A 72,089-nucleotide genomic window follows, 5' to 3' on the forward strand; every position below is an offset into this window, starting at 1 on the left:
CTGCATAGCTTTTGTACTTCATTCTGCGGAATGGGATTGGAAACCACCACCTTCGAACACAGCAGGACAAACAAATGCTGCCCATGGAGCCACCACCAGCCGGCCAATCAGCCGGCATTCTTGCTTCTGTGCGATTAAGAAAATGGGTGAACATCAGGAGATTAACTGGGATGTCCCCCGTTGCTTGGTTGAAAGCTTTCTGACATAAGGGTGGGGGTTTGGGGGTGGGGGGAGGGTGAGATCAGTTTTGGGCCAGTGGAGTAAACTAGACGATTAGTGAAGGGGGTGATTTTACACTCTGCCTGATCTCCTTCCAGTGAAGTTGGGCAGAGTGTAGAACCGCCGCTGATTCACTGTGGCCCTATTTGTGCTGCTACCCATAGGCTGTTTTCAACCCCCCTGAGAGTTCACAGCGCTGAGTGGCCATTCAGCCCATCATTTCCATGGTTGGTGCTGGCTCTTCACCTGCCCGGAGAAGCGCTCGTGCTGGCGGGGAGGTCTCAGCTCGACCCGCTTGTGCCTTTTACCAGGTTCCCCGGACGTTGGGCTGTGCCAGTGGTTACATGACGGCTCTCGCCCAGCTCGTCACACACTTGGAGGAGGGGTTGAAATCCCATGGGGCCAGGCGTGAATGTGACGATAGCTTGTAGAAATGTAGCAATGCAGCCCTGGCATCGGTCCCGTTCCCACTGAGGCATCACTTACCATTCCACTGCTACTCCTGAAAAGGGTAGGGTAACCAGTGAGCAGCTGGCCTGCCCCAGACTGGTGCCATCCCACTTGATATAGGCAAATGAGAGTCCTAAGATATACACAGGTCCTGGTGGAAGTTAGAGCTTTCCTCAGTGGTGAGGGTAGTAAAATCCACTCACTGGAACCTAATGAATCAGTGACCACATTGCGGGTAAGATGCAGGTAACACGCAGGGCAAAGGGCAGGTAAGGTATAAGTAAATTGTTAGTAAGATGTTGTTGCTATGGTTAGGCTGTCAAGGAAAGCTGCTGAGGCCAGGACAAGCAGAGATGCAAAAATCCTTCTGCTATTGCCTTACCCTGGCTCTGGTGCCCCTCTCCTCCCCCTCCTGCCTTTCCCCCTAACTTCACCCTGATGTCTCTGCTCCACAGAGGGAGTGTCAGAGCCTCCCCCTCCCCTCCCTCATCGTAATTCTTTTTTTATTAATTTATGGGATGTGGGCTTCGCTGGCTGGGCCAGCATTTATTGCCCATCCCTAATTGCCCCTTGAGAAGGTGGTGGGTGAGCTGCCTTCTTGAGCCGCTGCAGTCCCTGTGGTGTAGGTACATCCACAGTGCTGTTAGGGAGGGAGTTCTGGGGTTTGACCCAGCGACAGTGAGGGAACAGCGATATATTTCCAAGTCAGGTTAGTGAGTGGCTGGGAGGGGGACTTGCTGAGCTACTGCCTGTGCCAATTAAATGCGAGCTCTATTGTCCAAAACAATAACATATTAAGACATTGAACCAACTCCTGTTCTCCACTAAAGAACTTTACATATCATTTGATTTCCTACATAAGAATACTAAGAACAAGTGGAGGCCATTCAGCCCTTTGAGCTTGTTCTGTCATTAGCTTAGATCATGACTGATCTGCCCTCGACTCCATTTATCAGCCTTTGCTCCCTATCTCTGCCCAACAGTAATCTATCAATCTCAGTCTTGAAAGTTCCGGTTGACCCCGAGCATCCAGAGCCTTTTGGGGGATAAATTCCAGATTTCCCCTGTCCTTTGTATAAAGAAGTTTCACTGGATGGTTCTACATGATATCAGCCTGAGCCAATCATTATCTCTATCCACCAATCACAGCTGCATATGTAAAGATATTGACTGCAAATCTCACCCAGAGAGGCTGACAAAATGCTTAGTGGGCAAACACACCCCACTTATATATTAGAAAGCGGCACTTACTTGTGTCTGAGATGTAAGTGTTTGGTATAATACAGGGTTAGGTACAGAGTAAAGCTCCCTCTACACTGTCCCCATCAAACACTCCCAGGACAGGTACAGCACGGGGTTAGATACAGAGTAAAGCTCCCTCTACACTGTCCCCATCAAACACTCCCAGGACAGGTACAGCACGGGGTTAGATACAGAGTAAAGCTCCCTCTACACTGTCCCCATCAAACACTCCCAGGACAGGTACAACACAGGGTTAGATACAGAGTAAAGCTCCCTCTACACTGTCCCCATCAAACACTCCCAGGACAGGTACAGCACGGGGTTAGATACAGAGTGAAGCTCCCTCTACACTGTCCCCATCAAACACTCCCAGGACAGGTACAGCATGAGGTTAGATACAGAGTAAAGCTCCTTCTGCACCGTCCCCATCAAACACTCCCAGGACAGGTACAGCATGGGGTTAGATACAGGGTAAAGCTCCCTCTACACTGTCCCATTCAAATACAGCCAAGACAGGTACAGCATGGGGTTAGATACAGAGTAAAGCTCCCTCTACACTGTCCCTATCAAACACTCCCAGGACAGTTACAGCATGGGGTTAGATACAGAGTAAAGCTCCCTCTACACTGTCCCCATCAAACACACCCAGGCAGGTACAGCACGGGGTTAGATACAGAGTGAAGCTCCCTCTACACTGTCCCCATCAAACACTCCCAGGACAGGTACAACACAGGGTTAGATACAGAGTAAAGCTCCCTCTACACTGTCCCATTCAAATACAGCCAAGACAGGTACAGCATGGGGTTAGATACAGAGTAAAGCTCCCTCTACACTGTCCCTATCAAACACTCCCAGGACAGTTACAGCATGGGGTTAGATACAGAGTAAAGCTCCCTCTACACTGTCCCCATCAAACACACCCAGGCAGGTACAGCACGGGGTTAGATACAGAGTAAAGCTCCCTCTACACTGTCCCATCAAACACTCCCAGGGCAGGTACAGCACGTGGTTAGATACAGAGTAAAGCTCCCTCTACACCGTCCCCATCAAACACTCCCAGGACAGGTAAAGCACGGGGTTAGATACAGGGTAAAGCTCCCTCTACGCTGTCCCCATCAAACACTCCCAGGACAGGTACAGCATGGGGTTAGATTGTCATGACCACAGATCATGGTCCTAAGTTACTTATGGACATATTGAACTTTGAAGTAAGACGTGTTTTTAAAATAAAGGATGTACAAGCAAAATGTGACTGAGACGGTGAAGTAACTACTTGCTGAAAAATTCTTATGTGGATTACACTTGAACAACTAGTCCAGACAGAACAGAATATTGACCTAAAAGATGTCAAGGCCTACTTGACACAGAGACACTGGAAAGGGAGAGATACAATGCAAAAGGCTGAACTCTAATCTCCTGTGGTTGCGGAGATAATGAAGGCTGATTACCATCTGAGCAGGAACCATCTCCTGTGGGTTGTGTCCCAGACTGTGGACATGATGTGAGTTGAAAGAAAGCAGATCTGGGTGAAAGACATGTTTGCTTTTTCCCCTCCAGGAATACACAAGAAAAGGGGTTAAAAGGCACCTGCAACCCTCGTTGTGTGTGCTAGTTTTGGTGTTCCAAGCATGCTGTGCTTCTATGTGCTGTAAAGGTCACAGCTGAAGAACATCAACTAGGCCTCCCTGTGTTTGCAGGTAAAAAAGTCCCCTATCTCGCTCTGATTGCAGGGAACAAGTCACAAGTCAGCAAAGCCACAGTTGGAAAGGAAACAGGATAACTCTATTCAGCTAACCTGCAGATCCGAGAATCTCCAAACTAACTGCTCAACTGCCAAAGTCGGCTGTACCGGAATCACCCAACTTAACAGCAACAAGATTTCACCATATACTCCTCATCGACAAGCAAAAGACGTATATCTTATTAGCTTTTATTTTTTAACTCAATTGTTCATTTCTAATCTGTGTATGTGTACCGCATATTTATTATTATTTTTCTCATTTAGTAACTAATAAACTTACTCTTTCTTTGACTCAAGAAAGTCTGGTGAAAGTGGCTCCTTCTAAAAACATAAATGTATTTGGAATGGGACAAAGTATCCACGAGTGAAGGGATCCCTTTTAAAGTAACCTTGGTGCGACCAACTGAGGGGGTTGTATAAAGAAGGGGAGACAGTTCATTCCTCTTCACCCGGGAACATAACAATTTGGGGAAACCTTGCCTGAGGACCAATTGTAACAAAATACAGGGTAAAGCTCCCTCTACACTGTCCCCATCAAACACTCCCAGGACAGGTACAGCACGGGGTTAGATACAGAGTAAAGCTCCCTCTACACCGTCCCCATCAAACACCCCCAGGACAGGTACAGCTCGGGGTTAGATACAGAGTAAAGCTCCCTCTACACTGTCCCCATCAAACACTCCCAGGACAGGTACAGCACAGGGTTAGATACAGAGTAAAGCTCCCTCTACATTGTCCCCATCAAACACTCCCAGGACAGGTACAGCACAGGGTTAGATACAGAGTAAAGCTCCCTCTACACTGTCCCCACCAAACACTCCCAGGACAGGTACAGCACGGGGTTAGATACAGAGTAAAGCTCCCTCTACACTGTCCCCATCAAACACTCCCAGGACAGGTACAGCACAGGGTTAGATACAGAGTAAAGCTCCATCTACACTGTCCCCATCAAACACTCCCAGGACAGGTACAGCACAGGGTTAGATACAGAGTAAAGCTCCCTCTACACCGTCCCCATCAAACACTCCCAGGACAGGTACAGCACGGGGATAGATACAGAGTAAAGCTCCCTCTACACTGTCCCCATCAAACACTCACAGGACAGGTACAGCACAGGGTTAGATACAGAGTAAAGCTCCCTCTACACTGTCCCCATCAAACACTCACAGGACAGGTACAGCACGGGGTTAGATACAGAGTGAAGCTCCCTCAACACTGTCCCCATCAAACACTCCCAGGACAGGTACAGCACGGGGTTAGACACAGAGTAAAGCTCCCTCTACACTCTCCGCACCAAACGCTCCCAGGACAGTTACAGCACGGGGTTAGATACAGAGTAAAGCTCCCTCTACACTGTCCCCATCAAACACTCACAGGACAGGTACAGCACGGGGTTAGATACAGAGTAAAGCTCCCTCTACACTGTCCCCATCAAACGCTCCCAGGACAGGTACAGCACAGGGTTAGATACAGAGTAAAGCTTCCTCTACACTGTCCCCATCAAACACTCCCAGGACAGGTACAGCACGGTGTTAGATACAGAGTAAAGCTCCCTCAACACTGTCCCCATCAAACACTCCCAGGACAGGTACAGCACGGGGTTAGATACAGAGTAAAGCTCCCTCTACACTGTCCCCATCAAACACTCCCAGGACAGGTACAGCATGGGGTTAGATACAGAGTAAAGCTCCCTCTACACTGTCCCCATCAAACACTCCCAGGACAGAATTGGACTTTTAAAAAATTCATGTGGGTTTCATTGGCTGGGGCAGCATGTATTGCTGATCTCTAATTGCCCTTGAGAAGGTGGTGGTGAGCTGCCTTCATGAACCGCTGTAGTCCATGTGGTGTAGGTACACCCACAGTGCTGTTAGGGAAAGAGTTCCAGAATTTTGACCCAGTGACAGTGAAGGAACGGCGAAAAGACGATGGTGAGTGACTTGGAGGGGAGCTTCCAGGTGGTGGTGTTCCCAACTATCTGCTGCCCTTGTCTTTCTAGATGGTAGCGGTTGTTGGTTTGGAGGGTGCTGTCTAAGGAGCCTAAGGTGATTTCCTGCAGTGCATCTTGTAGATGGTACACACTGCTGCTACTGTGCCTTGGTGGTGGAGGGAGTGATTGTTTATGGATGTGGTGCCAATCAAATGGGTTGCTTTGTCCTGGATGGTGTCAAGCCTCTTGAGTGTTGTTGGAGCTGCACTCGTCCAGGCAAGTGGCGAGTATTCCATCACACTCCTGACTTGTGCCTTGTAGGTGGTGGACAGGCTTTGGGGAGTCAGGAGGTGAGTTACTCACCGCAGGATTCCCAGCCTCTGACCTGCTCTTGTAGCCACAGTATTTATATGGCTGGTCCAGTTCAGTTTCTGGTCAATGGTAACCCCCAGGATGTTGATAGTGGGGGTTTCAGTGATAGTAATGCCATTGAATGTCAAAGGGGCAATGGTTAGATTTTCTCTTGTTGGAGATGGTCATTGCCTGACACTTGTGTGGCCTAAATGTTACTTGCCACTTGTCAGCCCAAGCCTGGATATTGTCGAGGTCTTGCTGTATTTGGACATGGACTGCTTCAGTATCTGAGGAGTTGTTAATGGTGCTGAACATTGTGCAATCATCAGCGAACATCCCCACCTCTGACCTTATGATGGAAGGAAGGTCATTGATGAAGCAGCTGAAGATGGTTGGGACAAGGACACTACCCTGAGGAACTCCTGCAGTGATGTCCTGGAGCTGAGATGACTGACCTCCAACAACCACAACCATCTTCCTTTGTGCTAGGTATGACTCCAACCGGCGGAGAGTTTTCCCCCTGATTCCCATGGGCTCCTGTTTTGCTAGGGCTCCTTGATGCCACACTCAGTCAAATGCTGCCTTGATGTCAAGAGCAGTCACTCTGACCTCATCTTGAGAGTTCAGCTCTTTTCTCTATGTTTGAACCAAGGCTGTAATGAGGTCAGGAGCTGAGTGGCCCTGGCGGAACCCAAACTGAGCGTCAGTGAGCAGGTTATTGCTAAGCAAGCGCCACTTGATAGTACTGTTGATGATCCCTTTCATCACTTTACTGATGGTAAAGAGTAGACTGATGGGGCGGTAATTGGGCGGGTTGATTTGTACTACTTTTTGTGTACAGGACACACATGGGCAATTTTGCACAAAGCTGGGGAGATGCCAGAGTTGTAGCTGTACTGGAACAGCTCGGCTAGGGGCACGGTAATTTCTGGAGCACAAGTTTTCAGTACTATTGCCGGAATATTGTCAGGGCCCATAGCCTTTGCAGTATCCAGTATCTAGATTTCTTGATATCACATGGAGAGAACTGAATTGGCTGAAGACTGGCACGTGTGATGCTGGGGACCTCCGGAGGAGGTGGAGCTGGATCATTCACTCAGCACTTCTGGCTGAAGATTGGTGCTAATGCTTCAGCCTTATCTTTTGCACTGATGTGCTGGGCTCCCTCATCATTGGGATGGGGGTATTTGTGGAGCCCCCTCATCCTGTGATACAGAGTAAAGCTCCCTCTATACTGTTCCCATCAAACACTCCCAGGGCAGGTACAGCATGGGATTAGATAGTTAGTAAAGTTCCCTCTTCACTGTCCTCATCAAACACTCCCAAGGCAGACACAGCACAAATTAGATATGCTGTAAATCTCTCTCTATACTTTCCCATCAAACATTCCAGGACAGGTACAGCAAAGGTTACAGAACATCAAATTTCAACTTCTCATCCTTGTTTTCAAATCCCTCCATGGTGTGACCTGCTCCCAGCTCTGTAACCTCCTCCAGTCCCGGACCCTCCAACATCTCTGTACTCCACTCATTCTGGCCTTTTGCATCCTTACTTGCTTCACACAAACACTGGAAGCCGTGCCTTCAGCTGCCAGGGCCCTAAAGCTCTGCAATTCCCTCCCTAAACCTCTCTGCCTCTCTACCCTTCTCTCTTCCTTGAAGATGCTCCTTAATGCCTACCTCTTTCCAGAAGCCTTTCATGACTTGCCCATATGTTGGTCTTTTTTCTTGTCTGATTGTATTCCTGCGAAATGCATTGGGATGTGTTACTGCATTAAAGCTGCTTTAAAAACCCCAAGATCTGATTGTCTATTGATACAAGTTGTTGTAGGTAAAATCAAATTACCATATTGAAATGCAAGTTGTTGTTGTACATCAATGCACATTTTTGTTCTATTTAAATGTAAGTTGTCGTATTTAAATGTTTAAATGAGTTGTTGTTGTATTTAAATGTGAGTTGTTATATTTGAATGTGAGGTGTTGTTGTATATGAATGTGAGTTGTTGTATCTGAATGAGTTGTTGTATATGAATGTGAGTTGTCATTGTACATGAATGTGAGCTGTATATGAATGTGAGTTGTTGTTGTTTATGAATGTGAGTTGTTGTTGTATATGAATGTGAGTTGTTGTATATGAATGTGAGTTGTTGTTGTATATGAATGTGAGTTGTTGTATATGAATGTGAGTTGTTGTTGCATATGAATGTGAGTTGTTATTGTACATGAATGCCAGTTGTTGTTGTACATGAATGCCATTGTTGTTGTATATGAATGTGAGTTGTATATGAATGTGAGTTGTTGTTGTATATGAATGTAAGTTGTTGTTGTATATGAATGTGAGTTGTTGTTGTATATGAATGTGAGTTGTTGTTGTATATGAATGTGAGTTATTGTTGTATATGAATGTGAGTTGTTGTATATGAATGAGTTGTTGTTGTATATGAATGTGAGTTGTTGTTGTATATGAATGTGAGTTGTTATTGTACATGAATGCCAGTTGTTGCCGTACATGAATGCCAGTTGTTGTTGTACATGAATGTGAGTTGTATATGAATGTGAGTTGTTGTTGTTTATGAATGTGAGTTGTTGTTGTTTATGAATGTGAGTTGTTGTTGTATATGAATGTGAGTTGTATATGAATGTGAGTTGTTGTATATGAATGTGAGTTGTTGTATATGAATGTGAGTTGTTGTTGTATATGAATGTGAGTTGTTGTATATGAATGTGAGTTGTATATGAATGTGAGTTGTTGTTGTATATGAATGTGAGTTGTTGTTGTATATGAATGTGAGTTGTTGTTGTACATGAATGTGAGTTGTTGTTGTATATGAATGTGAGTTGTTGTTGTACATGAATGTGAGTTGTTGTATCTGAATGTGAGTTGTTGTTGTATCTGAATGTGAGTTGTTGTTGTACATGAATGTGAGTTGTTGTTGTATCTGAATGTGAGTTGTTGTTGTATATGAATGTGAGTTGTTGTATATGAATGTGAGTTGTTGTTGTATCTGAATGTGAGTTGTTGTTGTACATGAATGTGAGTTGTTGTTGTATCTGAATGTGAGTTGTTGTTGTATATGAATGTGAGTTGTTGTATATGAATGTGAGTTGTTGTTGTATCTGAATGTGAGTTGTTGTTGTACAAAGCAGCCCATCTGCTTCAATCATAGTCAGGGACTGAATTCCTGATTTCAAGAAACTCAGGAAAGTGTCTGATTGAATTAAAATGGCTTTATTTGCAACCTGCCTCTGTCTGGAGGACTAACTCAATCTCACGGATGCCGGCATTTGCATGCATTCCTACCCCCAGCTCTGAAGATCTTAGAGATTCACTTCTGAGTCTGGCAGTAAAGGAAATGCTGATCAATGTGGATAGAAGCTGGGAGGTCACTGCAGGTTCACTCTGTAAATTTTCATTTTGTTCTTCAATAAGGTGTTTACACGTTTCTGTGCAGAGCAGTTGGCTCTGTTATCATTTAGAACCAGCTGTTCTCTGTATGTTTAGTACAATATTAATACCCTGCATTTCTATAGCACTTTTCACCAACTCAGGATATTCCAAAGTCTGCTGCAGACTGACATATTTCCGAAGTGCAGTCACTGTGGTGATGTAGCAAAAGTGGCAACCAATTTGCACACAGCAAGATCCCACACACAGCAATGTGATAATGATCAGACAATCTGTTTTTAATTCATATTGACCGAGGGATAAATATTAGCCATCACAATGGGGAGAACTCCCCTGAGCTGCTTTGAAATAGTGATTGTGGCATCTTTTATGCCTGCCCGTTTAACGTTTCTTCAGAAAGACGGCACCTCCAACAGTGCAGCACCCCCTCAATACTGGCATTGGGAGTGTCAGTATACTTCTTTTGCAAAGCCTGTCTGGGGGTCTTAAATGACTGGAAATGTTAACCCTGTTTCTCTCTCCACAGATACTGCCAGACCTGCTGAGTATTTCCGGCACTTGCTGTTATTATTTCAGATTTCCAGCATCCACAGTATTTTGCTTTTATTTAAGACTGGGAAACCTAACAATGGGATTAGGGTTGGCGTCTGCAGTAACCTTACGCCTTTTAGGCCCATTCTTTTTAAGACCCAGTAGAATTAATCTGTCAATGCCTGGTTATTCTCCATTTGTAACTGTCTTCAATGAAGAGAATTCTATTGAACAGCTTGTTTCCCTCCCCAGGCTGTGCCTTACTCCAACCTGCTACCCAGGATTTATAATCAGACACTGTACACACTAACCTTCACACTCTGCATTTCCTCTCTCTCTCTATAATTGTGTGAGTTAGCAGGGGAGCCTATCAGTCAGGAACTGCTATCTCCCTGGTAGGTTGTAGCAGGGCTGCTGCTCTATGTTTGTCGATTAAGGGGGATGCTGTGAGACTGAGATCTGTACCTTATACTCCAGCGATATTCGCACATGTGACAATTTCACACAAAACAGCCGCTTGTTTGGCGTTTCAATGGATTCCTGTTCACATTCACAGTCAACGCAGAAAAGTGGACCAACTATTGCAAACAGCCAGTGAAAATCACGATAAAAGGTAAGGACCATTTTGCAGTTTATAGAACACGAACTCATTTAATCACGGATGGTACCTCAGATAGTCCGAGGGATTTACCATTTAATGATCACTGCTGCTCGTTACTTTGTCAATGTTTAATTTGAACTATTATCAGTAATTTCACCATACGATGAATGACCACTTACTATTGTTGATATTACAATGAATCTGTTGCTGTTTGATTATCTTTGTTAAGTTTTATTATGGTTGCTCAATGCTTTAGTTTGTTTATTTCAGATTTTGGGTTTTGCAGTAACTCTGTCTCTCTCCCAATGTCAGCCTCTCTTCCTGCCTGACTGTCTCAGCCTCTCTCACCGTCTGCCTCGCTGTCTCAGCCTCTCTGTCTCTGTTAGCCTGTCTATACCATTTGCTTTGTCTCTCTGCCCTGAACTTTTATCGTTCTAGGTGCCTCTCCCTCTTTCTCTCTCTCTCCCTCTCTCTCTCTCGATCTTCCTCCTTGTCTCTGGGAATATAACCAACTCTGACGCTGGACTTTTCTGTTCATTTCAGGATCAGTTGTTCAGTGATTAAAAAGTTGCTCTGGGATCTGAAGGGATTTCCTACCTGCTCCAGCCCGGTCCAAATCCCGGGCAGGAATCGAACTCCCCATACCAGACAGAGACTCTCTGTCCGGGACTCGGGTCCGGGTCCGGGACAGGGACAGGGAGCGGGTGGAGGGAGGAATGGGAGCCTAAAGTACAATTGTTCAACAGGAAAGTTGAGAAAGAGGAAAACGATTTGGAGAACAAAGGATAAGGTACAAGAGAAAGGGAGATACGGAGAGGTGAAGATGGACAGATTGAATAATCGGGACAGTTAGAGCGAGAGAGACAGAAAGAGATGGAGGCAGAGGCAGAAAGGGATTGGAAGCTGTAGAGAAAAAAGAAAATGATGGAGAGACAATGATATCTGATGCCGAGACCAGGTCCCAGGCTGGATTTGCACAGCACTGGCTGCTAATGTTAACCTTCTCTCTCTTATCCTTTGTAGATGGATTGTGACCAGGGGAATTTTCCAGCTCCGGGGTTTGGGAGATCCACCCACTTTCCCTGTTGAGTCTCCTCCACGGTCCAGTTTGCCCTTTGGTGCTGGGATGGTGAGAGACTCCCCCAGCCATCACCACCATCACCACTGGGAGCCTGACTCTACTGCCAGAATTCCTCACAACTTTCACGGCCAAAGCTGAGTGACCCAGCATGTCCAACCACTCCAGCGGCTTGAACTGTACCCAGAACTGCAGCCGTTACAACATGGGCCATTCCGAAGATTACTCTGAATATCCTGTCAATCTCTTCCCAATTCCCATCTTGACTGGTATCACTGTGACCTGCGTTCTCTTGGCATTGGTTGGCATCAGTGGGAATGCCATGACTATCCTGATCGTGCTAAAGTTCAAAGACATGAGAACCACCACTAACTTCTACCTGTCTAGCATGGCCTTCTCAGACCTCTTCATTTTTGTCTGTATGCCCTTGGATTTGTACAGGATTTGGCAGTACCGGCCCTGGAACTTTGGGGGGCTGCTCTGTAAGCTGTTCCAATTTGTTAGTGAGAGCTGCACTTACTCCACAATTCTCAACATCACTGCCCTGAGCGTGGAGAGATACTTTGCCATTTGCTTCCCGCTCAAAGCCAAAGTGGTCATCACCAAGGGCAGGGTCAAAGGACTCATCTTTTTCCTGTGGTCAGTGGCGATTGTCTGTGCTGGACCCATCTTTGTCCTGGTTGGGGTCGAGCACATGAATGGAACCGACCCCCTACTGACCAATGAGTGCAAGGCCACAGAGTATGCAGTCAAGTCAGGCTATCTGAACATCATGGTGTGGGTATCCAGCATCTTCTTCTTCCTGCCTGTCTTCTGCCTGTCAATACTTTACAGCTTAATTGGGAGAAAACTGTGGCGACGGAGGAGGGAGAGTATCAGGCCCAGCATCAGTAGCAGAGAGAAGAACAACAAGCAAACAGTGAAAATGCTAGGTAAGTGTATAGAGAAAGAACTTGCATTTCTCTAGTGCCTTTCACAACCTTAAGACATCCTGAAACCCTTTTGCAGCCAATGAAATACTTTCAATGTGTTATCACTGTTCTAATGTAGGGAAATGGCAGTTAATTTGTGCACAGCAAGCTCCCACAAGCAGCAATGTGATAATGACAAGACACTATGTTTTTTAATGGTGCTGGTTGAGGGAGAAATCTCCTGCTCTTCTTTGTTCTAGTACCATAGGATCATTGAATCCACCTGAGAGGGCAAACAGAGCACCTATAACAGAGTTGCAGTGCCTCAGTTGAGTACAACAGTGCTGCACTCCCTCAGTTGAACACAAAAGTGTTGCAGTCCCTCCATTGAGTACAACAGTGTCGCAGTCCCTCCATTGAGTACAACAGTGTTGCACTCCCTCATTTGAGTACAGCATTGTTGCAGTCCCTCGGCTGTGTACAATAACGTTACACTCCCTCAGTTGAGTGGAACACCGTTGCAGTCCCCCTGTTGGTTACAACAGTGTTGCCCTCCTTCTGTTGAGTAGAACCGTGTTGCACTCCCTCTGTTGATTACAACAGTATTGCAGTCCCTTGGTACTGCACTGAGACATCATATTCCTGAAATCCTGGTGGTGAAGGATAGAACTGGACCCAACCTTTACACAGTTTTAAGTATTTACTTACAGTGATACATATCACAAAGATGAACCAGCCCCTAGCCCAACAACCACAGTTTCAGTTTGTTCCTATTTATAGGAGCCCAAGTGAAGCCCCAGTTAATGCCCACCACATACATACAACTAATATACAATTAGCAGGGAGTGCCAGCCTGGGTTTCTATGCTTAAGTCTCTGACAGTAGCTTGGATTCATCCCTTTTTGACTCAGATGTGAGAGTGCTACCCACCAAGGTACACCTGACACTAGAGAGAGAGGGACTGCTCACAAAAACTTGTGGCTATTGCTTTTTTTTTGATAATGGAAGACATTTTAGATCATTCCTTTCATGGTATACAACAACACTCGAGAAGCTCCAACAGCACTCATGAAGCTCAACACCATCCAGGACAAAGTAGTCTGCTTGAATAGCACCCCATCCACCACCTTAAACATTCACTCTCTCCACCGGTGTTGCACAGTGGCAGCAGTGTGTGTACCATTTACAAGATGCACTGCAGCAATTCATCAAGGCTCCTTTGGCAGCACCTTCCAAACCCATAACCTCCACCACCTAGAAGGGCGAGGGTGGTAGGCGCATGGGAACACCACCACCTGCAAGTCCCCCTCCAAGTCACACAAGATCCTGACTTGGAAACATATCGCTGTTCCTTCACTGTTGCTGGGTTAAAATCCTGGAACTCCCTCCCTAACAGCACTGTGGGTGAACCCAAAATGGATGAATTGCAACAGTTTAAGTAGACAGCTCACCACCATCTTCTCAAGGGCAAATAGGGATGGGCAACAAATGTTGGCTTTGCCAGTGGCGCCCACATCCAATGAAAGAGAACGAAATGTCCAAGAGACAGCACCTCCAATAGTGCAGCACTCCCTCAGTATACCAGTAGGAGTGTCAGCCTAGATTATGGGCTCAAGTCTCTCTCCAGAGACCGCTGACTCCGAGGCAAGAGTGCTACCCATTGGGCCACAGTTGATACTATAAATAAAGCATTAAAGACGTCAAAGTGAGTCTCCAATTCTATGTAATGATGCCCTGAAATACGGATTGGGAGAGTGCAATGTTTATAACAAATTCTGTGTCACACTAGAATGAGTTAAGTTGGCCTTGAATCTGAATAAACATATGTCACTGAGAACCTTGAGTAGCTTGTTTAGCCCTTTAACCCTTCCCACATAATTCTTCAGAGATCAGGGGTTTACTGAAAAAGAGACATGCTTCAAAGTTTTTCATCTGGCACTCAGGTCAGAGGCAGAAAGGCCAACTTTCGCAAGGCTCGGAATATGATGCCCAACGTTAGATATGATTCGCAATTAGACGGCACTTACTGATCAATGCTGAGTGTGCTAAGAATTATACTAACAACCAATTTAAAATAAAAAGCAAAATGCTGTGGTTGCTAGAAATCCAAAATAAAATCAGAAAATTCTGGAAAAAATTCAGCAGGTCTGGCAGTATCTGTGGAGAGAGTAACAGAGTTGATGTTTTGACTCCGCGTATGGACTCAACACGTTAAGCCTATTTCTCACTCCACAGATGCTGCCACAGCTTCTGAGTTTAACCAATTTAAGATTATAAGTCGGGCTCGTAATGTAGCTCACTTACGTTTTCTAGAAGAAGCATATATTCATACGCAGGGCCCTGTCCTCTGCAAACAGAAAGAACGTGTCCAGGCATTGCACCTTTTTCAATTAAACAAAAGCTTGGAGGAACAGCTGTTCCCTGGTGCATTCCCTATGGCAACACCTCAAACAGTCCGAGTCCATGTGCCAACCAATCAGCAACCTTTATCTTATGCAGGATGCACTGTTGTTCTCTTTGAAATTTGGTATTCTTGCATTTGTCCTGAAGTTTTTTTTTTATTCATTTGCGGGATGTGGGCTTCGCTGGCTGGGCCAGCATTTATTGCCCATCCTAGTTGTCTTTGAGAAGGTGGTGGTGAGCTGCCCTCTTGAACTGCTGCAGTCCATGAGGTGTAGGTACACTCACAGTGCTGTTAGGAAGGGAGTTCCAGGATTTTGACCCAGCGACAGTGAAGGAACAGCGATATCTTTCCAAGTCAGGATGGTGAGTGGCTTGGAGGGAAACTTCCAGGTGGTGGTGTTCCCAATACCTGCTGCCCTTGTCCTTCTAAGGGTAGAGGTCACGGGTTTGGAAGAATCCTTCATGGAGACTTGCTGTTGTGCATCTTGTAGATAGTACTCATTGCAGCCATGCTGCACAGGTGAGGGAGTAAATGATACATGTTTGATCTCTGGGACAGTATTATTATAGACAAAGAGCTCATCTCCTTTAAAATAATAACAATTAGCACAGAAACCATAGTCATAATATATAGAAGATGCTGCACTCTCAGTGTGTCAGTACTGAGGGAGCACTGCACTATCAGTAGGGCAGTACTAAGGGAATGCTGCACTGTCAGCGGGGCAATAGTGAGAGAGTGCTGCACTGTCGGAGAGTTAGTACCAAGGGAATATGCGCTGTTAGAGGGATAGTACTGAGATAGTGCTGCACTGTCAGAGGGTCAGTACTGAGGGAGTGCTGCACTGTTCGAGAGTTAGTATTGAGGGAGCGCCGCACTGTTGGAGGGACAGTACTGAGGGAGCACTGCCCTGTTAGAAGTGCTGCACTGTCAGAGGGTCTGTACTGAGGGAGTGCTACACTGTTAGTGGGTCTGTGCTGAGAGAGTGTTGCACTGTTAGAGGGACAGTACTGAGGGAGTGCTGCACTGTTAGAGGGACAGTACTGAGAGAGTGCTGCAATGTCAGAGGGTCAGTACTGAAGGAGTGCTGCACTGTCAGAGGGTCAGTACTGAGGGAACACTGCACTGTCGGAGGGACAGTGCTAAGGGAGTGCTGCACTGTTGGAGGGATGGCACTGAGGTTGTGCTGCACTGTCAACAGGACAGTCCTAATATAAAAGATCCCATGGCATTATTTAGGGAAGAGTAAGGTAGTTACCCTTGGTGTCCTGGTCAATATTTATACCTCAAACACCATCATTAAGGTAGCTTTGTGGGAGCTTTCTGTGCACAAATTGGCTACTATGTTTCCTATGCTACAACAATGACTACACGTCAAAAAGTACTTCATTGGCTGTAAAGCACATTGAGTCATCCTGCGGTTGTTAAAGACGCTCGAGAAACCCTCTCTTTTCTCTAGTTGAACAATGGTTTGTGGCAGTAAATGCATTACTTATTGTGCTGTTGTAGTGTGCAAAGAGATATCATGCTAATTTATGGCCCGGATTTTGTGGCTGTAATGATGGCGAAACTGTCGCCGTTTCCGGCCATTACCCTGTGAAACTGACAGTAATTTCTGGCATCTACATGTGCACAGTTCAATATGGGAAACCAGATCTCCCTGCTCCAGGATGTACCAGTGATATCCTCACAGACAGAAATCTTAGACATCACTTGAGTTGATGTGAAGCTCCAACTTTTACGCCGTTGGTCTCACTGTAAAACCCTTTCAAATTTCTCCCAGTATGATTTTTTAAATTCCATAGATTTTTAGGGTTTGTTATTGTATTACAGCTTCTATCTTAATCCCGGTTTACATCCCAGCCTTTATTTTGCCCTCTGAAATGATTGAAGGATAATCAGTTTATCGAATAATCATTATGATGGCAGGTGCTGAATTGTGATGACGATACAAGTAATCATAATTCATAACGTAGTTATAGACAATCATTACACTAAAACTAAAGTGTAAAATAATAAAATGATTTCATAATTGTGCACATTTCAGGATACAAATAATCACAAAATGTAGGTCTCCTTAAGTTACAGAATAAAAATGAAAGGTCTTACTGCACCCTGTATTTTGCATTAAAGTCCATAAGTCATATGCTGACAGGTTGAATTCATTAAATTCTCAATCATTTACGTACTATTTATACATTTTATAAAGTAGGGATTGGGCTGTCTTGTAGCCTGTTCATCTGATATCTTATTTGCAGAATGGTGTCTTTTCTCCTTAATTCTATCACACATTTACTTTTGTGTGGTTGTGGCAAGAGATAGTGGCAATGGAAGGTGGGGTTCAGTAATTTTCTAGCAAAGGCAAAGGATTAATCGGTACTTCATATTTTCTGGTTTGCTGCCTGTGAGAATTCTTCAATACGATTGGCTGATTAGCTTGCTTGATGACACCACTGTTGCTGATACTGGAACTAAATGAATGTCAGGAAAGGCGAAATCCATGTCCCAGAGATCACTGGATATTAGTAGACAGTTTTCCTTGCGGCCAATACTCAGCGCCATCATTTCACTGCTGATCAGAAAATCCGGGTCAATAATGTTCGTCCATTCAAACTGGCAATAGTATTTTCTACAATCGAAACTACTCAGTATCTATCAGATTCTCCCTGTGCCGCTCAACCCTTCAACCATCTACTCAAGCAAGGGCCAGTAGAGAATGTGTAAGGTAGAATGATACCATCAACTTCTCGGGGCAGTTATGGATAGGGAACAAACGCCAGCTTTGACAGTGATGCTCACATCTCACTAATGAAGGCCTGAGTGTGAGAAAGTTGATACACACATTCTTGCATTGCCATTGGCCTCTTCATATACCAAATAAATAGAATGTTCTGTAGATTGGTGCAGGAGAATCACTTTTTAATGATAATGGCATTAACAATATTCACTAAATGATTGATGCAGCTTCTGATTTAATAAGTATGAATGGGTCATTTGTTTCAATGGGGAACTTGATCCTTTTCTGATGGACCACATGTGTCCAGAAGATCCGCTTGACTGTCTCTTGATCCAATTTAGACCGTCTGCTTCAACTTCTATTCCCAGGCCACTTATTGAAACCCAGTGAAACCGAGTCATAGAAATCCACAGCACAGAACGAGGCCATTCAGCCCATCATCTCAAAGATAAGGCTTTATGGGTTGGGGGCAATATATTAACATGGATAGAGAATTGGTTAAAGGTTAGAAAACAGAGGATAGCAATAAATGGGTCATTTTCAGGTTGGGTGGCTGTTACTAATGGGGCGTCGCAAGGATCAGTGTTGGGTCCTCAGCTATTTGCAAGCTATATTAATGACTTAGATCAAGGGATCTAGCGTGTAATGTTTCAACATTTGCTGACGATACAAAGCTAGGAGGGAAAGTAAGTTGCGAGGAGGACACAAAGTGTTGGATTTTCCCAGCTCCATGGATAGAGATTCAAGGCAATTAGCATTGGGAAAATAGGGGGCAGCCATGTTGGGACAGTTCATTGGCACATTCCTGTCCATGGGGGACTTTCCCAGAGGTGGATGGAGATGGGCGTCAAAGAAAGTCCCACTTAGGAGCCCTATTACAACAGTGCTGTTATTTTACCGACATCGAAGAACCCCCCCATCCCCCCCTCAATTCCAATAGCAAGATGGATGGCTATCAAAGCTGGAGGGTCCATGCCCCACAGGGCCACGGGAATAAACGACTGCAGCCCTGTCTGTTAATAAGCCAGCTGAGGGATTTTCTCTCCATCCAGATGACCCTACTGGCTTAAGGCCTCTTTAATTCATCCATTCTACCAAGGGAGCCTCCATGTTGAGGTGGCCCAGCATTCACAAGCCCACCTCAGCACCGCTCACCTCTCTCCGTGGGACTGCCATGGGGCTGCATAACAGATGTCAGGTTGAAAATGCAAGTGAAAAACAGGTCGAATATAGAAGGTTCAGAGGTGAAGTGGAAAAGGAAAGAAGAGCAGCAAAGAAAGAGCATGAGTGGAGACTGGCAGTTAACACCAAAGGCAATCTAAGTCTTTTCAAATGCATTTAAATAGTAAAAGGGTGGCAAAAGGAGGCATGGGGCAGATTACTGACCAAAAAGGAGATTTATGCGTCGAGGCAGAGGGTATGGCTACGGTATTAAATGAATACTTACTATCTGTCTTCACCAAGGAAGAAGATGCTGCTAAAGTCATAGTGAAAAAGGAAGTAATTGAGAAATTGGAAAGACTAAACGTTAATAATGAGGAGGAGGTATTGTAAAGGCTGGCTGTACTCAAAGTGGATAACTCACCAGGACTGGATGAGACGCATCCAGGGATGCTGAAGGGAGTGAGGGAGGAAATTATGGAGACACTGGCCATAATTTCCCAATTCACCCTGGATACAGGGATAGAACCATAGAACCATAGAACATTACAGCACAGAAAACAGGCCATTCGGCCCTTCTAGTATTATTATTATTATTCTGCTAGTCCCATTGACCTGCACCTCGTCCATAACCCTCCAGACCTCTCCCATCCATGTATCTATCTAATGGGATGTTGCCAGAAGATGGGAGAATGGCAAATGTTACAGCCTGGTTTAACAAAGTGTGTAAGGATAAACCCAGTAACTGCAGGCCAGTCAGTTTAAACTAGGTGTTGGTAAAGCTTTAAGAAATGGGAATTCAACACAAGATTAACAGTCACTTGAGTAATTAAGGAAAACAATCACAAATTTGTTAAGGGCAAATCATGATGATTGAATTTTTTTGATCAGGTAACAGAGATGGTTGATGAGGGTCATGTGATTGATGTGGGTGCACATGGGCTTCCAAAAGGTGTGTGATAAAATGTTACATAACAGACTCGTCTGCGAAGTTGATGCCAAAATAGAAGGAGCAGTGGAAATATGGATATGAAGTTGGCTGAGTGACAGAAGACAAGAAAATAGTGGTGAACGGTTGTTTGTTTTTGTATTAGAGGAAGATAAATAGTGGGGTTCCCCAGGGGTCGGTACCAGAACCACTGCTTTTCTTGGTCTATGTTATGTCCTTGACTTGGGTGTACAGGGCACAGAATTTGCGGATGACATATAACTTGGAAGTATTGTGAACAATGAAGAGGTAGTGATAGTCTTCAAGAGGACATTAGACAGGCTGGTTGAATGGCTGGTGAAATTTAATGGAGAGATGTGGGAAGGGATACCTGTTGGTAGAAAGAACTAGGAGAGGCAATAGAAAATAAAGGATACAATTCCGTGGTGCTATGATCCGTACCTCAACTCTATTTACTCAACTTTGCTTCACATCCCTTGGTCGTCTCCGCCGACATTTCAATTGACTACCAGCATCTGCGGACTTTTGGGGCAGGGAGTTCCAATTTCCAGAACTCTCCGAGCGAGAAAGTGCTTCCTGATTTCACTCTTAAATGGCTTAGGTGCAAATTTCAGATGCTGCTGCCTTGTCTTGCACTCCTCCACCAGAGGAAATAGCTTTTCAGTATCTATTGGGTTTCCTTATCATTTTAAATACTTCAATTAGATTACCTCTCAACCTTCTTAACTCAAGCAAATACAAGCCGAGTCTATGCAACCAGCCCTCTGAATTCAACCCTTTAAGTCAATGTTTCCCAAAAATTTCCCGATGTGACTCCATTTTAGTGCCTTAGACTTTGTGTGACCCCAGAGTGAAAATTTGGGGGACCTGAGAGTTGTTGAGCTGTGGGGGAGGAGAGTGGTTGAGGTGAGTAGGCTTCAGGTGTTGTGTAGGGGGAGCGTGGGGGTGAACTGATGAAAAGGCAGGATTTCTACAATAAAAATGAACACTTACCTTTTTACAGGTTCTTTTTGCAGCAGTGATTGGGCCACAGAGAGAGGCCTATGAGGCCACGCCCACCAACAACACAACACAAGGGTTTAAAGGGGCCTCACAGATGTCAGAAATCAGTTGGAGCTCCACGGCAGCCATTGCTGACTCTGAGTTTGTGACTCCAAAAATCTTGTCTAGTGACCCCACTACAGGCCATGTTTGGGAAGCCCTGCTTTAAGTCATAATATCATTCTGGTGAATCTGTGCTGTGCCTCCTCCAAGCACAATACATCCCTTCTGAATGCCCAGTATCAGAGTCTTTTTGGGTAATGTAATTCCAAAGTTCAACACAGGTTCCAGTGAACATATGCTGATGAGTGGATTTTACTGAGTGGATGAGAGGTGTCAAATAAACCTTTATTAATCATTGGTTAAAGCTCAGCTGGAACACTGTCCAATTCTGAGCATCACATTTTAGAAGCAATATTAATGCCCTTAAGAGGATGCAGAAGAGTTTTTATTAAAATGGCCCAGAAATGAGTGACTTCAGTTACATGGAGAGACAAGAGAAGCTAGGATTGTTCTCCATAGAGCAGCAAAGGTTAAGGGGAGATTTAATAGAGGTGTTCAATTTTCTTTTTATTTTTTCATTCATGGGATGTGGGCATTGCTGGCTATGTCAGCATTTATTGCCCATCCCTAATTGCCCTTGAGAAGGTGGTGGTGAGCCTCCTTCTTGAAGCACTGCGGTCCATGTGGTGTAGGCCCACCCAATGCTGTTCCAGGATTTTGACCCAGCGACAGTGAAGGAACGGTGATATATTTCCAAGTCAGGATGGCGTGTGGCTTGGAGGGGAACTTGCAGGTGGTGGTGTTCCCATGCATCTGCTGCCCTTGTCCTTCTAGATGGCAGCAGTCGTGGCTTTGGAAGAGATGTCAAAGGACCCTTGATGGGTTTCTGCAGTGCATCTTGTAGATGGTACACACTGCTACCACTGTGCATCCCTGGTGGAGGGAGTGAATGTTGAAGGTGGTAGATGGGGTGCCAATCAAGCGGGCAGCTTTGTCCTGGATGATATCGAGCTTCTTGAGTGTTGTTGGAGCTGCATACACCTCATCATTTATGCTTGGCTGAGAGCCCACACAACCATTAAAGCATTAAAACTCCTGTGCCACAGAGAAAACATTGCTTGATTGACAGTTCAGGTTCTCTGCTGTCAATTTCACAATGCTTCTTTACACAACGTTAAGTGGTTTCAAGGGTTTGTGAATTTTGTTACTTTAAAGGGCCTGGATGATTGACACTTTTATTAGCTAGCAGTGAAATGACTTTCTTTCAACATAGGAGAACGGTATGAATGAATTACTTTTTAAAAAGCTTTCTTTTATATATATGCCACTATACACTATAGCGTTCATCGGTTCTAGACAGTGCATGGTGGGTCAATGGGCATGGAAGTGTAATAGCTTGGCATAGAGGCATGAGGGGCCACAGGAGGTGTGTGGAAGGGAAGAACTTGGAATAGGGGACATGAGGGGCCACGGGGTGTTGGTGGGGGTCAAGAGGTGGCATGTATGGGGCATGGGGAGTATTTGGAGGGTGAAGGGGATGTGAAGAGTAAGGGCTGGAGGGCGTTTGTGTTTTGATTTTAACTGGGAAAATGTCGCATGTGACAGTCTGCCTCCACACCTGGAAACCCCTGTGGCTGCCTCCAAACTCCTTCCCGGGTCAGCTGGCCTAACTCCAGCCTGCATTCACCCTCAGCAATGAAGATCCTGCCTTGGTGGGCACTTTCTCCCAAGATGGGCGGGCCAAGCCAGGAATCTTCCTGCTCCCACAACCTGCCTCAAGGATGAAACCCCAGGCCATAATGCCCTGGAACAACCAATGGAAACAATATCGATTTACCCGCATATGGTCCCCTTAATACCTTGGAAATGTTGATAAAATCACCCCTTAACCTTTTAAATTCCAGGGATTACAAACCTGGAAATCTGTCCTTCACTGGAAATTCACCAGAGGAGTTTTTCTCCTTCTCCAGGTTTAGGGAGATAGAAGTGGAATGAGGCCATTCAGCCCATCGTGTCTGCGCTGGAAGTTGCCTGGGTTAGAGTCAAGCTACACCTGACTTTCTCATAAGTGGCTACGCACATGTTTGAGTTAAATCCAATTACAAAACAGAAACAAAAATAATCTCTCCCAATAACTTAATTAATTCACTGAGCGCAAAGGAATGTGGATCAAAGGTAGGTGAATGGAGTTGAGATTCAGATGAGCCAGGATCTAATTGAATGATAGACCAGGCTGCAGGGGGTTGAATGGCCTCCCCCTGTTCCTATATTTTTAGGAGACCAGGCGGGTCCCACCTTTTTCTTTGTACTGAGATGGGAGGCCATTCCCCAGGTTAAGGAAGGGTAAATCGGATAGGGTTCCATTTGTGATCACCATCCGATGGCCACCCTCCGCTATCGGACTGCAAGCAGGGGCTGGGCTGTGGACCGCATTGAGACGTGTTGCTTTATTCAACGCACTTATAATTGAATGCTCGGACGTGAATAATAAATGCTTGTGTGGGGAATTGGAGAACGATAAGTATTTGTGTTGTAAAGAAAAGAGGGAAGAAACTTGACAAGCAAAAGGAACTAAAAATGTTTGAAATTAATTAAGAATAAATCTTTATCACTGCCCCCCCCCCAAAAATGTAATTAAAATCTACCAAAAAACTACTTGCAGTCAGTAGAGAAAATTGAGAAAGAATTAAGCCTAAAAAAAAACAAGGTTTCTTTGACATTTATACTTTGATAGTTAAGTTAAATAACTAATAGTCTCTGCATGCATACAAGCAAAAGGCAGACTGAAGTGAAAGGCACACTGACCTTTTAGCTAAGTCTTCCCCTTTGGTATTTGCAGTTAAAGTATCGAGGATTTTAGTCTAATCCAATAATTGAGCTGTCAGAGGATTCTTCAAAGAGGGACACAGTTGTTGAAAAGGGAAAAGCTTAATGAGGATTCACAAAGGTGATTGTCTTTTCCAACAAGCTCATTCAGTGAAGGTCACAGGTTAAACGCACTCGTCGTTTCACAGAGACCAGGAATATGGAATTACAGCTGACCCTGATTCTGATCTGGGAGGCTAAATATGGGCCTATTACAGCTGTTCCATCTCCATACAAATGCAGAACCCACCTGGTCTGTGCGTCTCATAAGACAATGGGAATGGGGGGAGGCCCCTCCAGCCTAGCCTATCATTCAATTGGATCCTGGCTCATCTGAACCTCAACTCCATTTCCCTGCCTTTTGCTCCACATTTATTTTCACTCAGTGAATTCATTAAGTTATTGGGAGGGATTATTCAGAACATTTTTTTCTCTGTTTTCTAATTGGAACCAGCTCAACCACTTGTGCGGCCACTTGTGAAAATATGGTTGTATTTCAACCCTGACCCAGGCCACATCTGGCACAGACATGGTCAGCCGAATGGCTTCCTTCTGTTCCTATATTCCTAAACCAGGAGGAGAAAAACCCCATTGTACACAACTGGAAATAGCGTTGGTCCTCAGCCTTGCCTGGAGTAAGAGTTCACTTTCGCTAAAGATATAGGCACATTGAAAAATAAATGTTAAAAGCAGAGGTCATTCGGCCCTCCTTTCCTCTGTCGCACGTAAGCTCATTCACAAAGTTTCATTTCCCTGCTTTCTCCAAGCTAATCTCATATTCCTTCTTTCTCTCCAGGCTTTTTATATTCTTCTTTAAACCATTATCAATTTAACATTGATCTCACACTCAGCTAGCTCTTTGCACACAGACATTTTCTCTGTCTTTTTGTATTCAATTGGGATGTTGGGATCCTGGCCTTGACCAATGGGAAGATCCACAACAACAACTTGTATTTATAATAGTGCCTTTCACATAACAAAATGTCCCAAGATGCTTCACAGGAGGTTTATAATGCAAAATTCCTATCACGGAGTCAGATAGGGAGGTAATAGGGCAGGTGGCCACAAGCTTGGAAGAAGGAGGGAGAAGCTGGGAGGGTTAGTGAGAGAATTCCAGAGCTTAGGGACAAAGCTGAAATCTGGAAAGCACTGCCTCAAAAGGGGATGGACTCAAAATAACTTTCAAAAGGGAATTGGATAATTAATTAGAAAATTTGTCAGGGCTATGGGGAAAAGGCAGGGCAGTGGGACTAATTGGATCTCTCTTTTAAAATGCATGGTGGTGAACAATTAAACAACTAACTGGAGGAGGAGGAGACTCCACAAATATCCCCATCCTCAATGATGGGGGAGCCCAGCACATCAGCGCAAATGACAAGGCTGAAGCACTCACAACAATCTTCAGCCAGAAGTGCCAAGTGGATGATTCATCTCAGCCTCCTCCGGAGATCCACAGCATCCCAGATGCCAGTCTTCAGCCAATTCGATTCACTCCACGTGACATCAAGAAATGGCTGAAGGCACTGGATACTGTAAAGGCTATGGGCCCTGACAATATTCCGGCAATAGTGCTGAAGACTTGTGTGCCAAAGATATCTGCACCTTTAGCCAAGCTGTTCCAGTTCGGCTTCAACACTGGCATCTACCCAGCAATGTGGAAAATTGCCCAAGTATGTCCTGTACACAAAAAGCAGGATAAAGCCAACCCGGCCAATTACCGCCCCATCAGCCTACTCTTGATCATCAGTACAGTGATGAAAGGGGTCATCAGCACTGCTATCAAGCAGCACTTACTTAGCAATAACCTACTCACTGACACTCAGGGCCACTCAGCTACTGACCCCATTACAGCCTTGGTTCAAACATGGACAAAAGAGCTGAACTTAAGAGCAGAGGTGAGAGTGACTGCCCTTGACACCAAGGCAGCATTTGACCAAAACTCCTGCAAAATCAACTTTGAGGAACTGGATGTTGTGTCTGGATGGCCAAAAACCATCTCTGTCACCAGATCCTGCTTTCACATCTCTCAAACGGCAAATGTTCCAGGGGAGAACAAAGAAAATGATTCAAAGGCACACTGAGGCTCTCCTGGAAGCACAGCAGCATTGACATTAATGACTGGGAGGAGCTTGCTACCAGTCGCTCAGAGCGCTGACAACTTGTCCATCAAACTGCATCATACTTTGAGTCACAACGTCTTAATGATGAGGCAGAGCGGCAGCAGAGAAGGAAAGAAAAGGAAGCAAATCCTGCACTCCTAATCCCACTGCCTCATGGGCCATCCTGTCCCATGTGCCTAAAAATCTGCAGGTCAAGAATCAACCTGTTCAGTCAAATGGGGACCCAAAGCAGAAGCTCACGGCCCTGAGTGGATGTCATCCTTGAATCAAGGGACAGTCAACAATGAGGACCGAGTGTGGCATCAAGGAACCAGGGCAAAACTGCAGTCAGTGGGCTTCCTGTTTGCTAAGGACAGGGCTCTGCGTGTGAATATATGTAGCCTCCAGCACAGGTAAGTGAACCATGCTATGAGCCCAACTGAAAATCTTTTGATTGCTAGTGTAATTCTTAGCAAATCAAGATCATTTAACAAGTGCTGTCCATTCGCGGAATCACATCTCATGTTGGGCACTATGTTCTGGGTTTTGCGCGCTGGTTGAGTGCAGCCTGCTGCCACCAGCCGAAGGGATGTCTTGTTTGATACGATCCACCAGTTGTTGGAATGTTTGGATTGTGTCAAACATCGCGTCCCTTTGGCTGTTCGTAAAAGCAGCCCATGCTTGCAAAGTTTCCAACTTTAGATGTGATTCCACAATAGGACAACACTTGCTAAAGGGCCCTGATTCTGCTAAGAATTACACTGATGATCAATTCAAGATTATCAGTCCGGGCTCACAATGTGACTCACTTACGCGTGACGGAAGCTACATATATTCACACTCGCCCATCCTTTGCAGACAGAAAGAGCAAGTCCACACATTGTGCCTTTTTCAACTAAAGAAAAGCTTGGGGGAACAGCCATTCCCTGGTGTATTCGCCATGGCAACGCCTCTACCAATCAGAGTCTACTTGCTAGCCAATCAGCACTCTCTTCTCATGCAGTATGTTACAATCCCAGCTGATGTTACTACTGGACAAGCCTGATTCCAGGTTGGAACCCGGCTTGATAGATCCTAACTTTTATTTTTGTTTGTTTAGACATGTGGAGAGTGGCTACTGAGCAGAGTCACAGGAGTCAGCTGATGAACTTTTAACAAAAGAATAAAACGTTTATTAAACGAGAAAAGATGAACTATATTACAATACTCCTTTGCCCACAACCATACCTTTACAGCTGTATACAGATTTGTAAGGATAACACAAGTTACAAAAGCTATCTTATACTCTAATGTTCACAGTAAATACACAGTCCATGTAAACCATTAGGCGACCTTTGGTCAGACACACCACACTCTGAAACCGAGGGCAGAACTTTGCCCTTGGCGTGCAGGAGTGGTGGGGGTGGGGTGGGGATGGTCGGGGAGCTGACCACCACCTGCAATCAACAGCGCACTGCAATTTCATTCTTGTGGGCCAATTAAGGCCCACCCAGCATGATACGCAGAGCAGCAGTGCTGAGCGCAGTCTGTGTGGGTGGTGGAGGGGGGGGGGTGGTGGGGGGAGGAAGGTGAGCAGACCTAGCGCGAACTTCACACACACACATGAAAGAGCACTGAATAATCTCTCTGAAGCATGGAGCTGCCTCAGGGAGATGATGAATATGCTGAAAAAATTATTGAAGAACAGAAAAATTTAATGAAACATGTCCCCTCATATGACTCTGTCACATGAGCAGGGACATGTTTTTAATTAAAAACTAAAGTTTTTATTTCATTTTTATTTGATTTTGGAAACCTCACCCTGCCCGTGGATGAGGTTTCCAAAAAAAATGCAAAGGCCGCTTGGCCTTTTCGTCTGCCTGCCCATCAACCATTAGATTGAACAGGCAGTGAAAAATTCAGCACAATTGATAACTTAATGGCCTTAATAGGCCATTTAATTGTCAGCGGGTGCGCTGTCGGCTCCAACGCATGCCCACCGACCGAGCTGTCACGCGACTGTGCATTGACATTGGCACGCTCGCTGACATCATCGCGTGATACCACCCAAAACAAATGCTATGATTCTCTCCTCAACTCCCCCCAGACGTTTGTCACACTGTGAACCAACCAGTCTCACTGAGCTCCATCTTTCACACGAGGGTTTCCAATCTCCATTCTACAAGAACTTGCTTTGGATTTGTCTCCCAAACTGACGCTTTCTCTTAGACGCCTTCCACAAGGGTCCACTTCCAGGGTTTCAAAGTCACCTTGCGGTGTTCCTCTCCCCTGGGTCATCACATACATTCAAGCTTTCTTCCACACTCTCTCTCTCACTGACTCAACCACCATTGCTTCACGTGCTCACAGCAGAGAGTTGTAGATCTCCAGTTGTCTCTTTGGACCTTCTTGCTATCGCTTTAAATCTGCTTCCTGCAGCTTTTCTTCATTTAAGCTTGAAGCTTGGAGCCTTCCTCTGCTTCTCACTCTTAACTTCACTTTTCCAGGCTCCTGCCCTTCCTTTGACTAGAAGGTCTTGGGACTTTCTCATCTTTCTGTCTCACTTCTTGGCCTAAGGACCTTACAGTTCCTTTGGAGAAATCTGCTCTCACTCTGCAGTTCCCTCTCCCAGTGTCCAGTCTCTCTGAAGTCCTGGCTTCAACTTCAATTTGAGACTTGTTATCTGCTCCTCTGCCCCAGTCTCTCCCTGGCAGCTGTTTTTCAACTGAACTCAAACTGATTTCTCTTTCGTTTGTCTACTCTCTTCAGGAGTCATAAAACTCATTAGAGATGCAGGTATACAAACAGAGCTTTAGACCTGCTGTCTCCACTCAGAAATGAAACCAGATCCCAGGTTTCATCTTTTAATCCAAATAGAAAAAATATAAATTAAACTTAAACTTAAAGATATACCTTATTCCTGACACCCAAATACAAATATAGCTTATTTAGACTATCTCTGTTCCCTAACAAGGATAAATTGTTGTTCCCTTTAGAATCGGTATTCTTGTGAATCTGTCCTGATGAGTGCGAAATGAAAAGCTTCGACAACCTCTCACTTTTCAGTGATACTCAAGTTCCACATGACCAAGTGAAATTAGTCTTATGACTGATTAAGTTGGTAAAGCTGAGTTATTTAAAAATCCCAGAGGGAAACTTTAAACAACTTTCATAACCAATCATTTTAAGTGTTATGTTTGAGATGTGACTCTAAATTCAGGAATCAGACCACCAGTTCTCGAGGTTTTACATGAAACTAAATGAAACATTTTATTAATTTACACAGGTTAAAATATATATAAAAATAGCTACAAATTAATACTCTCATAACTTTTAACAAATTCCCAAATTAATCTCCATTAAAGCAACTCGTAGACTTAACCAGACACCAGGCAAAGCATTTTCACTTTATGAATTCAAAACAAGGTTCTTTTCCCTTTGGTTCCTGTGGAGACAGTTGAAAGCCTTTTGATCTCACATTGCCTCAGCTCTGCACACCCGAAAACTGCTTAAGTTATAACTACCGTCACCCATTGAAAGAAAATTCTCATTGTATCACCAGCCTCTTCGAACAATAAAACCCCTTTCATAGCACCAATTTTATTAGTAATATAAACATATGGCTTGGTAGCTGCTAGAGAGGTGTCAGTTCTCACCCCACTTCTTGAATGCTCTATTCAGAAAATGCATAAACACTCCACCTCCCTCACATATCAAAACTAATACATATCAAAGCAACCAATCTAGTTGGTTTTAATCCAATTAAGACACACCCACAGACTAAACCTCTATTTTAAAAGAAAAATATTTTCCAATAATATTACATACATTAATAGCTTCATGACAATTAGTATTAACAAAAAAGTAGCACTGGAGAAATGAATGGGACTGAAAGCAGATAAACCTCTTGGACCTGATGATCTACCTCCCAGAGCATTGAAAGGGGCAGCTGTAGAGATAGTGGATGCACTGGTGGCCATTTTCCAAAATTCTATAGATTCTGGAATGGTTCCTGCAGATTGGAAGGCAGCAAATGTCACCCCACTATTTAAGAAAGGAGGGAGGGAGTAAACGGGGAGCTACAGACCTGTTAGCCTGACATCAGTAGTAGGGAAAATGCTAGAATCTATTATAAAGGATGCGATAGGGGCACACTTAGAAAATAATGATCTGATTGGGCAGAAAGGATGTTTCCCCTGACTGGGCGGGGTGGGGGGGTTGGGTTCTAGGACCAGGGGACACGGACTCAAAATAAGGGGCAAGCCATCTAGGTCTGAGATGAGGAGGAATATCTTCACTCAGTGGGTAGTGAATCTTTGGAATTCTCTACCCCAGAAGGTTCAGTCATTATGTATGTTCAAAGGCAGAGATTGATAGATTTCTGGGTTTCTCTGGGGGGACCTGGGTTTGAATCTCCCCAGGGCAGATGGTGGAATTTGAATTCAATAAAAATCTGGAATTAAAAGTCTAATGATGACCATGAAACCATTGTTGATTGTTGTACAAACCCATCTGGTTCACTAATGCCCTTTAGGGAAGGAAATCTGCCATCCTTATCTGGTCTGGCCTACACATGACTCCAGATCCACAGCAATGTTGTTGACTCTTCAATGCCCTCTAGAGTGGCCTAGCAAACCACTCAGTTGTATCAAACTGCGGCAAAGTCACAAAAAAGGAATGAAACCGGACGGACCACCCGGCATCGATCTAGGCACCGGAAACGGCAACTGTAATCTCAGCCCTGTCAACCCTGCAAAGTCCTCCTTACTTATAACTGGAGGCTAGTGCCAAAATTGGGAGAACTAGTCAAGCAACAGCCTGACACTGTCATCCTCACAGAATCATACCTTACAGACAGTGCCCCAGACACCACTATCACCATCCCTGGGTATGTCCTGTTCCACCAGCAGGACAGACCCAGCAGAGGTAGTGGCACAGTGGTATACACTTGGGAGGGAGTTGCCCTGGGAGTCCTCAACATTGACTCCGGACCCCATAAAGTCTCATTGTATCAGGTCAAACATGGGCAAGGAAACCTCCTGCTGATTACCACGTACCGCCCTCCCTCAGCTGATGAATCAGTGCCTCCTCCATGTTGAACATCAGTTGAAGGAAGCACTGAGGGTGGCAAGAACACAGAATGTACTCTGGGTGGGGGACTTCAATGTCCATCACCAAGAGTGGCTCGGTAGCACCACTACTAGCCAAGTCCTAAATGACGTAGCTGCTAGACTGGGTCTGCAGCAGGTGGTGAGGGAACCAACAAGAGGGAAAAACATACTTGCCCTCATCCTCACCATGACAGTATCAGTAGGAGTGACCACCGCACAATCATTGTGGAACCCTCCATCGTGTTGTGTGGCACTACCAGCGTGCTAAATGGGATAGATTTTGAACAGATCTAGCAACTCAGGACTGGGCATCCATGAGGTGCTGTGGGCCATCAGCAGCAACAGAATTGCACTCAACCACAATCTGTAACCCCATGGCCCAGCATATCCCCCACTCCACCATTACTATCAAGCCAGGGAATCAACCCTGGTTCAAGTGCAGGAGGGCATGTCAGGAGCAGCACCAGGCATACCTAAAAATGAGCTGTCGACCTGGTGAAGTTACAACACAGGACTACTTGCATTCCAAACAGCAGAAAGAGCAAGTGATAGACAGAGCTAAGCGATCCCACAGCCAACGGATCCGATCTAAGCTCTGCAGTCCTGCCACATCCAGTCGTGAATGGTGATGGACAATTAAACAACTCACTGGAGGGTGAGGCTCCACAAATATCCCCATCCTCAATGATGGGGAATCCCAGCACATCAGTGAAAAAGATAAGGCTAAAGCACTTGCTACAATCTTCAGCCAGAGGCGCCAAGTGGATGATCCATCTCGGCCTCCTCCGGAGGTCCCCAGCATCACAGATGCCAGTCTTCAGCCAACTCGATTCACTCTACGTGATATCAAGAAATGGCTGGAGGCACTGGATACTGCAAAGGCTATGGGCCCTAACAATATTCCAGCAAAAGTACTGAAGACTTGTGCTCCAGAACTTGCCGTGCTCCTAGCCAAGCTGTTCCAGTACAGTTACAACATGAGCATCTACCCGGCTATGTGGAAAATTGCCCAATGTCTGTGCTGGCCCTCTGCTCGAGGAATTCACTTAGTGCCACTCCCCTGCCTTTCCATGGAATGGTGAAAATTTTTTCCCTTCAAATAATAACCTAATAACCTCTTGAAAGTCTTGATTGACCCTGCCTCTATCACACTCTCAGGCAGCGCATTCCAGAGCCTAACCATTCTTTGCTTTAATTTTCCCTCATGTCGCTGTTGCTTCTTTTGCCAATTACCTTAAATCTGTGCTCTCTGGTTCTTGATCCTCCCACCAGTGGGAACAGTTTCTCCCTATCCACTCTGTCCAAACCCCTCATGATTTTGAATACCCCTATCAAATCTCCTCTCAATCTTCTCCTCTCCAAGGAGAACAGCCCCAGCATCTCCAATCTATCCTCATAGCTGAGGTCTCTCATCCCTGGAACTATCCTCGTGACTCGTTTCTGCACTCTCTCTAATGCCTTCACATCCTTCCTAAAGTGTGGGGTCCAGAACTGGATGCAATATTCCAGTTGAGGACGAGTCAGTGTTTTATACAGAGTTATCATAACTTCCTTACTCTTTTATTCTATACCCCGATTTATAAAGTCTAGGATACCATATGATTTATTAACTGCTCTTTCAACTTGACCTGCCACATATACACCCAGGTCCCTCTGCTTCTGACCCCCTTTAGAGTCGTGCCATTTCTTTAATGTTGTCTCTCTGTGTTCTTCCTACCAAAATGAGTCACTCCATACTTCCCTGCATTGAATTTCATCTACCACTTGTTTATCCATTTCACCAACCTGCCCATGTCCTTTTGAAGTTAACATTATCCTCCTCACAGATCACAATATTTCCAAGTTTGGCATCATTCGCAAATTTCGAAATTGTGCCCTGGGCACCAAGGTCTAGGACATTAATATATACCAGGAAAAGCTGGGGTCCTAACACCAACCTCTAGGGAACTCCACTGCAAACCTTCCTGCAGTCCGAAAAACAACTGTCCACCCCTCAGCTTCCCATCACTCAGCCAATTTTGTATCCATGTTGCTCCTGCCCCTTTTATCCCATGGACTATAACGTTGCTCACACGTCTGTTGTGCTGCTCCTCATCAAATGCCTCCTGGAAGTCCACTTACACCACATCAACAGCGTTACCCTCACTAACTCTCTCTGTTAGCTCTTAAAAAAAAAACTCCAGCAGGTTAGTTAAACATGATTGGCCTTTAACAAATCCATGCTGGCTTTCATTAAATAACTTGCATTTAACCAAGTTACTGATTATTTTGCCCCAAATTATTGTTCTTAAAAGTTTCCCCACCATCATGGTTAAACTGAATGGCCCGTAGTATCTAGGCTTTTCCTTACACTTTTTCTTAAAGAAAGGCGTAACATTTGCAATTCCCCAGTGCTCTGGCACCACCCCTGTATCTAAGGGGGATTGGAAGATTATGACCAATGCCTCTGCGTTGTCAGATGTGCTGTCTTTCAGGTGGGGTGTTAAACTGAGGCATCCACCTCCTCAAGTGGATGTAAAAGATCCCTTAACACTCTTTTAAAGAGCAGGGGTGTTGTCCCCAGTGTCCTGACCAATATTTATCCCTCAAACAACACCAGAAAAAAAAAAATCAGATGATCTGATCATTATCACATGGTTGTTTGCGGGAGCTTGCTGTGCACAAATTGGTTACCACATTCCCCGCATTACAAAAATGACTAGGCCTTGAGGTGTCGGTGGTCGTGAAAAACGCTACAAGATGCAAACCTTCCTTTCTTCTTTTCTCCTGTCAGTGTGAAATCTGTCGAATTTCTGGAGCGACCTGTCACATTCCCCGTCCATGGAATCTCTTCCCGTTCCATGTTAGTACTGATTGGGGAAAGGGTCCAGGAGCCTGAAAGGGAAACAGGAGAAGTGCGTGGACCCATTGCCCCTGCTTCACTTCCTGACCAACAGGAACAGTAAAACTCCATCCAGGCCGCCTCTCGCTTTTTGCAAATGAATTGGGCAGTCAGTGCAAACGTTGGAGTATTTTTAACAGATCAAGTCTATACCATGCAGGGGATATTTAATCAGGATTAGCCCTGTCATATACAACAGCTTGTAACGGGTTCAGTCAATTTAATTAAGCCCTAGTTTATGCAGAACTGAAAACCTATTTATCACCATCTGTGTTCTGGCAGCGTACAATTATAAAACTTCCAGGGCCTGAGTTGTGGAGCGATTTTTAATTAACCTAATTTTCTCTTGCAAATGAAATCAAATGAACATAATTCACAAGTAGGTAATGGCTAGAAGGTTACCCTCAAACCTTCACAAACAGATACACAAAAAGATTTGTGGCAGTAGGAAGTGTTTTGTGCGACTCTTCCATTCCTAATGTGAGAGGATGTTAGAGTCAGTTAAAACCTACACACCTGCCCACCCACACTCACTCACTCACTCACACTCACAAGCACCAGCACACACTCACACACCCGCACACCCACACTCACTCACACTCACAAGCACCAGCACACACTCACACACCTGCACACCCACACTCACTCACACTCACAAGCACCAGCACACACTCACACACCTGCACACCCACACTCACTCACACTCACAAGCACCAACACACACTCACACACCTGCACACCCACACTCACTCACACTCACAAGCACCAACACACACTCACACCCACACACCTACACACCCACACTCACTCACACTCTCACACCTACACACACTCACACACCTGCACACCCACACACACTCACACTCACAAGCACCAACACACACTCACACCCACACACCTACACACCCACACTCACTCACACTCTCACACCTACACACACTCACACACCTGCACACCCACACACACTCACACCCACACTCACTCACACTCACAAGCACCAACACACACTCACACCCACACACCCACACTCACACACTCACACACCTACACACCCACACTCACTCACACTCACACACCTACACACCCACACTCACTCACACTCACACTCCTACACACCCATACTCACTCACACTCACACACCTACACACCCACACTCACTCACACTCACACACCTACACACCCACACTCACTCACATTCACAAGCACCAACACACACTCACACCCACACACCTGCACACCCACACTCACTCACACTCACACTCACTCACACCCACACTCACTCACACTCACACTCACTCACACCCACACTCACTCACACTCACTCACACTCACACTCACTCACGCTCACAAGCACCAACACACACTCACACACCTGCACACCCACACTCACTCACACTCACACTCACTCACACCCACACTCACTCACACTCACACTCACTCACACCCACACTCACTCACACTCACAAGCACCAACACATCTGTACACCCACACTCACTCACACTCACAAGCACCAACACATACTCACACCCACACTCAGTCACACTCACAAGCACCAACACACACTCACACACCTACACACCCACACTCACTCACACTCACAAGCACCAACACACACTCACACCCACACACCTACACACCCACACTCACTCACACTCACAAGCACCAACACACACTCACACCCACACTCACTCACACTCACAAGCACCAACACACACTCACACCCACACACCTACACACCCACACTCGCTCACACTCACAAGCACCAACACATACTCACACCCACACACCTACACACCCACACTCACTCACACTCACAAGCACCAACACACACTCACACCCACACACCTGCACACCCACACTCACTCACACTCACAAGTACCAACACACACTCACACCCACACACCTGCACACCCACACTCACTCACACTCACAAGCACCAACACACACACACCCACACACCTGCACGCCCACACTCACTCACACTCACAAGCACCAACACACACTCACAAACCTGCACACCCACACTCACTCACAGTCACAAGCACCAACACACACTCACACACCTGCACACCCACACTCACTCACACTCACAAGCACCAACACACACTCACACACCTACACACCCACACTCACTCACACTCACAAGCACCAACACACACTCACACCCACACTCACTCACACTCACAAGCACCAACACACACTCACACCCACACACCCACACTCACTCACACTCACAAGCACCAACACACACTCACACCTGCACACCCACACTCACTCACACTCACAAGCACCAACACACACTCACACCCACACACCTACACACCCACATACCCGTACGCCTACACTCACTGACATTCACAAACATCACACACACTCGCAAATGCCCACACACCTACATACCCACACTCCTACCCTTGCTGACATTCACAAACACCAACACACACAAACACCCACACACCTAGACACCTACACGCTCATACTCGAACAGCAACACATACTCACACCCACACACCTACACACCCACACACCCACACACCTAAACACCCACACACCTAAACACCCATACACCTACACTCACACACTCACGAACAGCAACACATACTCACACCCACACACCTACACACCCACACACATACAACTACACACTCACACACCCATACACCTACACATCCACATGCCCATACACCTACACACCCACACACACATACACCTACACACCTACACACCCATACACCTACACACCCACACACACATACACCTACACACCCACACACCCATACACCTACACACCCACACACCCATACACCTACACTCGCTCATGCTTACAAACATCACACACACTCACAAACACCCACACACCTACACACCCACACTTCTATACTTGCTCACACTCGCAGACACCCTCACACACAAACACCCATACACCTACACACCTATGTACTCAAACATATTTGCTCACACTCACACACAGATACTCTTACACACCCACAGATATATTCAAATATACTTGCTCACACACACATACACACACTCCCAAACACCCATACACACACAAACTCATACACACTCACTCAAAATCAAACACAGACACACAGACAGCTGCACTCAAACACACACTCACGCATACACACACACTCATATAAACACAAATACACATGAAGGCAGGCACACACACAGTCATTCACCCGCTCACTCACATGTACACACGCACATACACACACACACACACATGCAGGCTCACAGGCAGAATGCCACACACACAAACTTGGGCACACTTTCCTACACAGTCACATACACACTCACACAAACTGACAGTCAAACATATACACATTCCCACACAGACACATACACAGAAGCACATATAATTCCCAAACACATTTACACATCCTCTCTCTCTCTCTCTCTCTCTCTCTCTCAGTCAATCACTCACACATACACACACACACATACACACACACAGGCACAAACAGAACCCATATAGAGTTTCCACTGGGAGTCATTGGATGGAACTACCTCCATGGCCCTGTCCCGCCCTAACTCTGTAACCTCCGTAACCAACTTTTGTGATTCTAATTGCTCCACCATCGGTGGTCGTGCTTTTAGCTGCCTGGGCCCTAAACTCTGGAATTTGAAATGCTCCAAATCTCTATACCTCTCTCACCTTTAAGACACTCCTTAAAACCTATCCCTTTGACTGAGTTTTTGCTCCTCGCACTTCCTTATGTGGCTCAATGTCATATTATGTCTGATAGTGCCCTTGTGAAGCACTTGGAGTGGGAAAGGGAAGTACTGAAGTAAATGGGGTAAACGTTCACCTCTGACACTGGTGTGGAGGTTCCTGCAGTTGGGAGTACATAACACAGCTACACACATGACTCATGGCCCCTTGTCCATTATTTATGAATCTTATTGGGATTACATCAACATTCTTGGATCTACATTGCAGAAAACTTTTGCCCACGTATGTACTTTGTCCTAAAAGCACCGTATTTTTCTTGAACCTTTCAATCCATTAGATATCCTGGAATAAATCTGAAACGTTTTCTCCTGTAAGCTGCTGTCTTTACTCCCTTGCACCAGTTAAAAGCATTCCGGAGGCTTCCCAACTCCGGGGGGAGGCTGGCAGGATAGAGAAGCTGCTCATCCGGCGAGGCAGAGTCAGAGGGCAGGATTTTACCGTCGGCGAGCAGGGGGTGGGGCCCGCTCGCCGACACGTAAAATGACGTGGGATGAGGTCGGGCGGAACCCCCGATGTCATCCCGCCCCATTTAAAGTTTCAGGAAGGCGGGGGCTCAGCAAAGTCAGCTGCGGGCCCACCGACCTGTCAATGGCCAATTGAGGCCATTGACAGGATCAATTATACAATTAAACCTTAAGGTTGGCGGGTCGGCCAGGAGCCCCGGCGGCAAATAGAGAAAACATGAAACCTCATCCAGCGGCGGGATGAGGTTTCATGTAGGGATTTAAAAAGTTTAATAAAGTTGTATTGTAACTTATGAACATGTCCCAACTCATGTGACATTGTCACATGAGGGGGAAATGTTAGGGAATTTTTTTTTCTATTTTTATTATTTTTCAAACTGTCAGTGATCTCCCTGAGGCTAAGTGCAGCCTCAGGGAGATGTGGCTCTTTCGTGCGCATGCGTGAAAGAGCGCACTCTCGCTTTTGGGGAATCCCTCCCGCCCACACAGGGAGCGCATAGCGCTTCCCGCCGGATGTCACGCTGGGTGGGCCTTAATTGGCCCGTCCATGTAAAATGGCGGCGGGTCCCGCTTCTCCGGCAGGGATCAGCTCCCCGCCCGCCGGAGATTGGGTCGGGCCCGCCCGCCCGACAGGCAGAGAACTCTGCCTAGAGATTCTGGATCACCCCGTGGTCATTGGTGGAGGCAGAAAATCACAAACTGAAGGCTCACCCAATTGCGAGCAGCCCTGTCTGATTTCTCCCGCTGTTGCCACGGGGAATCTCCACACAATGACAGCCATAGGATGATGAAGTTTACAACAGTGTGCCAACTCTCTAACAGAATGATTCACTTCATTCCATTCAATAAGTGTGGACATTACCTTAAAATTAGTGTTAGGCCCGTTCAGGGATGTTATCAAAAAGGCACCTTTTCCACACAAAGTGCAGGGGAAATCTGGAACTCATTCCACTTGGAGAGGCAGGGATTAATCAAGGACAGTCAGCATGGTTTTGTTAAGGGGAGGTCATGTCTGACCAATTTGATTGAATTTTTCAAAGAGGTGACCAGGTGTGTAGATGAGGGCAATGCATTTGACGTAGTCTAATTGGACTTCAGCAAGGCTTTTCTTTAGGCCCCACATGGGAGACTGATAACGAAGGTAAGAGTCCATGGGATCCAAGGCAATTTGGCAAATTGGATCCAGAATTGGCTGAGTGGCAGGAAGCAGAGGGTGATGGTCGAGGGGTGTTTTTGTGACTGGATGCCTGTGTCCAGTGGGGTTCCACAGGGATCGTTGTTGGGTCCCTTGCTGTTTGTGGTTTTTATAAACGATTTAGGCTTGAATGTTGACACGAAAATTGATGGGGTGGTAAATAGTGAGGAGGATAACCTTAGATGACAGGAGGATATAGACGGGCTGGTCAGATGGGCTGATCAGTGGCAAATGGAATTTAATCCGGATAAGTGTGAGGTGATGCACTTGGGCAGGACAAACAAGGCATGGGAATACACGATGAATGGTAGGACCCTGGGAAGTACCAAGGATCAGAGGGACCTTGGTGTGCATGTCCACCGGTCCCTTAAGGTAGCGGGACAGGTAGATAAGGTGGTTCAGAAGGCATATGAGATATTTGACTTTATTAGCCAAGGCCTAGAATATAAGAGCAGGGAGGTTATGCTGGAACTGTATAAAACGCTGGTTAGGCCACAGCTAGAGTATTGCGTGCAGTTCTGGAATCTGCATTATAGGAAGGATGTGATTGCACTAGAGAGAGTGCAGAGGAGATTTACCAGGATGTTGTCTGGGCTGGAGAGTTTTAGTTATGAGGAGAGATTGGATAGACTGAGGTTATTTTCCCTGGAGCAGGGGAGATTGAGGGGGGACATGATTGAGGTGTATAAAATTATGAGGGGCATAGATAGGGTAGACAGGAAGGAACTTTTCCCCTTGGTAGAGGGATCAATAACCAGGGGGCATAGATTTAAGGTAAGGGGCAGGAGGTTTAGAGGGGATGTGAGGAAGAATTTTTTCACCCAGAGGGTGATGGGAATCTGGAACTCACTGCCTGAAAGGGTGGTAGAGGCAGAAATCCTCATAACATTTAAGAAGTATTTGGATGTGCACTTGCGATGCCATGGAATACAAGGCTATGGGCCTAGTGCTGGAAAATGGGATTAGAATAGTTAGATGCTTGTTTGACTGGCACAGACTCGATGGGCCGAAGGGCCTTTTTCTGTGCTGAAGACCTCTATGAGTCTATGACTCTAAAATTTGATGGATCCTGGGGGTTATTTGGAGCTTTCAAGGCCTGAGTTTGGTAGATTTTTGTTGGGTAAGAGTATCGAGGGATATGAGGCAAATGTGGCCATGGCCTGCTGGAACAGGCTAGAGGGGCTGAATGGCTTCCTCCTCTTCCTATGGTCTCTGGGTTTCTACCACAACAACAACTTGCATTACATAGGAGAACAAAATGTCCTGAGGTGCTTTGCAGAGGAGTAATCAATCCAAAAAATAACCAACACCACACAAACAAAGATATTAGGAGGGAGACTAGAAGCTTGGCTAAAAAGCTGAGGTTTTGGGAAGATCTTGAAGGGAAAGCTGGAGATGGAAAGATGGAGGGAATTCCAGAGATCAGGAGCCAAATGGCTAAAGGCTGTCAATGGTGGGGGAAAAGAGTTAGAATTTCTTTTTCTTTATTCTTTCATGGGATGTGGGCATCACGGGCAAAGCCAGCAATTGTTGTCCATCCATAATTCACTCGTTATTTAACTAGGCACTGGAAACAACCATGGCAAAATCAGCCCTGTCAACCCTGCAAAGTCCTCCTTACTAACATCTGGGGGCTAGTGCCAAAATTGGGAGAGCTGTCTCACAGACTAGTCAAGCAACAGCCTGACATAGTCATCCTCACGGAATCATTTCTTACATATAATGTCTCAGACATCACCATCACCATCCTTGGGTATGTCCTGCCCCACCACCATCACATGCCTAGCAGAGGTGGCGGCACAGTGGTATACCGTCAGGAGGGAGTTGCCCTGGGAGTCCTCAACATAGCCTGCGGATCCCATGAAGTCTCATGGCATCAGGTCAAACACAGGCAAGGAAACCTCCTGCTGATGACCACGTACCGCCCTCCCTCAGCTGATGAATCTGTGCTCCTCCATGTTGAACACCACTTGGAGGAAGCACTGAGGGTGGGAAGGGCGCAGAATGTACTCTGGGTGGGGGACTTCAATGTCCATCACCAAGAGTGGCTCGATAGCACCACTACAGACCGAGCTGGCCGAGTCCTAAAGGACATAGCTGCTAGACTGGGTCTGCGGCAGGTGGTGAGGGAACAAACAAGAGAGAAAAACATAATTGACCCCATCCTCACCAACCTGCCTGTCGCAGATGCATCTGCACAGACAGAATCAGTAGGAGTGACCACCACACAGTCATTGTGGAGATGAAGTCCCACCTTCACATTGAGGATACCCTCCATCATGTTGTGTGGCACTACCACCGTGCTAAATGGGATAGATTTTGAACAGATCTAGCAACTCAAGACTGGGCAGCGATGAGGTGCTGTGGGCCATCAGCAGCAGCAGAATTGTACTCAAACAGTTCTCTAACCTCAGAGCCCAGCATATCCCTCACTCTACCATTACCATCAAGCCAGGGGATCAACCCTGGTTCAATGAAGAGTGCAGGAGGGCATGTCAGGAGCAGCACCAGGCAAACCTAAAAATGAGGTGTCAACCTGGTGAAGCTACAACACAGGACTACATGTGTGCCAAACAGCATAAGCAGCGAATGATAGACAGAGCTAAGCGATACCACAACCAACGGATCAAATCTAAGCTCTGCAGTCCTGCCACATCCAGTCGTGAACGGTGGTGGACAATTAAACAACTCACTGGAGGAGGAGGGTCCACAAATATCCTCATCCTCAATGATGGAGGAGCCCAGCACATCAGTGCAAAAGATAAGGCTGAAGCATTTGCTACAATCTTCAGCCAGAAGTGCCGAGTGGATGATTCATCTCAGCCTCCTCCAGAGGTGACCAGCATCACAGATGCCAGTCTTCAGCCAATTCGAATCACTCCACGTGATATCAAGAAACGGCTAAAGGCACTGGATACTGCAAAGGCTATGGGCCCTGACAATCTTCCGGCAATTGTACTGAAGACTCGTGCTCCAGCACTTGCCTCCCCTCCAGCCAAGCTGTTCCAGTACAGCTACAACACTGGCATCTACCTGGTTATGTGGAAAATTGCCCAAGTATGTCCTGTACACAAAAAGCAGGACAAATCCAACCCGGCCAATTACCGCCCCATCAGTCTATTATCAGTCATCAGTAAACTAACGGAAGGGGTCATCAACAGTGCTATCAAATGGCACTTGCTTAGCAATAGCCTGCTCACTGATGCCCAGTTTGGGTTCCGCCAGGGCCACTCAGCTCCTGACCTTATTACAGCCTTGGTTCAAACATGAACTAAAGAGCTGAACTCCCGAAGTGAGGTGAGCCCTTGACATCAAGGCCACATTTGAGCGAGTGTGGCATCAAGGAGCCCTCAGGGGCTCAGGGGGAAAACTCTAAGGAAGATTGTTGTGGTTGTTGGAGGTCAATCATCTCAACTCCAGGACATCACTGCAGGAGCTCCTCAGGGTAGTGTCCTCAGCCCAACCATCTTCAGCTGCTTCATCAATGACCTTCCTTCCATCATAAGGTCAGAAGTGGGGATGTTCGCTGGTGATTGCACAATGTTCAGCACCATTTGTGACTCCTCAGGTACTGAAGCAGTCCATGTCCAAATGCAGCAAGACCTGGACAATACCCAGGCTTAGGCTGACAAGTGGCAAGTAACATTCATGCCACACAAGTGCCAAGCAATGACCATCTCCAACAAGAGAGAATCCAACCATCGCCCCTTGATATTCAATGGCATTACCATCACTGAATCCTCCACTATCAACATCCTGGGGGTTGCCATTGACCAGAACCTGAACTGGACTAGCCATATAAATACTGTGGCTGCAAGAGCAGGTCAGAGGCTAGAAACCTTGCGACGAGTAACTCACCTCCTGACTCCCCAAAGCCTGTCCACCATCTGTAAAGCACAAGTCAGGAGTGTGATGGTATACTCCGCATTTGCCTGGATGAGTGTTGCTCGCACAACACTTTGGAAGCTTGACACCGTCCAGGACAACGCAGCCTGTTTGATTTGCACCGCATCCACAAACATTCACTCCCTCCACCACCGACACACAGTAGCAGCAGTGTGCACCATCTACAAGATGCACTGCAGGAATTCACCAAGGCTCCTTAGCCAGCACCTTTCAAACCCATGACCACTACCATCTAGAAGGACACGGACAGCAGATAGATGGGAACACCACCACCTGGAAGCTCCCCTCCAAGCCACTCACCATCCCAACTTGGAAATATATCGCCGTCCCTTCACTGTCGCTGGGTCAAAATCCTGGAACTCCCTCCCTAACAGCACTGTGGGTGTACCTACACCACATGGACTGCAGCGGTTCAAGAAGGCAGCTCACCACCACCTTCTCAAGGGCAACTAGGGATGGGCAATAAATGCTGGCCCAGCCAGTGAAGCCCACATCCCGTGAATTAATTAAAAAATTTGCCCTTGAACTGAGTGCCTTGCTGGGTCATTTCAGAGCACAGTTAAGAATCACCCACATCGCTGTGGGTCTGGAGTCAAATGTAGGCCAGAGCAGGTAAGGATGGCAGATTTCCTTCCCTAAGGGACATTGCTGAACCAGATGGGTTTTTACAACAATCAATGATAGCTCCATAGCTGCAATTACTGAGATTAGTTTTCAATTTCAGATTTATTAATTGAATTTTATTCTACCAGCTATCATGGTGGGATTTGAACCCATGAACCCAGCTTTGGGCCTCTGGATTACTAGTCCACTGCACCACTGTTTCCCCACAATGTGTAAGGGCCAAAATTGGAGGAGTGCAGAGGCCTCAGAGGGTTGTGGGGATGATGGAGTTTACAGAGATAGAAAGGGGTGAGGCAATGAGGGATTTGAGGTGTTAAAGGGCTGGGATCCAATGCAGGTTAGAGAAAACAGGTGGCTAATGGTGAATGAAGCTTGGTGTGAGTTAGGATATAAGCTGCCAAGTCAGGGTGAGCTGAAGTTTATGAAGGATGGAGACTGGCCAGGAGATGGAGTAGTTGAGTTCAGAGATAACAAGAACATGGATAAGGGTTTCAATAGCAGACGAGCTGAGGGAGTGGTGGAGACAGGCAAGGCAAGGGTGGGTGTACATAGTCTTGGTAATGGTGAAGATACGAGTTGGAAGTTCAGCTCAGGATCAAACAGGACGCCATAGTTGTGAATGATCAGGTTCAGCCTCAGGTTTACAGCCAGCGAAGTGCTTTTGAAATACATTCATTGTTGTAATGTGGGAAGATCAATCTGAAAATGGCAAGATGCCTAAACTAGCAATGAAGCCATGATCACTAGATTACCCTAACTGATCATTTCTCTTTTCCAGTTGCTAACCTTGTAATATTGTATAACTCGTCAAAAAGCAATGTTTCTAGAAGCCATTTGCATCAGTTTCAGGACAGTCAAGCCTTTGTAATGCCTGACTAAGCTCTGTTCCTCCTTCTCTTGCAGCTGTCGTTGTGTTCGCTTTTGTGCTGTGCTGGTTGCCATTTCACGTCGGCCGCTACCTCTTCACCAAGTCCTCCGAGGCCGGGACCTTCGAGATGCTCCAGATCAGCCAGTACTGCAGCCTGGTCTCTTTCGTCCTCTTTTATCTGAGTGCCGCCATCAACCCCATCCTTTACAACATCATGTCCAAGAAATATCGTGTCGCCGCCCTCAAACTGTTTCACGTCAAGAAGGCTCCCAGGAGAATTCCGTCAACAGTCAAGGGTGAGAGCTGTCCAGCCTGGACGGAGACCAGCATCAGCACTTGACCACTGCATAGCAACCAAGAGTTACGGTCACAATGTTCATTCGTAGCCATGCGCAAGCTGGAGGCAGGCATGGCGAGTTGGACAAAGCGTGCATTAGCCACATGTTACATGAGCTGGAAGGGCTGTGGCCCCAGTGAGGAGGAGGATGAAATGGCCACAGTTTTGGCAACCATGATAAAACAAAACAAAACTCGCATGATTCAGAAGATTTCGGTGTCCCTTTCACCTTGCCTGCTCAGACTGCAGATCAAGATCATCCAAAAAACTGTTGGGCAGCATTTCTGATGCCAGCATTTAAGTATTTCAGCTGCTACCTTGAAACAAGTAAATTTATGTTGGTACCCAGTCAACTGGTTAATTGAACTCACTGTGAGATAATGATCAGGATACTGTGGTAAGCTATTCAGAATGTTATAAATATTCTTCGATTTCAGGGTCTGCACTATGTGGTCAAAGAGATTCCAAAGACATTTTTTTCCCCTTTGTTATAAGAAAACAAACTCAAACCAGCAACAGCTTCAGACAGGAGAACATAGAAACCGCACGACAGTGAAAGACCAAGGTCCATTTAATTCACCTTCGACCCATCCCAATGGCCACACGATACAATAATAATGGATTTATTGACTGTTCCTATCAGCCATTTCCTATCAATGAATCTAGAACTGACCCAGGCAGGTGAGGAAACTCCACAGTGGTGCAGAGCTTTGGCAGCCAAGTGCCCAACTTGCTCCAACATCATCATTGTGCATTTCTAATAACAATGAATCCCATTTGTTGACCAGAACTTGCTCAAACCCATTAGCTTTCTTGGTCCATCAATGTGACAGTAATCTGGCCCAAACACTCACCATTCTTTTAGGGTAAAAAGTTTCTCCTGCATTTCCTATTTTCTCTTGTCCTTTGGATATCGGATGATATATGATGGGAAAGGCATTATTAACATAGAAATAACAGAGCACAGGTAGAACCATAGAAAGGTTTACAGTGCAGAAAGAGGCCATTCAGCCCATCGTATCTGCACTGGCCAAAAAGAGAAAAAAGAAACTAGCCGCTCATTTTAATCCCGCTTTCCAGCACCTAGTCTGTAGCCTTGCAGGTTACAGCACTTCAGATGCAGATCCAGGTACCTTTTCAGTGAGTTGAGCGTTTCAGCCTCAACCTCCAACTTTGGAAGTGAATTCCAGATGCCCACCACCCTCTGGGTGAAAAAGTTTTTCTCCATGCCCCTTCTAATCCTTTGACCAATTGCCTTAAATCTATGCCCCCTGGTAATTGACCCCTCAGCTAGGGGAAACAAGCCTTTCCTGTCTACCCCATCTAGAACCCTCATAATTTTGTACACCTCAATTAGGTCACCCCTTAGTCTCCTCTATTCTAAGGAAAACAACCCCAGCCTATCTAACCTCTCCTCACAGCTGCAATTTTCAAGCCCTGGCAACATTCTTGTAAATCTCCTCTGCACTCTCTCCAGAGCAATTACATCCTTCCTGTAATGTGGTGACCAGGACTGTACACAAAATTCCAGCTGTGGCCAAACCAGTGCTTTATACAGTTCCATCATTACATCCCTGCTTTTGTATTCAATACGTTGCCCAATAAAGGAAAGCATTCCATATGCCTTCTTTACCACTTTGTCCACCTGTTTTGCCACATTCAAGGACCTGTGGACATGCACTCCAAGGTCTCTCACTTCCTCAGCCCCTCTCAATTACTTCCCTTTTATTGAGTGTTCCCTTGCTTTGTTTGCTCTCCTCAAATGCATTACCTCACACTTTTCTGGATTGAATCCCATTTGCCACTTCTTTGCTCACTCAACCAAACCATTATATCATTCTGGAGTTGACAGCTATCCCCTTCACTATCAACTACACGGCCAATTTTTGTGTCATCTGCAAAATTCCCAATCATGCCTCCCACATTTAAGACTGAATCATTAATATATACAACAAACAGCAAGGGCCCCAACACTGAGCCCTGTGGAACACCACTGGAAACCGTTTTCCATTCACAGAAACATCCATCGACCATTACCCTTTGCCTCCTGTCACTGAGCCAATTTTGGATCCAACTCGCCACCATCCCCTGTATTCCATGAGATCGAAGGTTATGTACCTTTTCCAAAAAATCCTTAGCCAATGGATACATTTTCTCTCCATTAACCCTATCAATTCCTTCAAATTGTTTTTATTATTTGTTCATGGGATGTGGATGTCACTGGCTAGGCCAGCATTTGGTCAGAGGGCATTTAAGAGTCAGCCACATTGCTGTGGGTCTAGAGTCATATGGAGGCCAGACCATGTAAGGGTGGCATATTTCCTTCCCTAATGGACATTAGTGAACCAGATGGGTTTTTACAACAATCGACAATGGTTTTGCAGCCATCATCAGACCTTATAAGTCCAGATTTTTATTGAATTCAAGCTTCACCACTGGCCATACTGGGATGCTGGGATTTGAACCCAGCTCCCAGAGCATTACTCCGGGTCTCTGGAATGCGAGTCTAGTGGTAATAGCACAATGCCACTGCCTCCCCATTAAAAATGCTAAAGACCTTCATCAAAGCACCCCTGACCTTCTAAATTCCAGAGAATGCTAGCCTGATAAATGTAATCGCTTGCCACAATTTAACCCTCGGAGCCCTAATAACATTCTGGTGAATCTGCGCTGCACTCCCTCCAAGGTCGATATATCCTTTCACATTAGCTTCTTCAAATGCTTCTTACCATCTTCAGCTTGCATGGGCCTGAGTACTTGCATATTAGTTCATGCTGCAAATATTGTGCTGTCTTCCGTTGATGAATGGAGCTCTCCGTTAACCGGCATTTTTGATTAACTGGCACCATTCATTCCCCACACATGTGCATGATCCCCAAGCCTCTGAGGGCTCTGACTTAGAATATCATGGGTTCATAATCTAGCCTGACTGCAGTACTGAGGGAATGTCACGGTCAGAGGTGCATCTTTCAGATGAGACATTAAACCAAGGCCCTGCCTGCCCTCTGAAGTGGATGTAAAAGACCCCATGGCACTAGTGTGAAGAAGAGCAGGGGAGTTCTCCCCAATATATATACCTCAACCACTAAAACAGATTATCTGGTCATTATCACATTGCTGATTGGGGCAACTTGCTGGGTATAAATTGGCTGCCGTGTTCCCCACACTACAACAGTGACTACATTTCAAAAACACAAAATTGGCTGTAAAGAACTTTTGGACCTCCTGAGGTGGTGAAAGGTGCTATTGAAATGCAGGTTCTTTGTGGCTGGAGGAGCATTATAGGGTGGCCTCCCAGAATAGAAGACGGATATTAAATTGAATGGCTTTGGGGTTAGCGTGGATGTGCAAGCAGACTCAGTGAGAGACAAGAAATGATAGGGTAAGTTGGAGTTCACGGGAGGACATTGTAAATGCAGACAATGGAGGAGATATTTAGAATTTCCTGATTGTGTAGGCAGCCAAAGGTCTTTTATTTTTGGATAATAACAATCCACCTCTAGCATTTTTCAACATTACCACCAACGCTATTTAATTTAACTGATGTATTTGTCATTTCTTTTGATACAACTTCCTTGCCGCTGTTGTTGATTCTTGCCTGGGACGTTGTCACAATGTCTGCCCTCTGTATCCTCCACCAAACGGTCACTCACCATTCTGAGCCTGCCGGTATCATCATTCCCCCTTTTTACCACCCGCCAGAAGAGTTTAGGTGAATCGCTGTGACCCCGCTGTGATTCCAGTGAATACCAGCCGACCTAGTGCAGATGGAGGATTAAATCCTGTGCCTGTCCGGCTCGTCATGTGCTGGATGAAAGACTCGCATTTTTATAGCACCTTCAAGTCAATGAAAGACATTTGTTGGAGTGCAGCTACTGTTGTTATGTAGGGAAACATGGCAGCCAATTTGCGCACAGAAAGATTGTACAAACAGAAACACGATAGCGAGCAGATAATTCAATTCAAGAAAGAGATCAATAGGTTTTTGGGTATGAAGGGATGTGGGGATAGAGTGGGCAGGTGGAGTTGAGGTTAAAAATCAGCTTAATCTTGTTGAAAGGTTGAGCAGGCTCGAGGGGCCAAATCCTACTCCTATTCCTGTTTATTATACTCCGTTCTTCTGCGATAATGGGCGAGGGATAAATATCGGTCCCAGGACACTGGAGGGAACTCCCCTGCTCTTCCATGGAATAGTGCCCTGGGATCTTTTATGTCCACCTAAGGTAGGGTTGCCAACCCTCCAGGATTGGTCTGGAGTCTCCAGGAGTGGAAGATCAATCTCCAGGGCACTGCTGTTTGCAGCTCTGGAGAAAACTCATTGGGAAGTTAAAAAAGATTGTTTTTTTGTCATTTTCTTTGAACATTTTTCTTTACCAGGTATAAAAATATTGAAAATGGAGTGGGGGAATGGCTGGTTGGTTGGCAGACAAGCATCATCCAATTGGGTAATGAGTCTTTTTGCTTGTCAGTTGGTGTAGGAAGGATGGATGTGTTGGCCGACTAATTGGAGCATGGGGACAGGTCATGTGATAAAACCCCCAGGAATATATTTAATCACAGTTGGCAACTGTAACCCGGGAGGGCAGAAATTGACGGCACCTCCAACAGGGCAGCAGTCCCTCAATACTGCACCGAGAATGTCATCCTAGATCAGGTGCTCAAGTCTCTGGTGTGGAACTTGAACCCACAACTTTCACTGTCGCTGGGTCAAATTCCTGGAACTCCCTCCCTAACGGCACGGTGGGTGTATCTACACCACAGGCACTGCAGCGGTTCATGAAGGCGGCTCACCTCCACCTTCTCTAGGGCATTTAGGGATGGGCAATAAATGTTGGCCTAGCCAGCGACGCCCACATCCCGTGAAAGAATAAAAAAATAGAAAGGGCCAGCACGAGCCACAATGGAAATCTCTAAATATGTGGCGTGTGTGGCTGTGAGCAATGATGTTGTAAAACAGCTGTGAATTATTAGTCTTTTGGAGCACAGTCTTACAGGGAAGACAGTTTGTTTACTTGTCAGGAGTAACTGATCACATCACAGGCTTTTAACAAACTCAAGAGAGTTGAACGAGTTTGCGCATTGGAGGGGGTAAGATCCCACTCTTGAACTCCTTGATTTGGTATGAATACCACATACTTTGCTGGATAGGAAAACGCAGCTGAGTGAGATGGAGTACAATAACACACTCCCTCACTCAGACATCTTGGGGACTGAGGGGGTGGGGAGAATGAGAAGCTGCAACAAAACTTAATTGGATCAAACATCAAGCCTCCTCCACATGGTTCCAGAAACTTCTACAAAAGTGTCAGTGGTCAAATTTAATGGACTGGGCACTCCTTCAACTGGTTGGCTTTGACTCATACTGGCTCCCTGCTCACTGCCAATTACTTTTCACAATCAGGCAGGTTAAATATGGCTAAAAATCATTAAAATGATAAATCAAAAATAGAAAATGATAGAAACGCTCAGCAGATCAAGCAATCATGGGAAGAGAAAAACACAGATTCATCCGTGACTCGAGTAGCACTCTTGCCACTGCAGACAGTTGAAGATAGAATCCATGCTGGTAATACTTGTGCAGCACTGAGGGTGTGCTGCACTTCCAGAGGTCCTATATTTCAGATGAGTTGTTAGACTGAGTGCTCACCCTCACAGGTAAAAGACCCTGTGACAACTGAAGGGCCCACACATCTCCCTTTCAGCTTCCAAAATTGGTATATGGCGTTCTCTCTGGTGCCCTGGGCCAATACTTATCCCTCAATTAACATCACTATAAACCGATTTTCTGGTCATTATCGCACTGCTGTTTGTGGGATCTTGCTGTGCACAAGTTGGCCGCTGCCATTTTTTTTTACAAAAGTGGCTACACTGCAGAGAGCATTTCATTGGTTGTAGACGGTGCTTTAAGAAATCTTGAGGTCCCAACAGATGCTGGAGAAAAACGCACACTCTTTCCTTAATGTTTCAATTCGAAGACATTTGATTCGGACATAAGACTACTGACCTGAAATGCAAACTCTGTTCCTCTCCCTTTAAGTGTTGTCTGATCTGTGTTTCTAGCATCTTCTGTTTCTAATTTCAGATTTTCAGCACTTGCAGTGTTTTCCCCTTTGCATCATTATCATGGTGCTCAATTCTGAAGGAAGGTCCAGTCAATGTTTAATGGGCTGCTTTTTTGAACCAGATAATTCCCACTTTACCTGAGACAATTGTCAAATTGGACGATTGTTAAACAAGTGGCCGGCAAGATCAACAGTTGTATTTTTACACCATCTTTAATGTAAACAGGGTGTCTAAGTGTGCTTCACTGAGGGTTATATTTATTCTTTCACAGGATGTGGGAGTCGCTGGCTAGATCAGCATTTATTACCCATCCCTAATTGCCCCTTGAGAAGGTGGTGGTGAGCTGCCTTCTTGAGCCGCTGCAGTCCGTGTGGTGTAGGTGCACCCACAGCGCTGTTAGGGAGGGAGTTCCAGGATTTTGACCCAGTGACAGTGAAGGAACGGTGATACGGTTCCAAATCAGGATGGTGAGTGGCTTGGTGGGGGGGTGAACTTGCAAGTAATAGTGTTCCCATGTATCCGCTGCCCTTGTCCTTCTGGGTGTTAGAGGCTGCATGTTTGGAACGTGCTATCAAAGGATTGAGGTAACTTGGACCATGACCCAGGAAAACGATCAAGAAATGTGACCAAACGCTGGGTTGAAGTAGGGCAATTGGAGCTGGTTTATAGGGGAGCAGAGGGGTGCAGTACTGGTTGCCCTGGTATTAAAATGAGACCTCCAATGCACCCCTAATGTGGAATAGGCAGACTGTGCTGAACTTCAAAGATGAGCAGGAGGAGGCTGTTCAGCCCCTTGACTCTGTCCCACCATTCAGTGAAATCTTGGCTGGTCTGTATACTAATTCCATCCATCCACCTTGCCTCCACATCTATTAATACCCTTGGCTAAGAAAAACTATTGATCTCCGATTGAAGATTAGTAATTGAGATCCCAGTGTCTACTGCTTTTCTGGGGAAGGGAGTCCAACTCATTGTGCGAAGGAATGTTTCCTAACTTCCCTCCTGAATAGCCAGTCCCTGGTTTCAAGAATTATGGCCCCTTGCCCTTGACTCCCTCTCCAATGAAAAAACGTTTCTTCCTATGTCGCCTACAATTCATTTCGAAATCCTAAAACAATCTCTATCAAATCACCCCTTCCAATTCAAAAATCTCTATCAAATCATTCCCTTAACAACCTCATCTTCTCCAATCTATCTTCATAGCTGAAGTTCCTCATCCCTGGAGCCATTCTCGTGAATCTTTCCTGCACTCTCTCCGAAGACTTCATGTCTTTCCTAAGTGCGGAGCCCAGAACTGGATGCAATATTCCAGTTGAGGCTGAGCCAGTTTGATATAACTGCCTTGCTCTTGTACTCTAAGCCCCTATTAATAAAACCCAGGATACTGGAAGCTTTATTAACTGCACTCTCAACCTGTTTCCCTTGAAGAGGACGCTGAGACATTTGATACAGGCATTTGAAATCATGAGGAGTCTGGGACAGAGTAGATAGGAAGAAACTGTTCCCATTGGTGGAAGGATTGAGAACCAGAGGGCACAAATTTAAGGTGATTGGCAAAAGAAGCAATGGCGACGTGAGGAGAAGTTTTTTTTATGCAGTGAGTGGTTGGGATCTATAATGCGCTGCCTAAGAGTGTGGTGGAGGCAGGGCCAATCGAAGCATTCAAGAGAGAATTGGATTATTATCTGAAAAGGAAGAATGTGCAGGGTTACGAGGAGAAGGTGGGGGTGTGGCAGTCGGTGAAATGCTCCTTTGGAGAGCCGGCTCATACATGATGGGCTGAATGGTCCCCCTTCTGTGCTGTAATCATGCTATGATTCTGCGATAAAGATGTCACTACACTCGATTATTGATGACATCCATAGAATCACAAAAGAAGGCAACTCGGCCCATTCTACCTGTGCTAGCTCTTTGAAAGAGCCATCCAAATAGAGGCACTCCCTCTGTTCTACCCTCATCGCCCTGCAATGTTTTTTTTTCCCTTCCCTGGAGATGTTAATAGTTAAACACTCGAATGCTAATGTATGCAGAGAACAATTTCAAAGCTGAGCGCTTTGATTTTCAGGTTTATTTGCGGCTTGCTGTGTGGCTTGTCAGAAAACAGAACCTCTCACATGCATCCTCCATCCTTCAGTACCACACTCACTTTTCCCATTCCTGTGCTGGGATTTGACTGTATATGTGGAATGCCTGTATATAAATTACCTTGATGTAAAAAAAAAATGTAATTTATTGATGTACAAGTTTCTGTGACATCCGTTTATTCTTTGCTGTGAGCTCCAAAATGTGAACATCAGTGTAAATTTTATTAAAAGATGTGCTGAGAGAGCTGGTTTGTTGCTGTGATTGATTGTTACTAATTGTTAAATCTAAAACAGCTCACATATGCAGAGTTATTCGCACTTAACCTTTTTGGTTATTTATCAGTGTAATCGAACGGTATGAAGAGGATTGAGGAATAGTAAAGTTATTTCAGTTAGACTACACCTGGAGCGCTGTCCGCATTTCTGGGCAACACACCTTAGCAAGGATGTACACCTCGGAAAGAGTTCAGCATAGATCTACTAGACTGATACCTGGACACCAAGTATAAGAACCGACCTCTTTAGTGAAGCATTTGATCGTGTGAACATAGGAACGAGGAGCAGGAGTAGGCCATTCAGCCCCTCGAGCCTGCTCCGCCATTTCATAAGATCATGGCTGGTCTGATAGTGACCTGAAATCTGCATCCCGCCTACCCCCCGATAACCTATCACCCCCTTGCTGACCAAGAATCTGCCTTAAAAATACTCAAAGACTCTGCTTCCACCGCCTTTTCAGGGAGGGAGTTCCAAAGACTCATGACCCTCTGAGTGAAAATATTTCGCCTCGTTTCTGTTTTAAATGGACGACCCACAAGAGGAAACATCCTCTCCACATCCACCCTGTCAAGACCCCTCAGGATCTTGTATATTTCAATCAAGTCGCTTCTCCCTATGTGTGTCAATGTCACATTTTGTTTGATAATGTTCCTGTGAAGTGTTTTGGCACCTTTTACTATGTTTAGGTGCTATATATGATCCAAATTGTTTTGTGCAATGTGTCACACCTTCCTTCTAGACATTGAAACTTCAGAATAAATCAGTGTTCAAGCTGGGACGGTAAAGGAGCACTTCTTCTCTCAGCAATGGTGCTCACAGTTTCGCAACAGATGGAGATGATGGGAGATGACTGTGCACTAACCCTGTCACATAAACATTGCACAGCTGCTGCTTAAGAGATGTCGCAGCTGCAATGTCTGATTTTTGTCCATGTTCATGGGTGATAAATTATCACCAGACGCCCCCCTTACCGGGGCTCCCTGCTTCTTCATGTTCTGCTCCAGGGGAAACAGTGGTGTAGCCGCAACATCACTGGATTAGTCATCTAGAGGCCCAGGCTAAAGCACTGGGGGGGCACGTGCTCAAATCCTACCATGGTAGCTGGTGGACTTTAAATTCTATTAATAAATCTGGAATATAAAGCTAGATTGACAACTATCATCGATTGCTGTAAAAACCCATCTGGCAGGGAAAGAGAACAGCCTACATGCCCAGACTCCACAGCAATGTGGTTGACTCTTTATTGTCCCCTGAAAAGGCCTTGCAAGCCACTCAGCTCAAGGGCAATTAGGGATGGGCAACAAATGCTGACCTCGCCAGTGACGCCCACGTCCCGTGGAAGAATAAAGGTTTAGAGCAAGTGGGAAGCTCATCAGTAAGATGCCACTGGTGTTTGGCTCACTCCTTCACCAAGGGAATGCCAAGTCAAAGCAGGACATTCACTGATTCAGCTACTCACCGTTACCTTACCAAAACAAGGGACTAAGAGGCAAAATTGGTACTTGGACCTAGGGAGAATTCAAACAAATTTATATCATGCCTTTCATGAGCTCAACAGCAACTAAACAGCACCTTTAATATAATTAACAATGTCTCGAGGTGCTTCACAGCGCTGTTATCAGACATGAACCGGGTCACGTAAGGAGATATTAGGACTGATAACCAAAGGTTTGGTCAAAGGGGGTGTGCCCTAAAGCAGCAGAGAGAGAGGCGGAGAGGTTTAGGGAGGGAATTCCAGAGCTTAGTGTCCAGGCAGGGGCTGCCAATGGTGGTGTGATAAAAATTGGTAATGCACAATCTTTGGCAAACTTGCGTCTCATGAGATGATGGTTTGCCCCACTCTGGCATGGCAGGTTCCGCCACATTTGCTGCAGGTGTAGACGTTGGGCTAAGAAGGTGCACGACTCACTGGCCTCTGTTGCCTCTGGACCCTCTTCTCAGCCAGCTGACCTTTCCACCTTTTTGTTGGTTTTGTTTATTTGTCTGATGCAACGGACTCGAGAGACTTTAAGTTCCAAAAACCCATTGAAGCAGATAGACTATGGCGGATTAGCACCGTACTAGGTGTACAAGATTATGAGGGGCATGGACAGGGTGGATAGGGAGCAGCTGTCCCCCTTAGTTGAAGGGTCAGCCACGAGGGGACACAAGTTCAAGGTGAGGGGCAGGAGGTTTAGGGGGGATGTGAGGAAAAACTTTTTTACCCAGAGGGTGGTGACGGTCTGGAATGCGCTGCCTGGGAGGGTGGTGGAGGCGGGTTGCCTCACATCCTTTAAAAAGTGCCTGGATGAGCACTTGGCACGTCATAACATTCAAGGCTATGGGCCAAGTGCTGGTAAATGGGATTAGGTAGGTAGGTCAGGTGTTTCTCACATGTCGGTGCAGACTCGATGGGCCGAAGGGCCTCTTCTGCACTGTGTGATTCTGTGATTCTGTGATAGTCGGGGGCTGCCCGATTTGAGGTGGGAGGTGGCTGCCGATAAAATGGTTCATTCAACTGGTATCCATTCCCTACACCGATCAAGTTGGTCTTATCATGTGTCACTGCTGATCCCTGTGTTGTGTTAAACTCAGCAGTTAAACTGGACTGTCCTCCAGGGTGTAAACCTGAACGAAATTTATGGAGATGAAAGAATTTATTGAATCGAAAGGAACACAAAGCTCTGCATTTGACACTAGATTGGTTGCCAGAGTTGCCGGAAAGATGACATATTTTAAAGATCAGTTCACCTTTGGTCTTCATTCCAGTTTTGTTTTTGTCAGGGTTTACTCTTGTGGTAATTACAGTTTTGATAAACATAGGACTGTAGCTTTAAGAATAATCCAGTGCTGTAAGATCACATGATCTGTGTAAACCAATGGGGTAGCAGCATGGGGAGCCTGGCGGGAGGGAGTTTTATAGTTATAGAGTTGGATGCCACACATGAAGTTGCTGCTGCTGATTTGGTAAATAAAGTTAAATGTGTCCACTAAGAAAAGTTGCCTGGGAAATCAACTCTGTAACAATTCTGTTAGCCTTTCACCCTCCTGAGGTATCCAGAAGGCAGGGGAGACATTTGCTCATTGTTGTGAGTGCCACAGCATGTGCACCTGCTGGTGAGCCTACACACTCCAGGTCAGGGGGCCAATCCATCTATGAGTGCCTCTGAAGCTTTAGCCTGGGGTTGCGAGGGACCAGGTTTCTCTGTGTCAAGCAGAGGAATTGCCAATGGAGAGGCTGTGCACTGACAGAGAGAGGCTTACGCACTTGGCACTCCTTTATCTTTCCAAAAATATACTCTATTCACAAAAAATTGTAAAATTGCATTCCATAACAGTTCAAATTGCACATTACCAAAAGTGTAATATAGTTCTAGCTCTTTCAATGCAGCATGTGACCCTCTGAGGTGTCTCAATACAATTACAATTACATGCGATATTTATATTATACATTCCAAGGCAAAAACACTGTCCGAGGGGTTTTACACAGTTTCCAGCCCCTTTCTATACTATGGCAGGTGGGACCTTTGACAGTGTCCTCTCCCCATCGAACCTTTGCTAGCTGCCCCAAGCTTGAATATGTCCCTCAGCACGTAGTCCCGGACCTTGGAAGGTGCCAAATTGCAACGCTTGGTCATGGACAATGCTTTGTAGTGGAAGACCAACAAGTATTGGGCAGACCAAAGTGCGCCTTTCACAGGGTTGATGAGTCGTCAACCACAGTTAATGTTTGTCTCGGTATACGTCCTTGGGAACAGCCTGTAGTGGGAGCTAGCATTTATTTTTGTCGGATTGACCTCCATTACTGCTGAAGCCAACCCCCTCCAGCCCTACAACCCTCCGAGATCTCTATAACATCCTCGAGCCCTACAACCCAACGAGATCTCTGTAGCTTTCTCCAGCCCTAGAATCCTCTGAGATCTCTATAACCTCTCTCACCTCTACAACCCTTCGACATCTCTATAACCTCACCCAGCCCTACAACCCTTCGAGATCTCTATAACCTCCTCCAGTCCTACAGGAGCTCTGTAATCTCCTCCAGCCCTACAACCCTCTGAGATCTCTATACCCTCTCCCAGCCCTACAACCCTCCGAGATCTCTATAACCTCACCCAGCCCTACAACCCTCCGAGATCTCTATAACCTCTCCCAGCCCTACAACCCTCCGAGATCGCTATAATCTCTCCCAGCCCTACAACCCTCCGAGATCTCTATAACCTCACCCAGCCCTACAACCCTCCGAGATCTCTATAACTTCTTCCAGCCCTACAGGAGCTCTGTAACCTCCTCCAGCCCTACAACCCTCCAAGATCTCTGTAACCTCCTCCAGCCCTACAACCCTCCGAGATCTCTGTAACCTCCTCCAGCCCTACAACCCTCCAAGGTCTTTGTAACCTCCTTGAGCCCTACAACCCTCTGAGATCTACATAATCCCCTTCAGCCCTACACCCCTCCCTATCTCGATAATCTTCTCCAGCCCTAGAACCCTCCTGATCTCTATAACCTCCTTCAACCCTACAACCCTGTGAGGTCTCTGTAACCTCTAATTCTGGCCTCTTTTGGATCTGTGAATTTAGTTGCTTCCCCATTGGTGGCCATCCCTTCAGCAGTTTAGTCCATAAATTCTGGATTTCCCTCATAACTTTCCACTTCATGGGGAGGCGGTACCATAGTGTTAATATCCAGAGGGCCAGTCTAATTCCCTGGAACACGGGTTCAAACCCCACCATGGCAGCTGGTAGAATTTGAACTGAATTAATCAATCTGGAATTGAAATATAGCCTCAGTAATGATGACTATGAGACCACTGTTGATTGTTGTAAAAACCCATCTGATTCACTAATGTCCTATAGGGAAGGAAATCTAAAATCCTTACTTGGCCTGGCCTATATATGACTCCAGACTCACAGCAATGTGGTAAACCCTTGTAATGATTTGACGTACTGGACAGGTTTCAGCCAGAAACAGATAACCTTATTACAAAGAGCATTTCAGATACTACATGCTTATACCAAGTCCTTAACCAGAAAGCTCCTCCCTCTAGATCACCCATGCTTAGAGCTCATTTGTCAGAGTCTCCAAGAACAATCACGTGACCCCTGACAGACAGTCTGAGAGGCTATACCCACGATTACTACATTTCCTTCCCCTTTAGTTTTTTTTTGCACTTTTCTATTTCCTGGGAAACATTAACTATCTAACAGCATGTACATATATACAGCTCAGGTGATTAAAGATTAAGTCCCTGTGGTGGTTTCCTTATTCGGTTAGAGCGGCGTAGCTCTACCACTTGAGGTTCTTCCATTGGATCGACATGATCAGGAACTGCAGCACCAGGTGTATCATTAGAAAGTGGCAGTTCAGGGTTTGGTAACTGTACAGAGACATCGGGCATGTCTATTCTAGGCCAACCTGTCACCTCAGGGGTTGATGGCTCGACATTAATCACAGGCAAAATAACTGGTTGTTGGAATGTCTCTCTATTCCTAAGATGATCCACATGTTTTCGAGTAATTCAGTCTTCCACTTAACCTGGAAGGACAAAGGACCAGTTTCGAAAACAATTGTACCAGGATCCCAACAAGGTCCACTTCCAAAATTCCACACAAAACCTGTGTCTCCTACAGTAAATCTTTGAGCTTTTCTATGAATATTGTGATTCAATTTTCGTTACTCTGATTCTTCTCTAACTTCCCCTCTAAGTTTGGAAACACCAGACTTAACCTTGTACATAGGCAGCGTTTCATCAATAATTCAGGCAGTGTAGAACCCGTAGCTGAATGAAACGTTGTATGATAATTGAGAAGAAAGCGGGAAAGTCAAGTTTCTAGACTTCCCCCTGGTGACTACCCCCTGGTGACTACCCCCTGGTGACTACCCCCTGGTGACCTCTTCATTCCAGATTTGAAAGTTTGCACAGCTCTTTCAGCTAAACCGTTTGATGAAGGATGATATGGTGCTGTTTTAATATGTCTGATTCCATTTTAACGCATGAATCTCTGAAACTCTGTACTGGTGAAGGCTGTACCATTATCAGAAATGATGACTTCTGGTAGGCCATGTACACTAAAACATTGACGCAGCTTTTCGATAGTTGTGCTTGTTGTCGGTGTTCTGACTTCAGACACATCCATCCACTTAGAGTGTGCATCTACCATCAATAAAAAAAAGTGGTACCTAAGAATGGTCCTACATAATCAATATGTAGTCTAACCCAGGGTCGACCAGGCCATTCCCATGGATGCAGTGGAGCTGAAACAGGCAATTTCTGTTGTTGCTGAGTTTTGTCTCGTCCTCCATTTTGATTTCACAATTGGCCAAATTTCTCTCTGGTGAAATCTCAATGCAGTTCAGTTCAGTGGTTGGGCTGCCCATGGTTTCATTATCCACCCGCATCTTGGAAAACTCTCCGACTTTTCCTTCTAAAGCCTCTTTTGTTTAATTCAGCTGATTCTTCAGCTCTTCCGTCTTCTTCTTGTATCTCTTGGCTTCCTCCTGGAATATTGAACGTTGTTGAGCCTTCTCAGCCAACTGTTTCTTTAGTTTGTTCAGAGCGGCACTAAATTCGTTTTGTTTCTCTTCATGATTTTCCAGAGGAACCAACGTTGGCCTGAGGGATCCTTGCAGCATGTGAAGGTCCTTCAATTCTCCTAACTCATTCTGAAATACACGGTCGTATTTCCTTAACAGCTCAGGGGCTCTTCCTGTTCCCAAAATGAAATATTTCAGACCAGTTAAGCTTGATTTTCGGCAACCAGTCTCGGCCCAGAAGATTGGGTTCTCCACCTGTCACTATTATCACTGGAAGCTCTACTGTCTGTTGCCTATAATACACTGGTATTGTGGCAATGCCCTTTACTGGTATAGGCTCTCCAGCGTATGTCTTCAATTTAACAGTTGTCCACTCTAGACACCTTCATTTAGGTACTTGAATGTGCGCTCTCCTCTCACTGTGGCTGAGGCTCCAGTGTCGACCTCCATTGTTAGTGGCTTCCCATTAACCTGAACTGTGACAGTAATAGGTTGGGTTTTTACCGCTGTGACCTTGTACAGGGAGTAGATGTCGGTATTGGCAGCTTCAGATCCTGTTGTATTTTTCAGTTCAATCATGTTTGTTTGCTGCTTTATGGGCTGTTTCGAATTTTGCCCGGCATTGACTCACTAAAGCGACCTTTTTTATGGCATTCTGCCTCCTTAAACTTACAGAGCGTCTGGTATGTGGTCACCTCCACATCTGTAACACATGAACTTTGGAGTCACTGTTGAAGTGTTTTTACCAGCGGACCTTGTCTCCCCATTCGCTGCCGTGTCACCGGTTTCCGCGCCAAGCCCGGCAGTCAGCTCCCTCCCCAGATGAAGGAGAGCGCCACGTTGTATATGTCATGAAGCCTGTGAGTCTCCCGTAGCACTTTCCACGGCGTTTCACATCAATGTCGATCCCTGTGAGTTAATGGCGCTGGATGGCATCATCAGGAACTCCACAAACTAATCGATCTGGCAGCATATCACTGAGCATCTCGCTGACATCACCATGTTCTGACAACTGCTTCAACTTCGCCATATAAACAGTTACAATGGACTCTCCCGGAGCCCAACTTTGGGAATTAAATTTAAACCTCTGCCTCATTATGGATGCCTTTGGCTGGAAATGCATTTTAACGAGGTGAACCAATTCATTAAAGGGCTTGGAATTGGCTGCATTCGGGGCAGTCAGACTGTGAATGAGTTTGTATGTCTTTCTCACACATACACTCAAGAGGGTGGCATTCTGCTTTTCTTCCACAGTAATTTTGTTTGTCAGAAAATAAGAACCAAGGCGCTCCACATAATGGTTCCAGTTTTCCATAGTCACGTCATAAGGATCGATTCTGCCAAAGAGTGGGGTGACTGGTGAGCAGACTTTTCTATTTCTCCTTAAGATTTATTGTACTCGTGGTTACCAGGTGACCTGCAGCATCGGAGATATTTCACCCTCATCAACAAATGTGATGACTTGACATAGCGGACAGGTTTCAACCAGAAACAGATAACTTTATTACAGGGGGCATTTCAGATGCTACCTGCTTTTACCAAGTCCTCGGCCAGAAAGCTCTGGCCCCTGTCATTTACAGGGAGAGAGTGTGAGAGAAACAGTGTGGGCATTTACAGTGAGAGAGTGAGAGAAGAGTGTGAGACCATTAAAGAGCGCGAGAGGGGAAAGAGTGTGGAGAGCAGCTGATTGGTGAGTAGGATTGGTGAGTATTTTTAGTCTTTAAAGTAAAAGTAAGGTCTTTAGTTTGTGTTTAGATCTCTAGTCTTTTTTTTCTCTTTTTCTTAAAGATAGCTTGTTAAGTATGAGATTGATACTGGTGTGTATAAAAAAATAATTATAATGAAGTGTAAAGAGTGAGGATACTAGAGTAATGAATTAATAAATTGAATAAAATATGACAGCGATGACAGGATGGGTGATGTGTTGCTGCTGCAGCATGTGGGAGCTGCTGGACACCAAGGTGATCCAGAGTGAACACATCTGTAGAAAGTGTTTGCAGCTCGAGGAACATCGGATCTGAGTTAAGGAGCTGGAGTCTGAGCTGCAGACATTGCGCTACATCAGGGAGGGGGAAAGTTACCTGGACACTTTGCTCCAGGAGGCAGTCACACTCCACAGGTTAGGTCATTCAAATGTTGTCTGTGATCAGGGACAGGAGGGTGTGGCTGCAGGTGAGGCAGGTGTGGGGACCCAGGGGGTAGCGTTCGAGGAGCCTTGGCCCCTGCAACTGTCCAACAGTTACAAGGTTCTTGTAAGCTGTGTGGATGAGGGTGGGGACTGCAGGGAGGATGAGTGAACTGACCACAGCACCATGGTACAGGGAGCGAATCAAGTGGGGGGAGGAAATAGGAATGTAGTAGTGGTAGGGGACAGTATAATTAGGGGGATGGATACTGTTCTCTGCAGCCGTGAGCGTGAGTCCCGAAGGCTGTGTTGCCTGCCCGGTGCCAATGGGTTAAGGACATCTCCTCAGGACTGGAGAGGAACCTGGAGTGGGAGGGGAGGGATCCAGTTGTCATCATCCACGTGGGTACCAATGACATTGATAGGACTAGAAAGGAGGTTCTGCTGAAAGAATTTGAACAGTCAGGAGCTAAATTTAAAAGCAGAACCTCCAAGGTGATAATCTCGGGATTACTACCTGAACCACAGGCAAACTAGCATAGGGTAAATAAAGTCAAGAAGTTAAATGTGGGGCTCAGAGATTGGTGTGGGAGGAATGGGTTTCAGTTCATGGGACACTGGCATCAGTACTGGGGTAGAAGGGAGTTGTTCCGGTGAGACGGGCTTCACCTGAACCATGCTGGGACCAGTGTCCTGGCGAATCAAATAACTAGGGCTGTAGAGAGGACTTTAAACTAAATAGAGCGGGGGAGGGTTCTGGAGAGGGGATACATAGGCTAACAAAGCAAAAGGATATGGCAGTATTGCAGGGCAGCTATTTAGGTAATAATACCCAGAGTGTGACCGGAAGGGACAGAGTGTACAAACATAAAAAAAAATAGCAGCAAATAGGGTCAAAGGGGGGAAAAATGGTCAAAAGGCAAAATTAATGGCTCTTTACTTAAATACATGTAGTATTTGGAACAAAATAAACAAATTAACGGTACAAATAGAGGCTAATGGGTGTGATCTTATAGCTATTGCGGAGACGTGGTTACAAGGAGATTAAAGCTGGGAACTAAACATTCAGGGGTATGTGACTTTTCGAAAGGACAGGCAGGAAGGAAAGGGTGGTGGGGTAGCTTTGTTAGTCCGAGATGGAATAAGTACAATAGCAAGAAAGGAACTTGGATCGGAAGATGTAGAATCCATATGGGTGGAGGTAAGAAATAACAAGGGGCAGAAGACACTGGTGGGAGTAGTCTATAGGCCTCCTGACAGTAGCTATACTGTAGGACAGAGAATAAATCAGGAGATAATGAGGGCATGTAAAAAAGGCAGTACATTAATCATGGGTGACTTTAATCTCCATGTTGATTGGGAAAATCAAATCGCCAGAGGTAGCCATGAGCAAGAATTCATAGAGTGTATTCGGGACAGTTTCCTAGAGCAATGTGTTGTGAATCCAACCAGGGATCAGGCTCTTTTGGATCTGGTAATGTGCAATGGGACAGGTTTAATAAATGATCTCAGAATAAAGGATCCCCGAGGAAACAACGACCATAATAAGGTAGAATTTAGCATTCAGTTTGCGAGTGAGAAACTTGGGTCAGAAACAACTGTGCTAAACTTAAATAAGGGTAATTACAAAGGAATGAGGGCAGAGTTGGCTGGAGGGGACTGGGAAAGGAGTTTAGCAGAAAAGACGGTTGATGAACAATGGCAGACGTTTAAGAAAATAGTTCATGACTCCCAACAAAGATGTATCCCAGTGAGGAAAAAGGATTCTAGGAAGTGGATAAACCAACCATGGTTAACCAAGGAAGTTAAGGATAGTGTCAAATTGAAAGAAAAAACATAAAATGTGGAAAAAATTAGTGGTAAGCCAGGGGATTGGGAAAGTTTTAAAAACCAACAAAAGATGACCAACAAAAAATAAAGAGGGAGAAAATAAACTTTGAGGGTATACTAGCAAGTAATATAAAAATGGACAGTAAGAGCTTCTTTAAGTATATAAAAGGGAAGAGAGAGTCCAAAGTGAACATAAACCCCTTAGAGAATGAAACTGGGAAATAATAATGGGGAACCAGGAAATGGCAGAGGAGCTAACTAAATACTTTGCTTCGGTCTACATGGTAGAAGACACTGATAGCATTCCAAAAATACTAAATAATCAAGAGGCAAAAGTGGGGGAGGAAATAAATACAATAACAATCACTAGAGTAAAATTACTAGGGAAATTAATGGGGCTAAAGGCTGATAGGTCACCTGGACCTGATGGGTTGCAGCCTAGGATATTAACGGAAGTAGCTACAGAGATAGTGGATGCACTGGTAGTAATCTTCCAAGAGTCCTTAGATTCTGGAGAAGTCCCAGAGGATTGAAGAACAACCAATGTCACACCCTTATTCAAAAAGGGAGGGAGACAAAAAACAGGTAACTATAGGCCAGTTAGCTAACATATGTCATTAGCAAAATGTTGGCGTCTATTATAGAGGATGTAATAGCAAAGCATTTAGAAATACACAATATAATCAAGCAGAGTCAGCATGGCTTCATGAAAGGGAAATAATGCCTAACAAATTTATTAGAATTCTTTGAGGAGGCAACAAGCAGGATAGATAAAGGGGAACCAGTAGATGGAATATTTGGATTTCCAAAAAGGCATTCAATAAGGTACCACACATAAGGCTACTTACTAAGATAAGAGCCCATGGTGTTGGGGGTAGTATATTAGCATGGATAGAGGATTGGCTAACTAATAGAAGACAGAGAGTTGGGATAAGTGGGGGCATTTTCAGGGTGGCAACCTGTAACTAGTGGAGTGCCACAGGGATCACAATTATTTACAATATATATTAATGACTTAGATGAGGGAAGTTAATGTGCTATCGGCAAGTTTGGGGATGATACAAAAATAGGTGGGAAGGCAAGTGGTGAGGATGACACAAGGAGTCTACAGAGGGATGTAGACAGGTTAAGTGAGTGAGCAAAATCTTGGCAGATAGAACATAGAACATACGACATAGAAACTAGGAGCAGGAGTAGGCCATTCGGCCCTTCGAGCCTGCTCCGCCATTCATTATGGCCATGACTAATCATCCAACTCAATAGCCTGCTCCCGCTTTCTCCCCATACTCTTTGATCCCTTTCGCCCCAAGAGCTATATCTAACTCCTTCTTGAAAACATACAATGTTTTGGCCTCAACTACTTTCTGTGGTAACGAATTCCACAGGCTCACCACTCTCTGGGTGAAGAAATTTCTCCTCATCTCAGTCCTAAATGGTCTACCCCATACCCTCAGACTGTGACTCCTGGTTCTGGACTCCCCCACCATCGGGAACATCCTTCCTGCATCTACCCTGTCTAGTCCTGTTAGAATTTTATAGGTTTCTATGAGATCCCCCCTCATTCTTTTGAACTCCAGCGAATATAATCCTAACCGACTAAGAATATAATGTGGGAAAATGTGAGTTTATGCACTTTGGCAGGAAGAATAGAGGAACTGAATATTATTTAAATGGAGAAAGACTGCAGAAAGCTGCAGCACAGAAGGATTTGGGAGTCCTTGTGCATGAATCCCAAAAAACTAACATACAAATTCAACAGGTAATAGGGAAGGCAAATGGAATGTTGGCCTTTATTTCAAAGAGAGTGGAGTATAAAAATATGGAAGTCTTGCTAAAACTATACAAGGCACTAGTTAAACCACACCTAGAATACTGTGAACAATTTTGGTCCCCTTATCTAAGGAAAGATATACTGGCATTGGAGGCAGTCCAGAGAAGGTTCACTAGGTTGATCCCGGGTATGGAGGGATTTTCTTATGAGGAGAGGTTGAGAAGTTTGGGCCTGTACTCATTAGAGTTTAGAAGAATGAGAGGTGACCTTATTGAAACATATAAGATTCTTAAGGGAGCTTGACAGGGTAGATGCTGAGAGGTTGTTTCCCCTTGTGGGAGAGTCTAGGTCCAGAGGGCATAATCTCAGTGTAAGGGAGTGCCAATTGAAAACAGAGATGAGAAGGAATTTCTAACCTCAGAGGATAGTGAATCTATGGAATTCTTTACCACAGAGGGCTGTAGAGGTTGGGTTGTTAAGTATATTCAAGGCTGAGATAGACAGATTTTTAATCAGTAAGGGAATGAAGGGTTACGAGGAAAAAGCAGGAAAGTAGAGTTGAGGATTATCAGATCAGCCATGATCTCATTGAATGGCGGAGCAGACTCGATGGGCCGAATGGCCTACTTCTGCTCCTACGTGTTATGGTCTTATGGTCTTATAGGTTACCTGCGCTTTGGGCTTATTCGTCGGAGTCGCCAAGAATGATCACATGACCCCTGACAGGCAGTAGGAGAGGCTATACCCACAATTACTACACTCTGAAATGACCTCGTAAGCCATTCATTTCAAGGGCAATTTGAGATGGGCAACAAATGCTGGCCTTGCCAGTGATGTCCACATCCCATGAAAGAAAAACTAACAACCACTCGACCCTTCTATTCTCCTTTAAGGTGCTCTTTAAAACCTCCATCTGTGCTCAATCTTCTGCCTACCTGTCCTGATATTAGCCTATGTGGCTCGGTGTCAAATTCTATCTGATTATCGCTCCTCTGCCCTGGGAGCCCTCAACATTGACTCCGGATCCCATAAAATCTCATGGCATCAGGTCAAACATGGACAAGGAATCCTGCTGATTACCACATACCGCCCTCCCTCAGCTGATGAATCAGTGCTCCTCCCTTGACGGACAGTCACTCTCGGCTCACCACATGAGTGTAGCTCCTTTCTCCATGTTTGGACAAAGGCTGTAATAAGAACTGGAGCTGAGTGACCCCGGTGGAATTCAAAAATGAGCATCAGTGAGCAGGTTATTGCTGTGTAAGTGCTGCTTGATAGCACTGTCAGCAGCACCATCCATCACTTTGCTGATAATTGAGAGTAGATAGAGCAGTAATTGGCTCAATTGGATCTGTCCTGTTTTCCATGAATATTTTTTCCCTGTTCCTTCATCGTCACAGAGTCAAAATCCTAAAATTCCCTCCCTAGCAGCACACCACACGGACCTTAGCAGTTCCAGAAGGTGGCTCACCACCACCTTCTCAAAGGCAGCTCGGGATGGGTGATAAATGCTGGCCTCAACAACAATGGTCACACCCTGGGAATGGTTAATAAGAAAAGCTGTGGCTCATTGGCCAGCATTCTCATCTCTGAGTCAGAACGTTCTCAGTTCAAGTCCCACTCCAGAGACTTAAAAAAATGCAGTCTGACACTGAGGGAGTGCTGCACCATTGGAGGTACTGTCTCTCATAGAGATGTTAAGCTGAAGCCTAGCCTGTCCTCTCAGGTGGAGAGGTAAAAGATCTCTTGGTCCAGCTCCTCAGAGGAGTTGATAGTGCAGTGGTGTTGTCACTGGGCTAGACTCTGGGGACCTGGGTTCGAATCCCGCCACAACAGGTGGTGAAGTTTGAATTCAATAAAATATCTGGAATTATAAGTCTAATGATGACCATGAAACTATTGTTAGTTGTTGTAATAAACCCATCTGGTTTCTTAATGCCCTAAAGGGAAGGAAATCTGCCATCCTTATAGTCTTCCTTACAGAATCATACCTCAGAGATAGTATCCCTGACACCACCATCACCATCCCTGAGAGCTGGTGGCACAGTGGTATACAGTCGGGAGGGAGTTGCCCTTGGAATCCTCAACATCGACTCCGGACCCCATGAGGTCTCATGGCATCAGGTCAAACATGGGCAAGGAAACCTCCTGCTGATTACCACGTACTGCCCTCCCTCAGCTGATGAATCAGTGTTCCTCCATGTTGAACACCACTTGGATGAAGCACTGAGGGTGGCAAGGACACAGAATGTACTCTAGGTGGGGGACTTCAATGTCTGTCAACAAGAGTGGCTCAATAGCACCATTACTGACTGACCTGGCTGAGTCCTAAAGGACATAGCTACTAGACTGTGTCTGTGGCAGGTGGTGAGACAACCAACAAGAGGGAAAACGTACTTGACTTGCCTGCTGCAGATGCGTCTTTCCATGATACTATCAGTAGGAGTGACCACCGCACAGCCCTTGTCCAGATGAAATCCCGTCTTCACATTGAGGATACCCTTCATCGCGTTGTGTGGCGTGACCACCGTACTAAATGGGATAGATTTCGAACAGATCTAGCAACGCAAGACTGGGCATCCATGAGGTACTGTGGGCCTTCAGCAGAAGCAGAACTGTACTCAACCACAATCTGTAACCTCATGGCCCGGCATATCCCCCACTCTACCATTACCATCAAGCCAGGGGATCAACCCTGGTTCAATGAAGGGTGCAGGAGGGCATGCCAGGAGCAGCACCAGGCATACCTAAAAATGAGGTGTCAACCTGGTGGAGCTGCAACACAGGACTACTTGCATGCCAAACAGCATAAGCAGCAAGTGATAGACAGAGCTAAGCGATCCCACAATCAATGGATCAGATCTAAGCTCTGCAGTTTTACCACATCCAGCCGTGAATGGTGGTGGAGAATTAAACAACTCACTGGAGGAGGAGACTCCACAAATATCCCCACCCTCAATGATAGAGGAGCTCAGAACATCAGTGCAAAAGATAAGGCTGAAGCATTTGCAACAATCTTCTGCCAGATGTGCCAAGGGGTATCATCCATCTTGGCCTCTTCCGGGGGTCCCCTGCATCACAGATGCCAGTCTTCAGCCAATTCAAATTACTCCACATGATATCAAGAAATGGCTGAAGGCACTGGATAGTGCAAAGGCTATGAGCCCTGACAATATTCCGGCAATAGTACTGAAGACTTGTGCTCTAGAATTTGTTGCGCCCCTAGCCAAGCTGTTCCAGTACAGCTACAACACTGGCATCTACCCAGCAATGTGGAAAATTGCCCAGATTAGTCCTGTACACAAAAAACAGGACAAATCCAACCTGGCTAATTACCGCCCCATCAGTCTACTCTTGATCATCAGAAAAGTGATGGAAGGAGTCATTAACAGTGCTATCAAGCGACACTTGCTTAGCAATAACCTGCTCACTGATGCCCAGTTTGGGTTCCGCCAGGGCCACTCAGCTCCTGACCTCATTACAGCCTTGGTTCAAACATGGACAAAAGAGCTGAACTCCCGAGGTGAGGTGAGAGTGACTGCCCCTCACATCCAGGCAGCATTTGACCAAGTGTGGGATCAAGGAGCCCTAGCAAAACAGGAGCTAATGGGAATCAGGTGGAAAACTCTCCGCTGGTTGGAGTCATACCTAGTACAAAGGAAGATGGTTGTGGTTGTTGGATGTCAACCATCTCAGCTCCAGGACATCACTGCAGGAGTTCCTCAGGGTACCATCCAAGCCCAAACATCTTCAGCTGCTTCATCAATGACCTTCCTTCCACCATAAGGTCAGAAGTGGGGATGTTCGCTGATGATTGCACAATGTTCAGCACCATTCGCGACTCCTCAGATACTGAAGCAACCCATGTCCAAATGCAGCAAGGCCTGGACAATATCCAGGCTTGGGCTGACAAGTGGCAAGTAACATTCATGCCACACAAGTGTCAGGCAATAACCATCTCCAACAAGAGAGAATCTAACCATCGCCCCTTGAAATTCAATGGCATTACCATCACTGAACCCCCACTATCAACATCCTGGGGTTACCATTGACCAGAAACTGAACTGAACTAGCCATATAAATATTGTGACTACAAGAGCAGGCCACAGGCTAGGAATTCTGCGAGGAGTAAGTCACCTCCTGACTCCCCAAAGCCTGTCCACCATCTACAAGGCACAAGTCAGGAGTGTGATGGAATACTCCCCACTTGCCTGGATGAGTGCAGTTCCCACAACACTCAAGAAGCTTGACACCATCCAGGACAAAGCAAAAAACAAAACTTGATTGGCACCACATCCACAAATATTCACTCCCTCCACCACCGACGCACAGTAGCAGCAGTGTATACCATCTACAAGATGAACTGCAGGAACTCACCAAGGCTCCTTCCACAGCACCTTCAAAACCCATGACTGCTGCCATCTAGAAGGACAAGGGAAGCAGACACATGGGAACACCACCAACTGGAAGTTCCCCTCCAAACCACACACCATCCTGACTTGGGAATATATTGGGTATTCCTTCACTGCCACTGGGTCAAAACCCTGGAACTCCCTCCCTAACAGCACTGTGGGTGTACCTACACCACATGGACTGCAGCGGCTCAAGAAGGCAGCTCACCACCACCTTCTCAAGGGGCAATTAGGGATGGGCAAGTAATGCTGGCCTAGCCAGCGACGCCCACATCCCATGAATGAATAAAACAAAAGTGCCTCGGGGTATGTTACTACATTAAAAGCGCTATATAAATGCAAGTTGTGACCATGTGTGTGGATATTCTGAAGGTAGAATGGGGGTTGGATGTGATGTTCATGGTCAGATTGCCCACTAACATGCAGAGTCTCAAACCGGGCGAGGTTTCCTGTTTCCCATAATCTTCAGGAAGGACAGATTGTAGGATTGGGAAGGGTACCAAGTCTCTTTATCAACATCTCTGCGGAACATTCCAGGGTTGATCTCAAACTGCTTGGTAACAATTATGATGGCAGCTTGAGCATCCTGTAAAAAACCTACTTTCAGGAATCAGTCAAATGATCACATTAATACAAAAGGACTCCAGGGCTGTAATTAACTGGAACACGCTGTTACTCAAGTAAATAAGGCAGAGAATTGCTCGAAAAGCAACCATTAAATTTTACTCACAGTTGGAGGAAGCAAGGTACAAACAGCATTACAATACTTGAAATAAACACTGAAAGAGAAACGAGTCATGACGTGTAAATAATACAAACATGCAAAGCCGAATTATACACCCTTTCCATTGTGATAATCCGATTCAGTCAGGACTCCTGCAGGGTGATGGGCTTGTGGATCTGTCTGAGGAAGTGAATTACGACAGGCTGAAAGGAAGCTCGAAGCATTGGGGGCTGAGGTTGGGGGCTGTTAAAGGGGTGAATCAGTAGCTCATCCCACACTCTGCACAATGTCCCTTTCCACCGCTGACGAAGGTTAGAGCGGCAGTGAGTTGGGCCGTCAATCCGTTAGCATCTCATTGTGCACTGCTCCATGAGACTCATTTCACCAGCGTATGGCAGTCCCAGCATTGTCAACTCCGACTGGACGTTTTGCTGGAGGTACCATTAAGTGAAAGCAAAAGTCACCAAAGTCCCGTAGGCTGCTGTCTCATCAGAGGGAGAGACAACTGGTGGTGAGTTTAATCTGAGGGTCACCACACCTCAGGTAAGGAGTGATATTGAGGAGGCAGGGCCTTCATGGGTGACCTCAGCCAGTACAGGAATTGAACCCACACTGTTAGCAACACTCTACATGGCAAACCAACCATCCAGCTCACTGAGCTAACCAACTTTCGGGAAGTTACACAATCTAATTACACCCCTCCTAACCCCCCCGCAACCCCCCCCCCCGCCCCCACGTACCCCCACCCCCACCCCCCTGCTGCCCCAACACACTCCTGCCATGTTAATCTTCATGGCCTACATTGCACCAATTGGAAAAGGCATGGACACGTCATTCCCTGATTGGATGACACTTGTCAGTCAGGCTTCTTCCTCCACCTCCAATATTTTTAACCAATGAACAAAAGTGCTGAATGCCCAATTTTTTTAACGCCCCTATAACCTATCTCCCGTTGATCACAGTCAGGGTCCTGGGCATTAGTTTTGAACTCTGGGAGACTCCAGGGCAATCCTGGAGGGTTGGCAACCGTGGTTTAGGGGGCAGCTTCCCAAGAGTCCCTGGATGGGTGGCAATGGGGAAAGACAGCTGTAGAGTGGCTGGGACAACGCACCACTGCTCACATGCAACGTACTTGCATCTTAGCGGCATCGCAACGTGCAAAACGTAAATGAGCTTGGGAATATCTGACATGAGATGACAGGTGGGGCAGGAGGTTACTGACACTGGTGCCACGCTTTTGGTAGACAGGGTAAGGAGGCAAAAGAACAGGGGAGGCCATTCAACCCCTCGAGCCCGTTGCAGCATTCAATGAGATTGTGGCTGATCTGAATTCTAAGTGCATCCAACTGCCTTGGCTCCATATCCCTTAGCTAGTAAAAACCTATTGATTTCAGATTTCAAATTCTGAAATAAGCCCCAAAATTACTGATTTTTGGTGAGAACATTTTACACTTCTACCAGCCTTTGTGTG

General features: G+C 45.8%; 1 protein-coding gene across 1 annotated transcript; it reads left to right on the forward strand.

Moving 5' to 3' along the window:
- Positions 1-11,702: 11,702 nt before the first annotated feature.
- LOC144694279 (growth hormone secretagogue receptor type 1-like) lies at positions 11,703-44,826 on the forward strand. The gene is made up of 2 exons (XM_078564617.1): positions 11,703-12,483; positions 44,522-44,826. Exons 1-2 carry the CDS (start codon positions 11,703-11,705, stop codon positions 44,824-44,826), a joined length of 1,086 nt encoding a protein of 361 aa, XP_078420743.1.
- The last annotated feature ends 27,263 nt before the right edge of the window (positions 44,827-72,089 follow it).

This window comes from Cetorhinus maximus, chromosome 19 (assembly GCF_964194155.1).
Source record: "Cetorhinus maximus chromosome 19, sCetMax3.hap1.1, whole genome shotgun sequence".
NCBI classification, from domain to species: domain Eukaryota; kingdom Metazoa; phylum Chordata; class Chondrichthyes; order Lamniformes; family Cetorhinidae; genus Cetorhinus; species Cetorhinus maximus.

Coding starts and splice junctions, on each gene's coding strand:
- LOC144694279 (XM_078564617.1), top strand. CDS start 11,703: ATGTCCAACCACTCCAGCGGCTTGAACTGTACCCAGAACTGCAGCCGT. Junction 12,484..44,521: donor GCAAACAGTGAAAATGCTAG/GTAAGTGTATAG, acceptor CTTCTCTTGCAG/CTGTCGTTGTGTTCGCTTTT.